General features: G+C 49.1%; 4 protein-coding genes across 11 annotated transcripts; all 4 read left to right on the top strand.

Moving 5' to 3' along the window:
- Positions 1–24,232: 24,232 nt before the first annotated feature.
- ZBTB12 (zinc finger and BTB domain containing 12) lies at positions 24,233–26,904 on the top strand. The gene is made up of 2 exons (XM_028509106.2): positions 24,233–24,500; positions 24,982–26,904. The coding sequence occupies exon 2, from the start codon at positions 25,003–25,005 to the stop codon at positions 26,380–26,382; it is 1,380 nt and encodes a 459-aa protein (XP_028364907.1). The 5' UTR covers positions 24,233–24,500; positions 24,982–25,002; the 3' UTR covers positions 26,383–26,904.
- A 1,584-nt stretch (positions 26,905–28,488) lies between these two features.
- On the top strand, positions 28,489–43,154 carry EHMT2 (euchromatic histone lysine methyltransferase 2). 7 transcript variants are annotated; one of them, XM_028508785.2, is made up of 28 exons: positions 28,489–28,571; positions 29,218–29,284; positions 29,380–29,598; positions 29,695–29,948; positions 30,730–30,814; positions 30,902–30,942; positions 31,085–31,240; positions 34,905–35,024; positions 35,136–35,250; positions 35,411–35,512; positions 35,740–35,888; positions 35,978–36,121; positions 36,205–36,440; positions 36,518–36,700; positions 36,819–36,901; positions 37,207–37,313; positions 37,411–37,533; positions 37,619–37,720; positions 38,465–38,569; positions 38,674–38,828; positions 38,913–39,080; positions 39,494–39,638; positions 39,987–40,064; positions 40,423–40,538; positions 40,703–40,789; positions 41,880–41,958; positions 42,097–42,272; positions 42,661–43,154. In XM_028508785.2, the coding sequence occupies exons 1-28, from the start codon at positions 28,530–28,532 to the stop codon at positions 42,839–42,841; spliced, it is 3,618 nt and encodes a 1,205-aa protein (XP_028364586.1). In that variant the 5' UTR covers positions 28,489–28,529; the 3' UTR covers positions 42,842–43,154. The 7 variants fall into 7 exon arrangements, with proteins under 7 accessions (XP_028364586.1, XP_035879735.1, XP_028364589.1 ...); XM_036023842.1 differs by having other exon boundaries at positions 41,877–41,958; XM_028508788.2 differs by lacking the exon at positions 35,411–35,512.
- Positions 43,155–43,571: 417 nt separating this feature from the next.
- Positions 43,572–54,834, top strand: SLC44A4 (solute carrier family 44 member 4). The gene is made up of 21 exons (XM_036023843.1): positions 43,572–43,670; positions 45,484–45,532; positions 45,844–45,917; positions 46,053–46,131; positions 47,160–47,259; positions 47,339–47,464; positions 47,628–47,688; positions 48,976–49,066; positions 49,162–49,230; positions 49,455–49,693; positions 49,796–49,895; positions 50,456–50,548; positions 50,824–50,926; positions 52,546–52,799; positions 52,887–52,981; positions 53,083–53,186; positions 53,296–53,369; positions 53,572–53,642; positions 53,738–53,832; positions 53,906–53,990; positions 54,593–54,834. The coding sequence occupies exons 1-21, from the start codon at positions 43,631–43,633 to the stop codon at positions 54,709–54,711; spliced, it is 2,121 nt and encodes a 706-aa protein (XP_035879736.1). The 5' UTR covers positions 43,572–43,630; the 3' UTR covers positions 54,712–54,834.
- Positions 54,835–54,985: 151 nt separating this feature from the next.
- Positions 54,986–59,100, top strand: NEU1 (neuraminidase 1). 2 transcript variants are annotated; one of them, XM_028509892.2, is made up of 6 exons: positions 54,986–55,377; positions 55,795–55,987; positions 56,706–56,968; positions 57,523–57,705; positions 57,881–58,103; positions 58,198–59,100. In XM_028509892.2, the coding sequence occupies exons 1-6, from the start codon at positions 55,216–55,218 to the stop codon at positions 58,422–58,424; spliced, it is 1,251 nt and encodes a 416-aa protein (XP_028365693.1). In that variant the 5' UTR covers positions 54,986–55,215; the 3' UTR covers positions 58,425–59,100. The 2 variants fall into 2 exon arrangements, with proteins under 2 accessions (XP_028365693.1, XP_035879737.1); XM_036023844.1 differs by having other exon boundaries at positions 55,000–55,377; positions 56,706–56,779.
- The last annotated feature ends 2,520 nt before the right edge of the window (positions 59,101–61,620 follow it).

Below are 61,620 nucleotides of genomic sequence, written 5' to 3'. Positions count from 1 at the left end.
ATATTAAATACATTCATAATGTGTGCAGTTATTGCCACCACCCATCTCCAGAACTCTTTCACCATGTAAAACTGAAACTCTGCATCCATTAAACAACTCCCCGCCCCAACCCCCGGCAAGGGTGCCCTAGGTAGTAACCACCATTCTATTTTGTGTTCCTATGATTTTGACTGCTCCAAGTATCTCATATAAGTGCAGTCATGCACTATTTATCCTTCTGTGGCTGGCTTATCTCCCTTAGCTTAACATCTTCAAGGTTCGTCCATGTTGCAGCATGTGTCAGAATCACCTTCCTTTTCCATGATGAATAATATTCCATTGTGTGTATCCATATTTCGCTTATCCATTCATTTATCAATGGACCCTTGGCTTGCTTTTATGTTTTAGCTACCGTGAATGCTGCTGCTGTGAACATGGGTGTATAAATATTTCTTTGAGACCCTGCTTTTGATTCTCTTGGATATATACCCAGAAGTATGGTAATTCTCTTTTTCTTTTTCTCTCTTTTTTTTTTTTGAGGAAACTCCATGCTGTTTTCCATAGTGGATGCACCATTTTTATATTCCCACTCACAGTGCATAAAGGTTTCAATTTCTACACTCCCTCGGGAAATGCATCTTACTTCCCTTTTACTACCAGCACTAGTTCAGTGTTGACATATTCTAGGCACTCATATATTTATTAAATGGATGGGTAAAAGGATTTGGTGGCTAGGTATCAGGTTGGCCAAAAAGTCCATTATGTTTTTTTCCATACAAAGGCTCTAGTAGCACTAAGTTGTCTTTAACTTCATTTAAAACAATTAGTATATTGCCCTGGCTGGTGTGGCTCAGTGTATTGAATACTGGCCTATGAACCAAAAGGTTACTGGTTCAATTCCCAGTCAGGGCACATGCCTGGGTGCTGGGCCAGGTCCCCAGTAGGGGGTGTGTGAGAGGCAACCACACATTGATGTTTCCCTCCCCTTCTTCTTCCCTTTCCCTCTGTCTAAAAATAAAATCTTTAAATTTTTTTTAATTGATCACCCTGGCTGGTGTGGCTCAGTGGATTGAGTGATGGCCTGCAAACTGAAAGGTCACTGGTTAAATTCCCAATCAGGGACACATGCCTGGGTTGTGGGCCAGGCCTCAGGTCCCAGGTTGGAGGTGTGTGAAAGGCAACTGATAGATGTTTCTCTCCCTCCCCTCCTCCCTCCTCTAAAAATAAATAAATAAAATCTTTTTTAAAAGACTTACAACAAATGGGCAAAGGGATCTTTAAAAAGTAAATAAATAAAAGTAAAGGGATGGGAAAAGATATTTCATGCAAAGGGAAATGAAAAAAAAAACAAACCCTGGCTGGTGCATCTCAGTGGGCTGAGCACAAGCTGCAAACCAAAGGGTCAGTGGTTTGATTCCCAGTCAGTGCACATGCTGGGTTGTAGGCCAGATCCCCAGTAGGGGGCGCGCAAAAGGCAACCACACATTGATGTTTCTCTCCCTCTCTTTCTCCTTCCCTTCCCTTCTCTCTAAAAATAAATAAATAAAGTATTGTTTTAAAAAAGAAAATTAAAAAAAAGCTGGGGTAGCGGTACTTACAGCTAACAAAATAAACTTTAAAACAAAGGCTATAGGAAGAGACAGAGAAGGACACTACATAATGACAAAAGGACTAATCCAACAATAAAATATAACTTTTATAAACATTTATAAAAAATAAAAAGGATAATAAAAAATTAAAGACTTATCAAAATTGGTAAATTCTGTGCATTTTAATATTGAAGATGCAACATTTTTGGTGTATTATGCTTTATTATTTCAAGAAAGGTAAAATCAGAACTGAAAAGCAAAAACAAAATTTGTGCAGTGTATGGAGAAGGTGCTGTGTCTGATCAAACATGTCAAAAGTGGTTTGTAAAGTTACCTGGTACTATTGACATTTTGTCCAAATAATTCTTTGCTGTGGGGCTGTCTTATGCATTGGAAGATGTCTAATAGCATCCCTGGTCTCTAGCCACTAGAAACCAATAGCAGGAGATAGCCAACATACTCAAAATATTCATATCAATAAAGTTATTGGTAAAAATGAAAAATGTATCTTTTATTCTATGGGAAAAAAACATATGGACTTTTTGTCCAACCCAATATATATATGAGGAATGAAGGGAAAAGGAGAAGTCCATACTGAATCCCAAGTTTTAATACTGTGACAGAAGGAGAGACAGGTTTGAAAAGAAAGAGAACAGATTCTGTCCAGGACACATTGTATTTTCAATATGTTTAAAACATATGGGAGGAGATGGGTATTCTAGACCAGAAACAGGAGGCAAGTCTGGTGGGAGAGAGAAACTTGAGAGTCTGTGTCAGTCAGGGTTCTCTAGAGAAACAGAACCAACAAGATACACAGGTAGACCTCACTTTATTGAGCTTCACTGATATGCATTTTCATCAATGTAGAAGCAAGACCCTCTGCCAGCAAAAAGACGACTCACTGAAGATTCAGGTAATGATTAGCAAATTTTAGCAATATTCTTTTATCCTAACCCAAGGACATATTCACTGACTTTAGAGAGAAGGGAAGGAAAGGAGAGAGAGGGAGAGAAACATCGGTGTGAGAGAGAAGCATCAGTGCGCTGTTCTCCAGGTATCGAGCCTGCAATCTTTCCATTCATGGGACAACAGTCCAACCAACTAGCCCACACCAGCCAGGGCAGCAATAAAGTGATTTTAATAAATTATGTACATTGTTTTCTTAGACATAAAGCTATTATTGCACACTTCATAGACTATAGCATGGTATAAACATAACTTTTATGTGCACTGAAAAACTAAAACATTCATGTGTCTCACTTTATTGCGATACTCACTTTACTACAGGTTGGAACTGAACCTGCAATATCTCCAAAGTATGCCTGCATAGAAAGAGATTTATTTTAAGGAATTGACTCATGCAATTGTAGGTACTGGTGAATCCAAAATTCATAGGGCAAGCCAGCAGGACGGAAACCATCACCTCAGGAAAGAGTTGATGTGTTGTAGTGTTTGTTTGTTTTTTTTTAACCCTCACCTGAGGACATATTTTTCATCGCTTTTAGAGAGAGAAAGAGAGAGAGGAAGGGAGAGACAGGAAAATCAATGCAAGAAAGAAGCATCGATTGGTGGCTTCCTATACACATCCAGACTGGAAATTGGTGCCTGGACAGGGGATCATATGTGTCTGGACCAGGGATTGATGTGGACTCCATCCAGCAGGGTCTGTGTATTTTGGATGCGATGGACAAATTCACACAGAATGCAGAAGTCCTGTGGAGAAAAAGGGACAGCATGGCCACTCTCTGAGTGAAAGAGCACCCTGATCCCTGCTTGGACAAGCTTTTATTGCTTTCTAATAGCATACATCAAAGAAAGTTCTCATTCATTATGATCAGGTTTGCTTTAGGTGATTACCTTTTACAGATAACAAAGGAAAGGATGTTGCTGATTACTTCTTACAGATAATATTCAAAGAACTGTGAGGGCTTATTCTGAATCAGGGTCAGTTAGCTAAAGGGCCATATAACTTTGGGAAACAAACTCATTTCATGCTTGGACCCTTATTGGGAAATTGAGGGCATTTTTAGCAAAGCAGGTTTTACAGGATTTTATGCATTCTTTCTTAGGCCTGATCGTCCCAGGGAACCGCCCATTCCTGCCCAGGGTTGCACTGCCTTCTGGCATTGTTTCAGGTTTAAGTCAGGTAGGGGAAGTAAGGCAGCCAAGAGATTAGGAGACTTCTTACAGACAGAATGAGGACTCGGGCTATGTCAAAGCCAAGGATTGAGGGTCCATCACCCCCTTTTACTATAGCCCCCCAAGTCCTTCCCTGAGGGCCCCTTTGTAACTGTGCCTGTCTTAGGTAATCCCTCCCTTGAGGAATCTTAGCCATCATTGGCTAACCGGTCATCCACCCAGGGCCAAGCAGGATAAAGTAAAAGGGGGCAGAGGCAGCACACCTACCAGGAAAATAAGCTTTGTCTCCTTCATGGCTTATGGTCCCAAGCTCTCTCTACTCAGTCTTAGCCATGGGGGTTACAGTTCCTGAAACCAGGCAGGGCGGTTCCCAACAAGGGATCGAACCTGCAACCTAGGTATGCTCTCTGACTGGGAATCAAACCCACAACCTTTTGGTTACAGGACAACAGTCTAACCAACTGAGCCACATCAGCCAGGGTGGTGTTGTAGTCTTGAATATAAATTTATAGAGCAGGCCAGCAGGCTGGAAACAGACAGAGTGTCTATGTTACAGTCTTGAGGCAGAATTCCTTTTCTAGGAAACCTGTTTTTGCTCTTAAGGCCTGACTGGATGAGGTGCATCCACATTGTCAAGAATGACATCCAGTTCTTAAAGTCAACTGAGTATAGATGTTAATCATATCTACAAATACCTTCACAGAAACATCCAGACTAATGTTTAACTAGCCAGACAACTGAGCACCAAAGCCCACCCAAATTGACACATAAAATTAACCATAAGTCATCAAAGGGATAACCAACCTCTTAAGAGCAGTACATGGCATTACCCAGGGAGAATGAGATAAAGGCCAAGGAGGCCGAAGAACACCAGCAGTTAAAAGGTGTTCAAAGGAAGAGAATTAAGGGTTATAGAAGAGACTGAGGTTGCAGAAGGAAGGGAACCAGAAAAAAGAGGTGTCATAGAAGCCAGGGGAAAGCAGTGTATCAAACAAGTACAATCCAATGTACCCCAAGCTGCAGAAAGCTCAAGTGAGCTGCGGAGTGGTCATCAGGAGGCCTTTAGTGACTTTTTGTAGTGGTCCCATTGATGGTGGGAGTGTAAATCTGTACAACTGCTTCAGAACATACTTTAGCACCAGCCAGGGCCCTATACTGTTCTTAACATCCCCCTGTCCATTTTGTACATACTAATTTGTACTTCTTAATTCCTGCATCTTTCCCCCCATTTCCCCACTTCCCATTCCCAAATTGTAAGAGGGTACAGCTGGAGGCCCTCAAAAGAAGGATTTGTAAAGGGGTCCAGAACTCAGGGTGTCCAGGAAATATTAAAAATATGGGATGTCCAGAGGAAGATGGCGACAAGGTAGGAGGGAGCAGATTCCACTTTCACAGGAGAAAAACCTAGCCAATTTATGGAGGAACAGAGCAAACAACCAACAGTACCTTAGCATATATGAAAATAAGAGACCAAAAATTGTAGCAGACACTGAAAAACCAGATGGTAAGGAGAGTGCTTCAGGACAATAAGGTCCCAGGGACCAGCTTGGGGACCAGGGCGGCTGCAGCCCCAGATCCGGCACACCAGGTCTGCCACAGGGTCCTTGGGAGCAGCAGAACTGCCACAGAGTCCTTGGGAAAGAGCCGGGTCAACTGCTCCCTCCACAGCCAAACAAGGTTTAAGCAGCACCGGGAGAGACCTGGTTGCTTGAAGTCGAACAGACGGGGATGAGGACTAAGTGGCAAACACATAGGGGCTGTGAGCACCCACAGAGTCTATGGACGCAGGTTGGGGGCAGTTCCTCAGTGACAGGTCCTGACCCGACAGTCCCTGGTCTGGCTGGAGAATTGGCTGTGCTTGAGAATTGGCTGTGTGAGAAGCCAGGCCTCCTCTTTGTGTGAGGCTAACAAGAAAAGTTTCACAAACAATAGGAAGACAAAGAAACAATCCCCAAATGAAAGGAAAGGAGGAAGCCTCAGAAGGAATGCTAAATGAAATAGAGGCAACTTAACTATCAGATATTGAGTTCAAAGCAATGGTTATAAGGAAGCTCAATGAGCTCACAATGAGTTACCAGAAATTACAGGGAAACTACAGTGAACTCAATGCAAACTATATCAACATGAAAAAGGAAAGAGAAACTATCAACAAGGGCCAAGAGGAAATGAACACAATTTCTGAACTGAAGAACACAGTAGGAGGAATCAAAAGCAGGATCGATGAAGCAGAAGATCAGATCAGCAAGCTGGAGGACAAAGTAGAAAAAAACACCCAGAAAGAGCAAGAAAAGGAACAGAGGCTCAGAAAAAATGAAGAGGGATTAAGAGAAATACAAGACAATATGAAACATAATAATATCTGTATAATAGGGATGCCAGAAAAAGAAGAGTAAGAGATAGAAAATTTATTTGAAAAAGTAATGGTGGAAAACTTCCCTAATTTGATGACAGTAAAAGTCACACAAATCCAGGAAACACAGAGAGTCCCAGTCAAGAGGAACCCAAAGAGGCTCACTTCAAGACACATCATAATAAAATGGCAAAATTCCAAAACAAAGAGAGAATCTTAAAGGCAGCAAGGGAGAAACAGGAAGTAACATACAAGAGAGCCCCTATAAGGTTAGCAGACTTCTCAGTGGAAATGCTCCAAGCCAGAAGAGAATGGCAAGAAATATTCCAAGTAATGAGAACCAGAGGCCTGCAACCAAGGCTACTTTACCCAGCAAAGCTCTCAATCAAGATAGAAAGCCACATAAGGAGCTTCCCAGACAAAAGAAGTCTAAAACAATACACCTTCACCAAACCAGCTCTGCAAGATATGCTAAAGGAGCTGCTTTAAGGAAAGGAGAGAAAAGAGAGAGAGAGAGAGAGAGGAACACAGGTACAAAAATGGCAATGAATAAGTACCTATCAATAGTAACCTTAAATGTAAATGATTAAATGCTCCAATCAAAAGATATAGAATAGCTGAATGGATAAGAAAGCATAACTCACATATATGCTGCCTACAAGAGACCCACCTCAAGACAAAAGACGTACACAGACTGAAAGTGAAGGGCTGGAAACAAATATTCCAAGCAAATGGTCAGGGAAAAAAAGCCAGGAGAGCAATACTCACATCGCACAAAAATAGACTTCAAAAAAAGAGCAATGAAAAGAGACCCAGAAGGTCACTTTTTAATACTCAAGGGAAGAATCCATCAAGAAGACATAAACATTATAAATATATATGCACCCAACACAGGAGTACCCAAATACATAAAGAAAATCTTAGAAGACTTCAAGAAAGATATTGATAGCAACACAATTATCGTAGGGGATTTTAACACCCCACTGTCAAAAATGGACAGATCTCCCCAACAAAATATCAACAAAGATATTGTGGCATTTAACAATGCCCTAGATGAAATGGACTTAACTGATATATATAGAGCCCTTCATCCCAAAGAAGCTAAATACACGTTCTTTTCAAATGCACATGGAACATTTCAAAGGTAGACGACATGATAGGACACAAAACAAGCCTCAACAAATTCAAGAAAATTGAAATCATATCGAGCATTTTCTCTGACCACAAGGGACGGAAACTAGAAACCAACCCCAAGAGGAAAAACCCAAAACACTCAAAATCATGGAGACTAAATAGCATGCTATTAAACAATGAATGGGTCAAGAAAAAAATTAGGGAAGAAATCAGAAAGTTTCTGGAAACAAATGGAAATGAACTCACAACAATGCAAAACTTATGGGACACAGCGAAGGCAGTTCTGAGAGGGAAGTTCATAGCCATACAGGCCTACTAAAAAAAGATAGAAATATTTGAAACAAAAACCTAACCCTATGCCTATAAGAACTCGAGTGACAACAACAAAGACAGCCCAGAGCAAGCAGAAGGAAGGAAATAACCAAGATCAGAGAAGAATTAACTGACATAGAGACTAAAAGCACAGTTTTAAGGATCAGTGAATCCAGGAGCTGTTTCTTTGGAAAGATAAACAAAATCGACAAGCATTTAAGCAGGCTCATCAAGAAAAAAAGAGACAGGACCCAAATAAACACAATCAGAAATGAAAGAGGAGAGATTACAACTGACACCACATAAATACAAAGGGTTGTAAGAAATTACTATGAAGAACTGTATTCCAAGAAATTTGAAAACCTAGGTAAAATGAACAAATTTCTCGAAAAATATAATCTCCCAAAACTCAATGAAGAAGAAGCAGAAAGCCTGAACAAACCAATGACAGCAGATGAAATTGAAGCAGTAATCAAAAAACGCCTGACACACAAAAGCCCTGGATCAGATGGTCTCACAGGAGAATTCTACAAAGCAATTAAGGAAGAGCTAACCCCTATCCTTCACAGACTATTCCAAAAAATCCAAAATGATGGAAGATTCCCAAACTCTTTTTATGAAGCCAGCATCATCCTAATCCCAAAACCAGATAAAGACACAACGAAGAAAGAAAACTTCAGACCAATATCGCTGATGAACATAGACCCTAAAATCCTCAACAAAATATTGGCAAAGCACATACAACAATATGTTAAAAAGATCATACACCTTGACCAAGTGGGATTCATCCAGGGATGCAAGGATGGTTCAATATTCGCAAATCAGTAAATGTAATACATCACATAAACAAAAGAAAAACAAAAATCACATGAACATATCAATAGATGCAGAAAAAAACATTTGATAAGGTACAGCACCCATTTATGATGAAAACACTCAGCAACGTGGGAATAGAGGGAGCATTCCTCAACATAATAAAGGCCATATATGAGAGCCCTACAGCCAACATCATACTCAATGGGCAAAAACTAAAATCTTTTCCACTAAGATCAGGAACAAGACAAGGATGTCCACTTTCACCACTTCTATTCAATATAGTATTGGAAGTTTTAGCCACAGTGATCAGACAAGAAAAGGAAATAAAAGTCATCCAAATCAGAAAGGAGGAAACAAAACTGTCATAGTTTGCAGATGACATGATAGTGTACACAGAAAATCCTGCCCTGGCTGGCGTAGCTCAGTGGATTGAGCGCAGGCTGCGAACCAAAGTGTTGCAGGTTTGATTCCCAGCCAGGGTACATGCTTGGGTTGCAGGCCATAACCCCCAGCAACCGCACATTGATGTTTCTCTCTCTCTCTCTGTCTCCCTCCCTTCCCTCTCTAAAAGTGAATAAATAAAAAAAAAATCTTAAAAAAAAAGAAAAGAAAACCCTATAGACTCCACCCAAAAACTGCCTGACCTAATAAATGAATTTGGTAAAACAGCGGGATACAAAGTCAACATCAAGAAATTAAAGGCAGTTTTGTACACCAACAATGAAACAGCAGAAGCAGAAATCAAGAAAAAAATCCTATTCAATATAGCAAAAAGAAAAATAAAACACCCAGGAATAAACCTAACCAAGGAGGTAAAAGACCTATATGCAGAAAACTACACAACACTGAAGAAAGAAATCAAGGAAGACACCAACAAATGGAAACATATACTGTGTTCATGGATTGGAAGAATTAACATCACCAAAATGTCCATACTACCCAAAGCAATTTACACATTCAATGCAATACCTATTAAAGTACCAATAGCATATTTCACAGACATAGAACAAACACTTCAAAAACTTATATGGAACCATAAATGACCCTAAATAGCTGCTGCAATTTTGAGAAAGGAGAGCAAAGTAGGAGGGATCACAATACCTGATACAAAACTGTGTTACAAGGCCACTGTAATCAAAACAGCCTGGTACTGGCATAAAAACAGGCACATGGACCAATGGAACAGAGCAATGAGCTCAGAAATAAACACAAGTCTCTATGGTCCATTAATATTCGACAAAGGGGGCAGCAACATAAACTGGAGTAAAAATAGCCTCTTCAACAAATGGTGTTGGGAGATCTGGACAGCTACATGTAAAAAAAAATGAAACTCAATCACAAATGACACCATACACAAAAATAAATTCAAGGTGGATAATAGATTTAAATATAAGTCATGACACTATAAAAGTCCTAGAGGAGAACATAGGCAGGAAAATCTCAGATATTCCACTCAGCAACACTTTCACTGACATGTCACCTTGAGCAAAGGACAAAAAGGAAAGAATAAACAAATGAGATATCATCAAAATAAAAAGCTTCTGCATGGTTAAAGAAAACAGCATTAAAATGAAAAGAGAACCAACAGTACAGGAAAACATATTTGCCAACAATACCTCAGACAAAGATTTGATCTCCAAAATATATAAAGAACTTACATGACTCCACTCTAAGAAGACAAGCAACCCAATTAAAAATGGGCAAAGGACTTGAACAGACACTTCTCCAAAGAAGACATACAGAGGATCTAGAGACACATGAAAAGATGCTCAATATTGCTAGCTATCAGAGAAATGCAAATTGAAACCATATGCAAATGAGATACCACTTCACGCCAGTCAGAATGGCCATCATAAACAAAGCAACAAACAACAAGTGTTGGAGAGGGTGTGGAGATAAGGGAACCCTAGTGCACTATTGGTGGGATTGCAGACTGGTACAACCACTATGGAACACAGTATGGAATTTTCTCAGAAAACTAAAAATAGATCTGCCTTTTGACCCAGCAATTCCACTACTAGGATTATATCCTAAGAGCCCTGAAATACCAATCCAAAAGAACCTATGCACCCCAATGTTCATAGCCACACAATTTACAATAGCCAAATGTTGAAAGCAACCTAAGTCCCCATCAGTAAATGAATGGATCAAAAAACTATGGTACATTTACCCAATGGAATTCTATGCAGCAGAAAGAAAGAAGGAGCTCCTACTCTTTGCCACAGCATGGATGGAGCTGGAAAGCATTATGCTAAACGAAACAAGCCAGGCAGTAAAAGACAAATACCATATGATCTCACCTTTAACAGGAACCTAAACAACAAAACAAAGAAACAAGCAAAATATAACCAAAAACACTGAAATAGAGGACAAGCTGACAGTGACCAGAGGGAGAGGGGAGGGAATTTCAGGGGAAAGGGGAAGGGTTTACAGTAACAAGTATAAAGGACACATGGACAAAAACTGTGGGGAGGTCTGGGGGGGGGGGTGGGCCAGGATGGGAGTAAAAGACAGAAAACTGTATTTGAACAACAATTAAAATAAAATGAAAAAATATATATTTATATGGGACGTCCTCACCCCCACAAGTCTGAGCTGGGGATGGGATACATGGAACGGGGCCATTGAGTTGTTTTGCATAGGAACAGTTTTGCAGAGAACATCTAGAATGGTCATTTAACATATCTATAACCTTTAACTGGTTTCATAGATATGTTAAATAGCTGTGGCCATGCATTGAGCCAGGGAGAGGGGAGTGAATTCTACCCAAGATGTAACTGGGAGGCAACTCCCCCTGGTTACAGTGCCTGCATCAGAGCTTGGAGAAGATTGGCTCCATGTATGGGGCCACACCTGCCCAGACTTATGATGGCAGCCCAGAAAAGCTGGAAAATAAGGGAGTGCTGGCAAGTGTAACCAATTGTGGGAGGAGTCAGAAATGGGGCTACAGAGGAAGATTAGAGCTGGGATTTAAACCCAGGTGTGGCAGCCTTGACAAGAGGAACCACACAGCTTTAGCAGAGAGGAACCGTGCAGTTTTAGTAGGGGAAAACCATACAGCTTTGGGTCTCCCTTTGCCATGAAGCTTAGGAAGCTGGAAAGCAAGATGTAGCAGCAATGCAGAGCTCCCTCTTAGCAGTTCGGAAGAATGCAGGAGAGATGCTGCAGGAAGGAAAGGGGTGAAAGGACTCTTCCTGGTGGGCCATGAGAAGGTGCCATGTGGTTTTGAAATAAGAACTGGAGATCGATCCCGGCGACACAGCTGATGGTGCCAGGAACTGAGGGAGGCCTACCAGCTGAGCATGGATTACTGGGAAGAACTGGGGGCTGCCTGAGCCATGGACTCCTATTTCTTTCCCTGAGATACAGTACTCCAGACTGGGCAAAGGGGGGAAAAAAGGACTGTGTGTGTTTGTGAATGTTTTAAGGGACTTTGGGATTTTAACGAAGACATTAAGTCATTACTCTTAAGTCTGTATAACTTGAATAAATAATTCCTTTCCTTTTCACCAATCTCTCACATGTAGAGTTATAATTCTCTGGTGATGGGCAAGGTGAACCTAGTACAGGGGGACCCCAGGAGAAGAGGGGGTCAATTAGGTAACATTGTGGGACCCCATTCCCTGGTGGCTAATCAGGGAAAATCATGGAAGACCACATGCTCAGTAGCTTTAGAGTAATACAACTACTTGTACATGTGCAATAAAAGCCCACCATAGCTAGCCAGGAAGGATCTGCCCTATAAGAATAGAATCCCTCCAAGAGATTGACCTATGAGGTCAATCTCTGCTTGGACTTGGCCTGCTCCCATGTTCTCTGGTCTGAACTCTGGGTGTTTGGTTCAATTCTTTGTCTCAATTACCAAGAACCTGGTTACCTGTGTCTGCCTGTGACAAAATGATAACCCTCCAAATGATCTCCATATCTATGATTCTGTTTCTGTTCTGTTTGTTGGCTTTGTTTTTTAGATCTGATTGTTGATCTTTATGGCTCAGTGGCTTGTTCGTTTTCCCACAAAGCAAAAGGTTGCCAGTTCATTTCCCAGTCAGGGCACATGCATAGATTGTGGGCCAGGTTCACAGTCAGGGACATGCAAGAGGCAACCTATCAAAGTTTCTCTCACACATCAATGTTTGTCTTTCTCCCTCCCTTCCTCTCTCTCTAAAGATAAATAAAATCTTTAAAAATATAAAATAAGCCCTGGCTGGTATGGTTCAGTGGTTGAATGTTGGCCTGCAAACCAAAGGGTTGCAGGTTTGATTCCCAGTCTAAGGCACATGCCTGTATTGCCAGCCAGGTCCCCAGTAGGGGGTGCACAAAAAGCAACTACATATCGATGTTTCTCTCCCTCTCTTCCCCCCTCTCTATAAAATAAGTAAAATCTTTGAAAAATAGCCCTGGCTGGCATAGGTCAGTGGATTGAGCACAGGCTATGAATCAAAGGGTTGCCGGTTCGATTTACAGTCAGGGCACATTCCTGGGTTACAGGCCACATCCTCAGTATGGGTGGTGGTGCATGAAAGGCAACCACACATTGATGTTTCTCTCCCTTTCTCCTTCCCTTCTCCTCTCTAAAAATAACTAAATAAAATCTTTAAGAAAAAAATCTTAAAAATATATATAAATATAAATATAAAATAAAGTGGGTAAAGGACTTGAATAGACATTTCTCCAGAGAAGATACACAAATGGCACAAACAACCACATGAAAAGATATTCAGCATCACTAGTCATTATGGAAATGCACATTAAAACCTCCATGAGTTACTATTTTACTAATGTGGCTACTTAATAAAAACAAAATAACAAGTGTTGGCTAGGATGTGCAGAAACTGAGACCCTTGTACAATGTGCTGATGGGATAAAAAATGGTTCAGCCACTATGGAAAACAATTTTGTGGTTCTTCCAAAGTTAAATCTAGATTTAGCATATGACCCCAAAATTCCACTCTTAGGTACATACCCAAAGGAACTGAAGACAAGTACTCAAAGAAATACATGTACATACACATTCATAGCAACATTATTCATAATAGCCAAAAAGGTGGAAATAGTCCAAATGTCCATCAATAGATGAATGAATATACAAGTTGCAGTATAGCCATACAATGGGATGTTATTCAGCCATAAAAAGGAATGGAGTACTGATACATGCTACAGTATGGATGAATGTCAAAGACATTATGCCACAGATTATATGATTCAATTTATAAAAAATATCCAGAATAGGTAAATCCACAGATGAGAAGGGGAGATGAAAATGTTTTGGGAGCTTTTAGTCAAGATGGTGGCATAGGTAAACACAGCTTGCCTTCTCACACAACCACATCAAAATTACAACTAAACCATAATTGTATTGATACAGTTGTATCAATACCATTCAGAACCATCAGAAATATAGTTGAATGGAAGTCTGACAACTATGGAATTAAAGAAACCACATCCATCCAGACTGGTAGGAGGGCTGGAGATATGGAACGGGCTAGTCCCAAACCCACATGTGGTGGATAAAAATTTGGGATGGATATTTTGGGAGTGAAGAGTCCCAGCCCCACACCAGGCTCCTGAGCCCAGGGTTCCAGTGACAGGAAGATAAGTCCCCATAACTTCTGTTTGCAAAAATCAGTGGCTATTGAGTCAGTGGAAGAAACTTCTGTAGTCCCAAGCAGTTCCCCTTAAAGAACTAACACATGGATTTACGGAGACTCACTCCCTCTGAGCTCCAGCACTTAGGGTAGCAGCTTGAAAGGCACCAGTGGCATACAGGGAGGAACTGAAGTGTCTAGCACCAAGGCAGGAGCTGAGGGACAGCTTTCTCCCAGACAGAAAGGTCGACAGTGGCCATTGTCCCTCTTCTGAGCCCTCCCCCACCATGGAGACACAGGGTGGCAGGCAGGTGAGTGCCATATCTGAGACTCTGTCAACCTGGCTAACACTGTTTGCCCCAGCCTAGAGATCCCCTGAGGCTCTATCCCCCCCCAGCTTACAGGCACACCCAAACTGTTAACTGACTTTTTCCTAGGAATGGCTGGTCTTGGCTCCTGCTTCACAACTTCCTAAATCCTATCAAACAACCAACAGCCAGCCTCAGTAATCCCCCAGCCCCTGTGCCTCTTGCTAAGGTGGCCCAGGCACAGCACTAGCTGTAGCCATCTCATATTGCTTTATAGCTCATACAAGGTGGCCCCAGGCAGAACCCAGGGTGGGGCTGACCTTGGCTGGCATCATTCAGAAACCCCCAGAACTTGCCCCATTTACTCAATGGGCAGCTACAGACCGTGTCGGAGCACGACTACCCTGCCCCTGCACAGCTGATCCTCCACGGAAGGCAGAGGTTGGTAGTAAGTGGTCACAGCCAGTCCTTGTAGCTGACTAGCCTGGTTAAATCCCTCCCAGTGACCTGCCAATAGCAATCAAGGATCAGCTACAAGAGGAAGATATACTCAGCCCACATGAAGGGTGCACCCCGAGTACCGAGCTTGGGTGATAGGGGAGGCTGTGCCACTGGTTTGTACAGGACACCTATTACATTAGGCCATGCTATCAAGACAGGGAATCATAGCAGCTCTACATAATACATAGAAACAAACACAGGGAGGCTGTCAAAATGAGGAGACAAAGAAACATGGCCTAAATGAAAGAACAGATCAAAACTCTGGAAAAAGAACTAAACAAAATGGAGATAAGCAATCTATCAGATGCAGAGTTCAAAACACTGGTTACAAGGATGCTCAAGGAACTTAGTGAGGATCTCAACAGCATAAAAAAAGATCCAGTCAGAAATGAAAGCTACACTAATTGAAATAAAGAATAATTTACAGAGAAACAACAGTAGAGTAGATGAAGCTGAGATTCAAATCAATCACATGCAACATAAGGAAGAAAAAAAATCAGAACAAGAAGAAAAAAGAATCCAAATAAATGAATATAGTGTAAGAAGTCTCTGGGACAACTTCAAGCATCCAATAATCATATCATAGGGGTGCCAGAAACAGAACAGAAAGAACAAGAAATTGGAAATCTATTTGAAAAAACAATGAAAGAATACTTTCCTAATTTAGTGAGGGAAATAGACATGAAAGTCCAGGAAGCACAGAGAATCTCATACAAGAGAGAATCAAAGAGGCCCACTTCAAGACACATCATAATTAAAATGCCAAAGGTTAAAGAGAGAATCTTTTTTTTAAAGTATATTTTATTGATTATGCTATTACAGTTTTCCCATTTTCCCTTTTGTCCCCCTCCACCCAATAACCCCTTTCCCTCCAGCAATCTCCCCACCTTAGTTCATGTCCATTAGTCATGCATATAAGTTCTTTGGCTTCTCCATTATCTATACTATTCTTAATATCCCCCTGTCTAACTAGAATCTAATCCACAAAAGAAAAAAGCAAGCAAAATATAACCAGAGACATTGAAATTAAGAACAATCTGAGAATAACCAGAGGGGAAGTAGGAGGGGATAATGTGGGGAAGGATTTTCAGGAACTACAAAGGCCATATGGACAAAACCAAAGGGGGGTGTGGAAGCAAGGGAGGGAGGTGGGTTTGGCTGGGGTCAGGGGGAATAGAGGGGGGTAATCGCAGACAACTGTAATTGAACAATAAAATAACTTAAAAATAAAAATAAAATCCCCCTGTCTATTTTGTACCTACCATTTATGCTTCTCAATCCCTGTACCTTTCCCCCGACCCCATTCTCCCTTCCCCCTCCCCACTGATAACCCTCCATGTGATCTCCATTTCTCTGGTTCTGTTCCTGTTCTAGTTGTTTGCTTTGTTTGTTTTTTGTTTTTTAGATTCAGTTGTTGATAGTTGTGAGTTTATTGTCACTTTGCTGTCCATAGTTCTGATCTTCTGTTTTTCTTAAATAAGTCCCTCTAATATTTCATATAATAAGGGCTTGGTGATGATGAACTCCTTTAGCTTTACATTATCTGAGAAGCACTCTATCTGCCCTTCCATTCTAAATGATAGCTTTGCTGGGTAATCTCGGATATAGGTCCTTGCCTTTCATGACATCGAATACTTCTTTCCAGCCCCTTCTTGCCTGAAAGGTTTCTTTTGAGAAATCAGCTGATGGTCTTATGGGAACTCCTTTATAGGTAACTCTTTGTTTTTCTCTCATTGCTTTTAAGATTCTCTCTTTATCTTTAACCTTTGGCGTTTTAATTAAGATGTATCTTGGTGTGGTCCTTAAAGAGCATGCCCTGGGGGGTGGTCTTTAGCTGTGTCCTGGCAGTGGTCATCTCACTCTGGAGGACAAGGGCTCAGATACCATCTTGAATTGCTTGCAGCCTCCTAAGGCACAAAGGTAGAACTGCTTATGGTCTCCTGGAGTCAGGGTGGGTCATACCTTCAGTTTCTGGAACAATAGCTTTTACATGCATTGATTACTGAGCTTATTAGCTATTACTTAAACTAAAATTTTCCAACTCTTGAGTCCCCTATCAATATCAAATGTTAAAGGGACTTACTTAATAAAAATATCAAAACTATAAACAATAAAATGGCAATAAATATATATCTATCAACAACCGAATCTAAAAAACAAACTAAGCAAACAAGAACAGAGACAGAATCATGGCTATATGGAGAGCATATTTATGGTTGTCAGATGGGAGGGGTGTGTGGGGGAATGGGTGAAGAGGTGAGGAGGTTAAGAAGTACAAATAGGTAGTTACAGAATAGTCATGGGGATATAAACTATAATATAGGACATGGAGTAACTAAAGAACTTATACACATGACCCATGGACATGAACAGAAGTCTGGGGATTGCCTGAGGGAGTGGGTGGTGCTGGGTGGAGGGGGCAACGGGGGGAAAAACTGGACCAACTGTAATAGCATAATCAATAAAATATAATTAAAATTTTAAAAAGAAAATGTTTTGGAACTAGATAGAGGTGGTGGTTGCACAGCACTGTGAATATACTAAATGCCACTGGATTGTTTTCTTTAAAATGATTCCTTTTATATTATGTGAGTTTCACCTCAATAAGAAAAAGGGTAGATACATAAATAAATCAGCTGATACTCAATGACTTCTGCTTCAATTTTGTTGAAAGGAAAGAAAGACAAAGCACCTGACTTGCAGAAAGATGCCACTAGATCACTCACTTTCTCATAACCAACACAGATTTTGAAACTGCCCCTTTGTTTTCTGGGGGTTTTGACCCTCCTGAACTCCCCCTTGAGCCCCTGTCTTTGGTCAAGGAGAGCCAGGCAACAGTAGGGGGAAGGGGCACATGCTCCTCCTTCTCAGAGGCCCTCTCAGGTTCATCAGCCTCCCAATATTATACTGGAATGTCAAATCTGAGAGCTGTTCTCTTACCTCTATCCAGGTCCACCTACTCCTTGGACAGTCATCTGGCACTATAGGGACACACATGGCCCAGTCTGAAGACTGCTGCCCTGGAGAGCTTACTGGCCATACACAGAGAAGAGTAAAGGAGAGCTCACAGCAGCACTGTGGTGATAACCACCTATTCAACAAAACAAATGTCCATCAACAGAACAAGTGATTCATAAATTGTGGTATAAGAATGCAATAGAAAAAAAGTGAATGAATTTCAATTATACAAGTAAACAAAGTCATGATATTGAGTTTAATGTTGAGCCAGACATAGAAAAAACACAGAGTATGACTCCATCCACGTGAAGATTGAACAAGCAAAGCTAAACAGTATGCTGATTAGGAATGCCTACAACATGCAGAGATAGTGAAACTATGAGATAAGCAGGAGATTCAGCGTAGAGGTCACTCTGTGTGGAGGTGGAGGGATGCACTCAGCATGGAGAACATGGGATGTCTAAGGTCCCTGGAATTCTTTCTTAAATTGTGGTTAGGGCTCCAGATGTTCTGTTTCATTTGTCTTTGACTAAACATGTTCATTTCATACCTTCTATGTATACAATATAGTCACAATAAATATTTTTAGCAGAGAGGGTGCATGTAGAGACAGTGAAAAAGGATGAACACTTGGAGTGCTGGCTATGCTGAAAAAGGGGGGTTAGGTGTGGCATCAGCTGGAGAGGAAGCAGGTTGAAGAAGAATTTTTTTTTAACATAGCAAAGAATTGTCTGGGTTCTAGTACAGGGAATTACTATGAAGCCCAGGAAGGCAAGAACTAGAGCAAGAATAGGAGTGAGGTGTTAGAAGGAAGGATTGGCTTTCAACAGACTCTGAAGTTAAGGACAAGAAAAGAAGGATGAGCAAAGAATGACATGTTCATGGGTGTGAGGGAGGGCACTTGATGTACCTCGGGTACAAAATAGGGCTGTCTGCTGAAAGAGGGGTACTGGGAGTAGAGCAGGACGACTCAGGACAGTGGACAAGTTTGGAAGGAAGCTGTGGTGAGAACAGGGGCTCTTCCAGGTGCACAAAGCAGCACCCAGAGCCAGCTGATGTGATGCATCCTGAGTGGCATCTTGGCTGGACTGGGAAGGAAGAGAGGAGGGAGAGTGGGAGGGGGAGAGTGACAGAGGAGGATGGAGGGAAGAAAGCCAGACAGAAGGGAAAATTGGGGTGTGGATTAGGTCATTTGCATGGACACTGGCAGGCCTGGGAAAGACTGCCTAAGCCAGTTTCCCAGGTACCCAGGCCTGGGAGTCAGTTGTTCATGGCAACAAGGAGAGGGAGAGAGTAGCAGAGCAGGACTTCCTGGATGGTAGGGAAAGGTATTTGGCGTCAAGTAGAAGAACCCTGTTCCTGGGACTGACAAGGAGCTCGGAGAATCCACCACCATGAACCCAGACCTAGTGCTGAGCAGGGTGGGAGGGTGTGAGGACTTAGAGCAGCTGGAAGGAGGGAAGAGTATGTCAGGAGGCTGAAGCTGTGAGAGGGTTCCAAAGAGCTGGGGAGAATGTGTCAGAAGGAAGGAGGAGGTACCAGCAAGGAGGAATAGTCAGGGATTGGAAACTTTTGCCAGAGATAGATGGGATTTTGAGAAAGGTGGTTTTACAAATGCTTGTGATAGGGGACTCAAGAGTTGGAAATTTTTTGTTTAAGTAATAGCTAATAAGCTTAGTAATCAGTGCATATAAAAGCTTTTGTTCCAGGAACTGAAGGTATGACCTACCCTGACTCCAAGAGATGGATGATAAGCAGTTCCACCTTTGTGCCTCGGGAGAACTGCAAGCAATTCAAGATGGTTTCTGGGCCATCGTCCTCCAGTGAAATGACCAAGGGCCAGGGTGAGAATACTGCAGTTTTCTTAACCCAATTAACTTTTCCCTGAATTCCAAACCCCTTACCTACACTTTGTTCTCCTTATAAAAAGGGATTAAAAAAAAAAGATTTTGTTTATTTATTTTTAGGGAGAAAGAGAGGAAGAGAAACGCCAATGTGTGCTTGCCTCTCGCGCACCCCCAACTGGCGACCTGGCCCACCACCCAGGGAACCAAACTAGTGAACCTTTGGTTCACAGGCCAGCATTCAATCCACTGAGCCACACCAGCCAGGGTGGGCCATTTTAAAATGGAATTTAAGACAGTCCATTAACGTATGAATCCACCATCTTCTCAGATCACAGGTCATCTGAATAAAGTGCCCATAAAGATTAAATCCCTGTCTCTGCTTATTGGGTTCTGTATGTGACAGGCAGCATGAATGCCGGTCTTTTCTGGTTTCAGTTGGGAGTGATGTGGGCCTTTTGATTTCATATGCTTTTGATAGGAGTTTAAGACTTGGGAAAATTTAGCTTAAGGTAAATAGTCATAAATCTAGCATGTGTATGTTAAGTTTTTGTTTCAGTAACTACAGATAAGGCCCATCCTGGTGCCTGAGATTAAGCAGTTGACCTCCTGGGGCACTGGATGGAGATTACCTAGTCTGGAAACGTCTGTACCAGGAAGAAGCAAGCAACTACCCTTCCCCCTTGGAGGCAACTGTTGAATTTCAAAGGCTTTCTCTGACACCTTGTTTGCCCTCCCCCAACCCCCTTATAAACCATCTTCTCGGATTGCCAGCCATCTGAATAAAGCACCTATCAAAGATTCAATCACTGTCACTGCTTACTGCTTATTGGATTTGGTAGTGACAGGCAGCCAGAACGCCGGTGTCTTTTCCGGTTACAGTTTCTCAATGCTGGCTGTGAGCCCCTGCCAGCATTGCTTGAACAGGTTGCAGTTTTCACCAGGGTTACTCCAGTGAGGGCAGAGTTGAGTGTGAGTCAGAGGAGAAAGAAGTTGGAGGTTTTGTTGTAATACAGTCAAGTTTTATTAGTCTGTAGATTAAAAAGTCAAGGCTGACTTCCCTCCTCCTTCCATATCGGTTGCTCAAGGCATACAGTTACTCTAGTCTGAGCTAAACACAATTGTAAAAGTAAACCTGGAACTGGAAAAGGCACCGTCGTTCATGCTGCCTGTCTCGTACGGAACCCAATGAGCAGAGAGGGATTACATATTTATGAACACTTTATTCAGATGGACGGCAGTCTGAGAAGATGGCAGGTTCGGTAGGTTCATACCCTAAAAAAACCATCTTACATTTTCTTTCCAAGCCAGCCTTTTATAACAGGGAATAAACAAGGTGCAGGAGGGGTTTTGAAATTCATGGAGAATTAGGTGGAAGAAAACTGCAGCATTCTCTAGTGCCCCAGGAGGTCGGCTGTTTCTCCCAGGAACCAGGATGGGCCTTATCTATAAGTTGTGAAACAAAAGCTTTAACATATGCATTACTTACCAGGCTTATAACTATTTACCTTAAACTAAAATTTTCCAACTCTTCAGTCTCCTATCAAACCCACTGCCAAAAATACTTTGACTTCCTCAGAGAAATGCCTAACCTTTCCTACTGTTTGGGATTTTCTCGACCACTGCTTGCCTCCATCAATAAACTAAGAGTGGTGCTCTGAGCCTGAGCCATGAGCCAGCTGACCCTCAACCACTTCTCCCAGACATTCACACAAAAATACACCCACCCTTTCAGAATGAGCTTGTATAGACTCATTGGGCTGGAAAAGATAATCCTCCATTTCACTGAATAGGATACTAAAACCTCTGGTGCCTCCAGGACTTTAAACATGGACTAAAACCTAGAACTTCTGTCTCCTAGTCATTCCTTACGTCCCTAGTCAGACTTTATTTCTCCCACCCACTAAGAATCCTGAATTTATCTGTGAATTTGACACTGCACTAGGGTATTTGGTACTGCCAACCAAGGCTGGGAGGGCCCCTTATCTCACACTGGCAAAAGTTGGGGACCAAGGACCAAGGATCTGGATACCCCTGCATGGGGCATGTAGGAAAAGAGTCCTACCACATCTCCCCACCAGCATGTACAGAAAAAAACAGCCTGGTGCACTACTGTTTCCATGTAAAACTGTAACTAGGTGGACTGAGCACTTGAAGACCGTCCCCTCCACCTGCCACTAAAGACCACCTGTCTTAAACTGCCAGCTGAGATTAGGCCCCCTGTCCCATTCACACTTCCAGGAAAGAGAAGTGGCAGGAAGGGATAGGATACAAAACTTTACAAACTTAAATTCTTACCTTGACATATTTTTGTATTTCTGTTCTCACTGGAGTGTGAACCATTCTTCTGAGAAGTTTGGTATTGATAAAAAGAAGGGAGGAGATAGAGAAATAGAATTTTTAGTTAAAGTTCTTTTGAAAATTTCATAGTCTCCCAGTTAGACAAATGGGAAGGGAGCTATCAACTATTAGGCACCTCCTGTAAGCCATGCTCATTTAAACCTCACATTAGCCCTTTAAGGAATCAAGGTCTCAAATTCAAAGATAAAGATTCAAAGAATTAAATAACTTGCCCAAGGGCCCTCTTTTAGTGAGTAGTGGAATGTGACTTGGAGCCTATGTGTCTGACACAAAAGCCAAAGTTCTTCCTCCAATCCACAGGGCCTCACTACAAAGATTTCTACAAAGAGGGCTTTTTAGAATAGAGAAAACTGGGTGGAGGCATAACAGTCACAGAATTTAAAAGATAATGGCAAAGAATGAAGGCACCACTTAAACACTGACCTCACCCCAAAGGGCATCCCTACAGTTCAGGAGTTCCATTTAAATCAGGAAAAAACTTTTTATGGATGGATGCTGGCTGCACTGAAGAGGAATGACTTCAATAGTCAGTCATTTATTTCATGACTTTTATTTGCAAAACATAACTCACAGTGTACATAATTCCTGCAATCACGGTGTTTACCTAGGGAAAGCAGATTGTGACACATTATATAACCAGCAGTTTCATCAAAATTGATGTGTAAGGAGAACGTTGTAGCCCCAGCAGCTTAGTTGGTTAGAGCATCATCCTGATACACTAAGGCCATGGGTTCAATTCCAATGAATGCATAAATAAGTGGAACAACAACAAATCGATGCCGCTCCTTCTCTCTCCCCTTCCCCCTTCCTCTCTCTCAAGTCAATAGATAAAATTTTAAAAAGAAAAATGCTGTAGTATCCTGGAAGATATAGTGAATCCAATTGGCAGGAAACAAGGGCTTCCTCACCTAGGCTTGGCTGGGTAGGGAAGCGTGGGTATGAGAGGTTGGGGGGAGGGGCAGTCTTCAAGGCGCTAATAAATGCTGGTACAGAAGCTGTGGAAACTGCAGCTTACCATAGTTTGGGAGTGTCAGAGAAAAAGAAGACAGAGGTGAAGAGCTGAAAGAGGTTTCATATAGGACCATGAAGCTCTGACCTTGGTAATTTGGTGGAGGGATGGTTGCAGTTGGGAAGATAAAAGATAGTACAATTTTTTTAAGATTTTATTTCTTTTCAAAGAGAGGGGAAGGGGAGGAGAAAGAGAGGGAGAGGAGCATCGATGTGTGACAGAAACACTTGGTTGTGTCTCGAATGTCCCCAGCTGGGGACGTGGCTGGTAACCCAGGCATGTGCCCTGACTGGGAATGGAACGGGAGACCTTTTGGTTGTAGACCAGCACTCAATCCACTGAGCCACAACAGCCAGGGCAAGATAGTAGAATCTCAATAACATAAATAATTGCATAATTAGAAGTAGTACTACTAGGGCTACTTGTATAGTAGGGGTGAAATGGATATGCAAGGTCATCGACAGTTTAAGTAGAGGCCTGAAGGGCATTTGCCTTGGCATTTGAGTTGAGGTGAGCCCGGCCTGGTGTGGCTCAGTGGATTGAGCGCCAACCTGCAAAACAAAGGTCACCAGTTCCATTCCCAATCAGAGCACATGCCTGAGTTGTGGGCCAAGTCCCCAGTGTGGGTCCTGTGAGAAGCAACCACAAATGTTTCTCTCCCTCTTTCTCCCACCCTTCCCCTCTGTTTAAAAATAAATAAATATCTATAAACAAAAAAGTTGGAGTCAATTCTGAGAATGGAGAGGAGAAAATGGAGAGGAGAGGAGGGCGGATGAGATTTTACACGAGATGGAGAAAATTGAGGGCGCTGGATTGTGTGGCCTGGAAGGCTGGGGTGGTTACCAGCTTCAAAAACCAGTTGGCAAAATCTGAAAGTGTTGCTGGAGGAACTGGGAACATATTCAAGAGGCGATGCACTCGTGGGGCAGCATCGACCAACAGCTCAGAGAGCCTCGAAGCGGCCTAGGCCTTGGGAAGAGCCGTGACTCTAACCCGGGCCGCTCGGAACCACCCAGGGAGCAGGTGACTTCGGGGAGATCAGGCCGCGGGGTGCGCTACGGGTGGGAACGAGCACTGGAGGACACGGAGTCGGTGGCGCGGCGGGCCGCCCGGAGAGGGGAGCGAGCCGGAGTTGGGAAGCCTCGCAGAGGCTTGCAGAGGCACTTCGCACGCACGCGCAGACCGGCCGCTGAGCCCGGAGGCACAGAGGAGGGGGAGCTAGAATGAAGTGTGGGTGGAACGTATTTCCGCTCTGGCGGACAAATAATACCGGCCAAAGGGGAGGCCAGGCCATCTGGCCCTTTAACCGTGTGGGGGAGCTGGTGAAGAAAGGGGGGTCGGGAGGGGGGGACTCCTGCTCCTTTAATTCCCTCCCCTCTTCCTCCTCCCACAGTTCTTGCCGCGGCCGCCGCGCGCGGAGCCTAGAACACACCACACGAGCCGCCCCCGCCCCGCAGCCCTGACGCCCACGCGGAGACAGACCCGCGCGCGCGCGCGCCCCGGTCACCCCCGCGCCTGCGCGCTGCCCAGGCCCTGCCCGAGTGTGGGGGCGCCCGCGGCCCCGGGGGGGTGGGGGAAGTAGGGGGCAAAAAAACAGAACGCGGACCAGGGCCAGGTGAGAGGCGCGTGCACTTAGGGTCGTGGGGCTTGGGGGGGGCGTGCACCATGCGTGCAGGCGGCTGGGGAAGGACGTGAAAGGCGTGTGCAAACGTGCAAGGGGTGGGGGGGCGGAGGAAGGAGGCAGCGAGTAAAGGGGGCGGGGTGAGAAGATATGCAACCTGGGCACCCGGGAGGCTAGAGCCCCAGGCCTTTACTCCTCCTGCTTTCTCGGGCAAGCGGGCTCGTCCCATCACTGCGGGCGGTTGGGCTGGGGGTGCGGACACCAGAGCCCCGCCCCCGGGAACCACGCCTCCCTCCCCTTGGAGGGACTGTGCTTCCTCCTGCCCCCATCATGGTGCTGGGGAAACTGAGGACCAGACCTGAAGACTGGGAGATGTGATGCTGGGGGGCTGGGCAAGAATGGAGGAGAGGGGCCTGGAGCATTGGCTTAGGCGAGCCAGAGACCTTTGTCTCTGACCGGTTTCCTTCCCAACCAGGGTTGCCCACCCCCTGCCACAATGGCGTCTGGGGTGGAAGTCCTGCGCTTCCAGCTGCCTGGCCACGAGGCCGCTACACTGAGGAACATGAACCAGCTCCGAGCAGAGGAGCGGTTCTGCGACGTGACCATTGTGGCCGACAGCCTCAAGTTCCGCGGCCACAAGGTCATCCTGGCTGCCTGCTCCCCTTTCCTGCGGGACCAGTTCCTGCTGAACCCCAGCTCTGAGCTGCAGGTCTCACTGATGCACAGTGCACGCATAGTGGCCGACCTGCTCCTCTCCTGTTACACGGGTGCCCTGGAATTCGCCGTCAGAGACATCGTCAACTACCTGACCGCGGCCTCCTACCTGCAAATGGAGCACGTGGTGGAGAAATGCCGGAATGCCCTCAGCCAGTTCATCGAACCAAAAATAGGCCTCAAAGAGGATGGGGTCAGCGATACCAGCCTTGTGAGCAGTGTCAGTGCCACCAAATCCCTACTCCCTCCTGCCAGGACCCCAAAGCCAGCCCCCAAACCCCCACCCCCACCCCCTCTACCCCCTCCGCTCCTGCGGCCTGTGAAGCTGGAGTTCCCGTTGGATGAGGATCTGGAGCTAAAGGCCGAAGAGGAGGATGAAGACGAGGATGAGGATGTGTCTGATATCTGCATTGTCAAGGTGGAGTCTGCGCTGGAGGTGGCACACCGGCTCAAACCTCCCGGAGGTCTGGGAGGAGGCCTGGGCATCGGCAGCTCGGTGGGCAGCCACCTGGGGGAGCTGGCCCAGAGCAGCCTGCCCCCCAGCACCGTGGCCCCACCACAGGGTGTGGTGAAAGCTTGCTACAGCCTGTCCGAGGATGCGGAAGGGGAGGGCCTGCTGTTGATCCCTGGAGGCCGGGCCAGCGTGGGGGCCACCTCAGGCCTGGTGGAGGCAGCAGCAGTGGCCATGGCTGCCCGGGGGGCGGGGGGCAGCCTGGGAGCGGGGGGCAGCCGGGGTCCCCTGCCTGGGGGCTTCTCCAGTGGTAACTCTCTAAAGAACATCAAGTGCACCAAGTGCCCAGAGGTATTCCAGGGCGTGGAGAAGCTGGTCTTCCACATGCGGGCGCAGCACTTCATCTTCATGTGTCCGCGCTGCGGCAAGCAGTTCAACCACAGCAGCAACCTCAACCGCCACATGAACGTGCACCGAGGTGTCAAGTCTCACTCTTGTGGCATCTGTGGCAAGTGCTTCACACAGAAGTCCACGCTGCACGACCACCTCAACCTGCACTCAGGAGCGAGGCCCTATCGCTGCTCCTACTGCGATGTGCGCTTTGCTCACAAGCCTGCCATTAGGCGACACCTCAAAGAGCAGCATGGCAAGACCACTGCCGAGAACGTGCTGGAGGCCAGCGTGGCCGAGATCAACGTCCTCATCCGCTAGCACTGGCCCGGCAGGCCTGGGTCCTTGAGCTGGGTGAGAAAGGGGTTCCTTGGCCCAGGAGAATAGGGGGTTGGGGATCAGAGAGGGCAGATATGGTGGGGAACTTAAGCAGACACACACATCCTGAGGGGCCCAAGATTTCTCGGAGAGAAGATCCTGCCTCTTCAGAAGAAAAGGATGGAGAGGGAGAGGGTTCTTTGGGAAGGCCAAGGGAATATAGGGTCCCAGAGAGATAGTATTAAAGATACATGTATATGTGGAGAGAGGGAAAGGGTCCTACAAAATGAGGCAAAACAACTGGAAAATGTTTTATTCCTAGCTAAGCCTGCCCAGGGAGAGGTCTGACATTTCTTGAGGTAGTGTTGGGTGGGTGGGAATTGGGAGGGAATTTGGCAGGAATTTTTTACATGCTCCAGCTTAGAATAGATGCTTGGGAGAGGGACTGGTAGTGGGAAGGATTATTGAATCCCAGAAAGGAAGGGAGGGCAGGTCTTGCATGTGTGGGGAATGGGGCTGTGGGTACAAGGCTCACCAAAATTCTAGGGAGAACAAGGTGGCAGGTAAGAGATCATGGGGGTGAGCATACTGGATAGATAATGGGAAGTGGGATACAATAATAGCAAGAACAGGGAATGGGGGTGGGGGTAGGGCATTTAGATGAAAGGACACGAGAAGGGCTGTTTAGGGGGAGGGAGAGGAGAGTTATACAGTATTTTTTTTAAAAAAACATATTTTTTAGGATTTTTTCTGGAGTTTGGGGTTTTAGGGTTTTGTGGGGGTTTTGTTTTGGTTTTGGTTTTGTTTTGTTTTGCTTTTGTTTTCCACAAAATAAATTAAAAAAAAAAACTTTTTCTTTGTACTGTGATTCGAAACTTCATGTAAATGACCGACCGTTCCACCCTAGACAGCCTGTTACTGTGATCAATACCCAAACAGGTCACGATTCATGCAGGTCCCATGCCTGAAGGAGGCTCAGTGGGGAAGAGTAGTATGACAAGTGGGCTCCTCTGGCCAGGGACTCTCCCAGTTCTGAAGCCCTAACACCTGGCAGATACCTCGAGCTTAAGTGCTCCGTGACTGTTGTGGCAGTGATGACACATGACCTCCTGTATATGAGGAGTTTGTTACCCAGGCCATTGATGGCCTGTGTGATCATTGTGCCTACTGAAATTGTAAGCAGGAGCCTATGTTTGGGCACTTTTGGTCTGAAGAAAGGGTTTGTGGCCTTGGGGAAGCTAAAAACCACTAGGTTTGGATTAGAGTACAGGAAAGACTACAATTCCCACAAAACCCTATTGGAATAGTTCTTAACCAAAGACAACTACAGCTCCCAGAAGGCTTTGAATTGGCCTCAGGAGCCATATATTGCAACCATCTGCCTGTGTCAGATATTATTTGTGAGATCATAGATGTTTTCCCAACTTTGACCAGAACATAATACCTATCAAGGTTGTATATCTTGGCCTAATAGTCATACTTCCACTCTGCTGTGCTACAACCTACAGAGTGCCTCACTATGACTGCGAAGTATTTGGCAAAAAAGGTTACTAGAGTGCGACGAGACAATAATGACTTGGGCCACTGGGGGCTCACCTGAATGCCTAGTGCATGTGGTGGGGCAAGATGTCTGGCATAAAGAGGAGGGCCCCAGAGTTTTCAAAACGGGACATTAACCAGCATGCTCAAGCCAGCCAAAAGTAAAAGTGTCCTCTGCTAGTCCCCATCACCCCTTCTTGCTCGTTAGAGAAGCGAGGCCAAAATTGAGTCTGTGCCTTCTATCTGGAGCCTCAAACTAGAAGGCACCGAGAAGCGGGAGAAGCACACGTAAGCCAGATTTGGAAATACAGCCGCTCCCGGGAGTCTGACACAGCTTGTTACCTAAAACCTGGTGTAGGGGGGTGAAGAGGCCACACCTGGACCCGGTAGCGCCTCGCCTTCGGTTCCCCGCTGAAATAAAACCAGGAATGGCAGCAATTCTCCCCAGCAGCCTCCACCCTAGAGCAACCATTACCAACTCCAAGGCCCCTCTGGGAGGAAAATGGACAGAAAGCGCGCAGTGGCTCCTTTAAAGTTTCTCCTCGCCCTCCCTCCCCACCCACGTGACCCGGGGCGGCCGCGCGCCGGCTCTGCCCCCAGCGCAAGCGGCGATGGCGGCGGCGGCGGGAGCTGCAGCGGCGGCGGCCGCCGAGGTGCGGAAGGGGAGGGGGAGAGGCGGGTGCATGCCCGCGCGCGCGCCCGGGGGAAGCGCGCGCCCGTGCAATGCTCCGGGGGTGCAACGGGGCCGGGGGGCCCGGGCAGGACTTACAGCAATCCGGAGGGCTAGCACCGGGGGCGGATGAGGGGACCAGGGGGTGGGAGGTGGGGGGAGTGGGCACGGAGGCGCGCGTGCAGCCGCTGGCTGTCCCCGAGTGGGCGGCGGGCGCCGGAGCCCCAGGAGCACGCGCGAGGGGCACGAGGGGCCGTCCTCCGGGCTGGGGGGCAACGGGCGCTGGAGGGGTTGGTACCCGGGGTCCCCGCGGCCTGGGGGACAAAGGGGGAACGGTTCGTGCAACCGGGAGGAGGGGGCGGGGCCGGTGCTCGGAGGCCCCGCCCCCTCCCCCTCCTCTCTTCTCGGCCTCTGAGATGCGGGGTCTACCCAGAGGCAGGGGGCTGATGCGGGCCCGGGGGAGGGGTCGTGCGGCCCTTCCCGGCAGCCGAGGTCGCGGAAGGGGGGGTGCCCACAGAGGAAGAGGTAGGCCCCGGAGCCTACTTTCTCTTACCAGGGCCCAGGGGCCCTGGGTCCCCCAACTTCCTACCGGGCTGACCAGCCCTCATATCCCTTGTGTCGCCTCCCAGGGGGAGGTCCCCGCTGAGATGGGGGCTCTGGTGCTGGACAAGGAGCTCAGAGGAGCCACCGAGAGAGGTGAGTGAAACAGAAACCGGCCCAGCTAGACTTCACCTCCCCAAACACAGGACTCCCTGAGCCTATAGTCCTGAACTTTTTCTCTTCCCTTACAGTTCATGGCTCCTTTGGGGACAACCCACTTAGTGAGGAGACCCTACCTAAGGCCAGCCCCGACTCTCTGGAGCCTGCTGGCCCCTCATCCCCAGCAACTGTCACCGTCACTGTTGGTGATGAGGGGGCCAACACCCCTGTAGGAGCCACACCACCCATTGGGGATGAACCTGAAAATCTTGAGGGAGATGGGGACCTGCAAGGGGGGCGCATCCTGCTGGGTGAGAGGCTGTGGAGGCTGGGGATGAGGTGGGGCATCCTCTGATTCTGCCTTTCCTCTAATCTTGCCTCTGCCTGTCTGCCTGTCTGTTTTCCAGGTCATGCCACAAAGTCATTCCCCTCTTCACCCAGCAAAGGGGGTGCCTGTCCCAGCCGTGCCAAGATGTCAATGACAGGGGCTGGGAAATCACCACCATCTGTCCAGAGTTTGGCTATGAGGCTGCTGAGTATGCCAGGGGCCCAGGGAGCAGCAGCATCAGGCCCTGAAGCTACTCCATCTACTACCAGCCCTGAGGGACAGCCCAAGATCCACCGAGCCAGGAAAACCATGTCCAAACCTGGAAATGGACAGGTGAGGATTAAGGGAAGGGTTGAGGGGGTGGGAGAGCCAGGTAATCAACCCTCCATCTCTTGTGGTCTTTTTTATAATACATATTCAGGTCTTTTTCACTCCATTTACAACTTTACAATTTACCAAAGAGCTATTTTTGTGTCACATTCTGGACTGGGGCGTAATGTGTGAACAGATAGTTTCTTGTCTTCCTGGAGCTTACAGTCTTGGGGAGAGGGAAGTAGAAGAGACCAATGTTAAAGATTTATTTATGTAATTAATGTTTTAATTACTCTTAAGATAATGATTATGTAAAGAAACTTGAAACCACTCTTTTTACTTCGAAGTGACACCCCAGGGAATTTTTCCTCCCATAGAACCTGCCCCTGTTTCATTTTAAAGGTTGTATTCCTACTGGGAATGAGATGAGGGCAAGGGACACGACTGGGGCCCCAGAATCTCACAACCTTTATGACAGTGTTTTTAGGGCCCTTGGTAGTATTGTGTTGTGCATGTGGTTTGAGTAGCTTTGGTCAAGGTCTTAACCTGTTTTCTCATCTATAAAATGGGAAGAAAGGACCCACTGCACACTCGAAGTAGTGAGGGTTAGGTGTGGGATGTCCTTGACCCACTTTCTCTGGGGAGACAGCAGTTCTTGTTACAGCCACATCTGGCTACTTCAGCATGAGATGGCATTTTTGAAGTTGTGGCTCACCACCTCACCACCATCTGGCACTCCTGGCTAATTCAGGCCAGACCACAGCCAATTCCTTATCCTGAGTGTGCTCCCTCTGGTTCCCAGCCCCCAGTCCCTGAGAAGAGGCCCCCTGAAGTGCAGCATTTCCGAATGAGTGATGATGTGCACCCGCTTGGGAAGGTGACCTCAGGTCAGTCCCACCCCTCACCCACCTGCAGCCTGATATGGCCTGTCCTGAGGGTTTAGAGTACAAGCCTGGATCCTTCTCTCCTTCCAGATGTGGCCAAAAGGAGGAAACTGAACTCAGGAGGTGGCCTGGTGAGCAGGAAGGGGCGGAGAACAAGACCTCTCCACCTGGGGGCTACTTCAGGGAAGCCCCAAACTAGGGCTGCCTCCCCACTCAAAGGAAATGGGTTGGTGGGGAATGCCGGCAGTGTCTATTGTTGTCCTACTTTTCCAGTCGGAGGAGTTGGGCTCTGCCCGGAGTTCAGGAGAAATGACCCTGGAGAAGGCGAACCCTGGGTCCCTGGAGGAGTGGGAGACAGTGGTGGGGGATGACTTCAGCCTCTACTACGACTCCTACTCTGTGGACGAGCGTGTGGACTCTGACAGCAAGGTGAGGTGGCCTGCCGCCCCGTGTCCAGGGCTTACTCTCCCGTCTTGCCCCCCCCCCCGCCCCCCGCTTCACTCTCTCCTTTTTATCTTCTGAACACCCACTAATTCATTGCTCCATACTCTCTATAACCTAATGCTGTGTGTGCTGCACCCATTCCATCCCTATCCTTTCCACAGCAACCACCATCCATTTTATGGTTTATTTGTTGTTTGCCTGCTGGGTTATTCCTTTGCTCCTGGTTTGCTTTTGTTTGCTTGTTTGTTTGTTTTTTGTTTTGTTTTAAGATTTTATTTATTTTTTTACACAAAGGGGAAGGGAGGAAGAAAGAGAAGGAAACATCAATGTGTGGTTGCCTCAAGTGTGCCCCCTACTGGGGACCTGGCCGGCAACCCAGGTTTGTGCCCTGATTAGGAATTGAACTGGCAACTCTTTGGTTCACAGGCTAGCGCTCAATCCACTGAACCACACCAGCCAGGGCACTTGGTTCAGTTTTATCGTACACGTGTTTGCCTATGTACTATAATGCTTAGTCTTGCCTGTTTTGCTTTTTATTTAATGTGTTATCATGGAAACTTTCAAATAATCCTTGAACAAACACAGGTGTGAGCTGCATGGGTCCTCTTACACAGATTTTTAAAAAATAAATATTGTCGGTGTATTTTTTTATGATTTATTTTTTCTGTCTTTATTGTAAGAATACAGTATGTATTGCATATACAAAATATGTGTTAATTAACTGTTTACATTATTGGTAAGGCTTCCAGTCACCAGCAGGCTGCTAGTTAATTTGGGAGGAGTCAAAAGTTACACATGGAGTTTTGACTGCATGGGGGTCGGCACCCTGCCCCCGTGTTGTTTAACAACCAACCGTGTGCACAAAAGAATAGAATAGTGAGCCCCATGAGGCCATCACCCAGCTCTAGCAGTATACAGCTGATATTTTTTATTTTTTAATAATTATTTTATTGTTAATTACAGTTGAATGCATTTTCCCCCAACCACTACCCCCCACCCCAGTATTTTTGCTTTTTAAAATTTATATGTTTCTTTTTTACATTCAATGTTATCTTCTACTGGTGTCAGGTGTACAGCACAGTGGTCAGACAATCATGTGCTGTACAAAGTGCTGCCCCTGACAGTCCCAGTCCCCGCCCAGCCCCACACATACTCGTCACGGTGCTGACTGTGTCCCCTGTGCTGTGCCTCACGTCACACCCCCGGGGCTGTGCCCTCCCTGCCAGTGTGCGCTTCCCAGTCCCTCCCCTTTCCCCCAGCCTCCAGCCCCTCTCCCATCCGGCAACCTTTCAAAATCCTCTCTAACGTTTAGTTTGTTTCTGCTCCATTTATTTTGTTTTTTAGATTCCACATATAAATGAAATCATATGGCATTTGTCTTTGACTTATTTCACTCAGCACAATACCCTCTAGGTCCATTCATGTTGTCATAAATGGCAAGATTTTATTCTTTCTTTACATCTTTACAGTCTAGTAATATTCTATTATATATGTACCTAATTTTCTTTATCCGGTCGTCAACCGATGAACACTGAGGCTGCTTCTGTATCTTGGCTATTATAAATAACACTGTAGTGAACATAGGGGCGCATGTGTTTTTTTGAATTAGCATTTTGGATTGCTTTAGATAAATACCCAGGAGTGGAATTGCTGGATCATATGGTCGTTCTATTTTTAATTTTTCTCAGGAACCTCCATACTGTTTTCCATAGTGGCTGCAGCAATTTGCATTCCCACCAACAGTGCACAAGGGTTTCCTTTTCTTCACACTCTTGTCAACAGTTATTGATTTATTGATGGTAGCCATTCTGACAAGTGTGAGGTGAAACTTCACTGGTTTTAATTTGCTCACATCACTATAAACATTAGTGATGTTGAGCATCTTTCCCCATGTCTATTGGCCATCTCTATGTCCTCTTTGCAGAAGTGTTTATTTGGGTCCTTTGCCCATTTTTCAGTTGGATTGTTTGGTTTGGTTTTGGTTTAGGTTTTGGTTTTTGCTGTTCAGTTATATGAGTTTCTCACATATTTTGGATATTAATCCCTTATCAGATGTATCACTGGCAAATATGTTTTTCTGTTTTGTTGGTGGTTTCCTCTGCTATGCAGACACTTTTTAGCTCAATATAATCACATGTCTAGTTTTTCTTTTGTTGCCCTTGACTGAGAAGACATGTCCAAAAGCATACTGCTAAGAGCCATGTTAGAGAGTTTACTGTATGTTTTCTTCTAAGAATTTTATGGTTTCAAGTCTTAAATTGAAGTCTTTGATCCATTTTGAGTGTATTCTTATATATGGTGTAAGAAGCTGGTTCAGCTTCCCTAGCAGCTTTGATTGAAGAGGCTCTCCTACCCCATCATGTGTTCGCACCGACAGCGGGTCCTTACACTGTCCACTCCTCCCCCAGCAGACCCTGCTGGCTTGTGTTAGAGCCAGCCCTGGCCATGTTTTATCTAGAGATATTTCCATATGTATCTCTAAGCATAAGACTTCTTTCTGCCCTGACTGGTGTTGCTCAGTGAGTTGGGCCTCCTCCCACAAATCCAAAGGTCACCAGTTCAACTCCCGGTCAGGGCACCTGCCTGGATCGCTGGCTGGGTCCCTGATTGGGACATGCAAGAGGCAACTAATTCGTGTTTCTCTCCCTCTCCTTCTCCCTTCCTTCCCCTCTCTATAAAAATAAATAAATAAAATCTTTAAAAAGAAAAGACCTCTTTCTGTTCCTTAACATCACTGCATGACTATTTTCACACCTAAAAAATTTACCAGTGATTTCTCAATATCATTGTTTCACTACCATTTAAGTCTTCACATCTCAGTTGTTTCATAAATGGGCTTTTATTTGTCAAAATTCAAATGAGGCCCACACATTGACTTGACACTCGTCACCATGCTTTCTTGATATGTAGGTTCCCTGTCATCTAAAAAAAATTTTCTTGCCATTTATTTGTTGAAGAAACCAGGTCAGTCGTCTGACAGAATCCTCACACTTAGGGGTTGGCCGGCTGGGCGGGGACTGACACGTCACTCTCTGACAAGTATCCCTTGTAGTCATGTATCTGAAAGCTAGGTCAGCTTCAGGAGTGCACCCCACCGCTGCTGGTGTGAGTGCCTCCTGTCACATCACACCAGGAGGCGTAGGGCGTGTGGCCTTTTATTAGTTATGTTGAGATCAGTCAGAGGAGATTGAAGTGATGTCAGCCTGATCCTCGCTGTAAAGTTCCTCATTAGCTTTTCATCGAGTGTCTTTAGCAGCCATTGATAGTCTCACCTATTTCTGAACTTCATAGAAAGAGCGAGTATACATATACATACTGTACATTTCCTTTCTGGAACTTAACTGGGGTTTTGTTTGGTTTTGCTTTTTGCTTAATATTGTCTTACCAAGGTTCAAACATGTTGTTCCATCTAACCATTGTGCCTTCTTTTTGTTGCTGTATAATATTCTACATCTCTTCCTCCTGCTTTCCTGCAAGCACTCGCCTCCACTGGAGAGCCCTCCTCCAGTGGCTGTTTTCTTTACCCGTCTCACTGTGTGAGTCCTGGCGGTTGGACACGACATGCTCTGCCTCTCTCCCAAGTCCCCCCAGGAGAGATCTGTGGCCCGAGGGTCCCTGTTTCCTCTGCCCCACTTTGCCTCTGTCCCAGTCCGAGGTTGAAGCGCTTGCTGAGCAACTGAGTGAGGAAGAGGAAGAAGAGGAGGAGGAAGAGGAGGAAGAGGAGGAGGAAGAAGAGGAAGATGAGGAGTCAGGCAATCAGTCTGACAGGGTGAGAGCTGGGGGCTGACATACCCAGAAGAGTAGGGACTGTGGGGCCAGAGGTCTGAGTCCTGAGGAGTGAGGGCTGGGGCCAGGCTCTTCCACCCTCCCTCCTCCCCAGAGCGGTTCCAGTGGCCGGCGAAAAGCCAAAAAGAAATGGCGGAAGGACAGCCCATGGGTGAAGCCCTCCCGGAAACGGCGGAAGCGGGATCCTCCCCGGACCAAGGAGCCACGAGGTGAGGAGGTTCCTCTGCTTTGGGGTCCCCTCCTCCAGCCCCCCTCCCAGCCCCCAGAGAGCATGCACAAACACGTGCTCATGCATGTACATGCCCGCATGTGCCCACACATCCAGGTGCCCATGGGCTCGCACTCTCACTCTCTCTGTCTCTGTGTCAGGAGTGAATGGTGTGGGCTCCTCAGGCCCCAGTGAGTACATGGAGGTCCCTCTGGGGTCCCTGGAGCTGCCCAGCGAGGGGACCCTCTCCCCCAACCACGCTGGTAATTGCCAATTGCTGGGATAGGGAGCCACTAGGGGGCACCCTCAGGACCTGAGGGAAAGGGGGAGGAGGGAGACCCCACTGGAGCCAGGGTATATATATCCATGGCCAGGCTTTGGGGGTTCTGGAGCACGGAGAGAAAGGCAGGCAGGGTGGGGGTGAACAGCCCCACCAGGGGTCCCGGTGGGTGAGGGGCAGGGCCTCCCTCAGCTCCCTTGTTCCTCTAAGGGGTGTCCAACGACACATCTTCACTGGAGACAGAACGCGGATTTGAGGAGTTGCCCCTGTGCAGCTGCCGCATGGAGGCGCCCAAGATCGACCGTATCAGCGAGCGAGCAGGGCACAAGTGCATGGCCACAGAGAGTGTGGATGGAGAGGTGGGCCCGTGGACAGGGAGAAGCAGTACCCATTACGTGGCCCAGGCCCCCGCCTCACCTCTCTTCTCGCCCATCCTCTCTGCCCACAGCTATCGGGCTGCAATGCCGCAATCCTCAAGCGGGAGACCATGAGGCCATCAAGCCGTGTGGCCCTGATGGTGCTCTGTGAGGCCCACCGCGCCCGCATGGTCAAACACCACTGCTGCCCGGGCTGTGGCTACTTCTGTACGGCGGTGAGTGGCCACAGGGCACACCAGCAGTGAGCCCCGCCACAGAAGGGGCTTCCATCGCCTCACCATGTTGTTTCCCTGTCCAGGGCACCTTCCTGGAGTGCCACCCCGACTTCCGTGTGGCCCATCGCTTCCACAAGGCCTGTGTGTCCCAGCTGAATGGGATGGTCTTCTGTCCCCACTGTGGGGAGGATGCATCCGAGGCCCAGGAGGTGACCATCCCCTGGGGAGACGGAGTGACACCACCAGCTGGCACTGCGGCCCCTGCCCCCCCACCCCTGGCCCAGGACGCTCCTGGGAGAGCAGACACTTCTCAGCCCAGGTACTGGCCTCTCCCTTCCCCTCTGTCTGTTCCCTGCTCCTCCCCATCACCCGAGACATTAGCCCCTTCTCTTGCAGTGCCCGGATGCGAGGGCAGGGGGAGCTCCGGCGCCCACCCTGTGACCCTGTGGCTGACACCATTGACAGCTCAGGGCCCTCCCTGACCCTGCCCAGTGGAGGTTGCCTCTCAGCCGTGGGGCTGCCACCTGGACCAGGCCGGGAAGCCCTGGAGAAAGCACTAGTCATCCAGGAGTCGGAGAGGTGAGGGGGGCATTGCTCTCAGCACGGAAACTGGGGTGGGTTGGAAGGGTGGATCTGTGGTTGCCGAAGCTGATGCTGGAGTTTAAGAAGCCAACCCCGCCCTCCCTCACCATGGCAGGCGGAAGAAACTGCGCTTCCACCCACGGCAGTTGTACCTGTCAGTGAAGCAGGGGGAGCTGCAGAAGGTCATCCTGATGCTGTGTGAGTATCCATCCGCTTACTCATTCAGCGAAGCTTGACTGGGCCCGAGGATATGTCAGGCACTGGGCTGGGGCCAGGAGCGCAGTGAAGGACTTCATCCTCTCCCTGGAAGTTACCTGCCTTGCTCAGTGCACAGCAGCACTGAGGGGAAGGGCTGCTTTGAACTCAGGCACAGCTGATGATGTGCCTGGCTCCTTACTCCTGACACGTGCCCTGAGAAACATTCCTGGAGGAGGTGCCACCTGGCCCCTAGCTTGCTTACTCCTTGTCCCTTCCTCTCTCGGCGTGGCGGGCTCTCCCCACAGTGGACAACCTGGACCCCAACTTCCAGAGCGACCAGCAGAGCAAGCGCACGCCCTTGCATGCAGCCGCCCAGAAGGGCTCTGTGGAGATCTGCCACGTGCTGCTACAGGTCAGCATGGATTGGCCCTCTGCCTCATTGACCAGGCCCTCAGGCGCCCCCTGCCTGGCCCCTCCCTGGCACCAGCCCACATGCCCCCTCCTTGCAGGCGGGAGCCAACATCAACGCAGTGGACAAGCAGCAGCGGACGCCGCTGATGGAGGCTGTGGTGAACAACCACCTGGAGGTGGCCCGCTACATGGTGCAGCGTGGCGGCTGTGTCTATAGCAAGGTGTGCTAGGCCGGCCACGGGGCCCAGGGGCGGGACTGGCTTAGAGGTGCCAGCTGGAAGACTCATCTGCCTGTGTCTCCCTCAGGAGGAGGATGGCTCCACCTGCCTTCACCACGCAGCCAAAATTGGGAACCTGGAGATGGTCAGCCTGCTGCTCAGCACGGGACAGGTGGACGTCAACGCCCAGGTCAGAGGCCCAGCTGTCCTGCCACCCCTCCCACTCCCCGCTACCCAGCCCCTTGGTCCTTGGCTCAGCCTCAGGCTGTGGCACCTTCCACGTCGGCTGACCTCTGACCCCTCCCTGCATCCCATGTTGCTCCAGCTGTTCCCCTATTTCTCTCTCCTCATTCAGCTATCTCTTCACTATTTTCTCTTCCTTGTTTTTCTCTTTATCAGTTTTCAGAGTAATGAGTTGCTGCTTTAATCTCTGAAGTGTCCAATGAGATTATTTGTGAACTCTTTGTTTTTCGTGTGATAGATATGTTTTACCCTATTATCTTTCTTCTCAATCCATCCTTTGTGAGGAGGAGCCCTGGAAGTTGGCTCCTGTGGCTTTTGACATGACCCAGCATCCTTTGGGAGCATCTGGCCTTTCAGCATTTACACACCATCTGTGTACCTAGGGATAGCTGTTGCTATTGGGTCACTGCGTCTAGGAGTAGGCGGACCTAGGAAATAATGTACTTTTTAGAAAGAGAAAAAGGACTCTGCAGCCTTGAACAGTACACACTATAGTTTCACTTTATAGATAAGGAAACAGACGCTGAGACATTGAGTCTCTTGCTCAGGGTGCCACAACATTGAGTGGCGGAGTTGGGCCTCTAGCTGAGTCTGGCTGCCGGGTGTGTGCTCCTGACCACATGCTGCCTTGGTGAGCAGGGCTGGATGCTGGGCCTGCCCCCGACTCTCTTCACTCCCTTCCCACCCATAGGATAGTGGGGGATGGACGCCCATCATCTGGGCCGCAGAGCACAAGCACATCGAGGTGATCCGCATGCTGCTCACACGGGGTGCCGATGTCACCCTCACAGACAACGTGAGAGTTTGGTTGGGGTGGGGGAGGTGGGGCTGGCGCAGGCCCTGAGCATGGTGGAGGCTAGCTCATTGCCCAGGCCACTCCTTCTGCCACCACCTCTACAGGAGGAAAACATTTGTCTGCACTGGGCCTCCTTCACTGGCAGCGCTGCCATCGCCGAGGTCCTCCTGAATGCCCGCTGTGACCTCCACGCTGTCAACTACCACGGGGACACGCCCCTGCACATTGCAGCCCGGGAGAGCTACCATGACTGTGTGCTGTGAGCCTCTGTCCACCCCACACCCAAAGCCCCTCCGCCGCCCCTCACAGCCCCCGGCCTCTAAGGCTTCCTCTCCCCTCCCAGGTTGTTCCTGTCACGTGGAGCGAATCCTGAGCTGCGCAACAAGGAGGGGGACACCGCATGGGACCTGACTCCTGAGCGCTCTGATGTGTGGTTTGCACTGCAGCTCAACCGCAAGCTCCGGCTTGGCGTGGGGAATCGGGCCATCCGCACTGAGAAGATCATCTGCCGGTGAGTGCTGGGCCCTCAGTCCCCGAACTGCCTTCTGCCCTCCCCAGGCTCCCCTGAGTCCCAAGAACCCCTTCCGGTTCCCCCTACTAGGATTGCCATATATCACAAGTAAAAATAGAGGATATCCAGTTAAATTAGAATCTCAAATGAACAGTTACTACCTTTTTGGGGTAAAAGTGTCCCGTGCAGTATTTGAGATGTACGTGTACTAAAAATTATTTCTTGTTTATCTGAAATCTGATTTTTACTTGGTGCCCTGCATTTTTTCTGGCAACCTCCCTCCACATGCCCCAATGAACACCCAGAATCCTCCTCTTCCTCCCCCTTGCCCCAACCCAATCCCCACAGCCCAGGAACCTCTCCAGTCCTCTCTTTTTACCTAGAGGAGCCCTCAGCCCCATTTCCCTTACCAGGGACGTGGCTCGGGGCTATGAGAATGTGCCCATTCCCTGTGTCAACGGCGTGGACGGGGAGCCATGCCCCGAGGATTATAAATACATCTCAGAGAATTGCGAGACATCCACCATGAACATCGACCGTAACATCACCCATCTGCAGGTGAGGGGCCTGAGACCTCCTGAGGGAACAGCAGAGCCACCAAGTATAGTGGGGCGAGTCGTGGGCCAACAAGAGCACCTGCAAAGTCAGGGCTGAAAGGGAGCTCCAGGGGCGTGGTCTCCACCCAGAGAAGGGTCTTCTTACTAGGACACAGGACGGTATCAAGCAGGCTTGAGGTAGCCCTAGGGACAAACCTTCAGCAACATTTTGATTCCCTTCGCTGTGGGACCATCACGATCCTAAAACATGGACCTTAGCAAAAGGGCAGCAGCTGGGGGACAGGGAGCCCTGGGAGCTGATGGGCCAGGGCCAATTCCGGGGGTCAGGCTCACCCTGCCTCCCGCCCAGCACTGCACCTGTGTGGACGACTGCTCCAGCTCCAACTGCCTGTGCGGCCAGCTCAGCATTCGCTGCTGGTATGACAAGGTACGTGCCCTTGCCCTGTCCACAGGTGCTCGTTCACTCCTTCCGAGGCCTTGTGCTCACTCCCCGGGACCTTGTGTTTCACCTCCTACCCTGGGGGGGAGTGGCAGAGAGGGCAGGGCCAGACCTGGAATTCCTGCGACACTGCCAGGACAGAGGTGGGCCTGGCCCAGACACATGCAAGTCAAGGTGGGTGGTTGTGGGGCATTTGTCCTTTGTTAGAGTGTGTGTAGTGTCCCCCACCCCGGCCTCCCTGTCACCAGGTTGAGGTCAGGGGAGGATTCTTCTGTGGGGACTTGGGGATCTTGGGCACCTGAAGTGGGACTACACAGAAACCGCTGTCCTCCCCTCCCTCCCGAAGGATGGGCGGCTGCTCCAGGAATTTAACAAGATAGAGCCCCCGCTGATCTTCGAGTGTAACCAGGCCTGCTCCTGCTGGAGAAACTGCAAGAACCGGGTGGTGCAGAGTGGCATCAAGTGAGGCCGTGTCCCTGCAGCCTCCCCTCCCACCCCCCTGCCGCTGCCCGCTGCATGCACAGACAAGCACACACATGTGCGCGCACACAGACCCACATGCACTGAGACTTACAAGCACACGCTGTCTCCCATCCACCCAACATCGCCTTCTCTCCCACCCCTAGGGTGCGGCTGCAGCTCTACCGAACCGCCAAGATGGGCTGGGGTGTCCGCGCCCTGCAGACCATCCCCCAGGGAACCTTCATCTGCGAGTGAGTTGAGGAGAGATGAAGGGGTGGATCCATGGCCATTGCTACCTCTTCTGCCCTCTCTGCCCTTCTCCCTGATGGGTCCTACTCTTCTCACAGCCCCATCTCCAGCCAGCTTCTTCAGACCATCTTCCCCACAGCCAGGCACCCTTCCTACCCCACTCAGCCCAGACCACAGAGCTATCCATTGCCACTGCCCACATCCCCACCCCGCCCCCTCTTCCCAGCCTCACATAGCCTGCCCCTGCCCTTCTGAGCTGGAGAAACCACCAGTTTGGGAGATAAATCAGGGTTTGAACTCCACTCAGCTGCTGGTATCCTTGGCTTTTTTGAGCCTCATTTTCTGTCCACTTTCAGGGCCCTCTTTCCTCCCCATCAGTTCCTTTCTCTGCCTGGCATCTGTAATCGCTCTCTGCCCCCTGGCTCTTAGCTCATGGCCTTTAAATTTACCTAGGTCTCCTTTGAACTTAAAAAAACAAAAGAAACCTTTTAACTCCATTTGTTTATTTAGGGGCCATCCAAATGGTCCCTAATTACCCTTCCTCTTCACCAGCTCCTCTTCCTCTGCTCTCCAAGTGCGCGCATCCTCACCCCTGACTTCTTCCCCAGAGTTCCTCACAGCTTCTATGGCTCTGCCCCTTCCTGCTGGTCTGACCACTCATGTCCTTCAGCCTGCCATTGCTACCACCTGCGTGGTGACTCCAAGTCCACAAACCTCCGAGTGTCTAAGCCTGAGCAGAGTTTCCAACCCAAGGCCACGGGCTGAGCCCTGAACTCCGGAGGCCTGGCATCAGTCCCCTTACCTCCCCCGTGTCACCAGCTCATCCCTAGCCACCACACTTGCTGGCCCCGCCTATGGCAGCTATCCAGTGACGACCTCACATGCCAGTGTCCCCATGTTCCTCCTCCTGATCTCACCTTCAGAGGGGACCACCCAGCCAGGTCCCAGCAGTTTTGATCTGCGACATTCACAGACACTACTAGGCATCTGACCTAATGGAAGAGGAGCCAGTGGGGTTGTGAGGAGACACGGCCTGGAGCCGGCCCCCGTAACCCCAGCTCACCTTCAGCACCATCACTTCCTGCCCAGCAGGTATGTCGGGGAGCTGATCTCCGACGCCGAGGCCGATGTGAGAGAGGATGATTCTTATCTCTTCGACTTAGACAACAAGGTGGGCAGGAGGCCCCTCTGTCTCCTACTCCCGGGCAGCGGCAGAAACCTGGGGAGGGCAGGACAGGGTTGTCGGTGGGTGGGGAAGTTGGCGGGGCACGAGAGGTGGTAAATGTAAAGTGTGCCACCCTCCCCTCAGGATGGAGAAGTATACTGCATCGATGCCCGTTACTATGGCAACATCAGCCGATTCATCAACCACTTGTGTGACCCCAACATCATCCCCGTCCGGGTCTTCATGCTGCACCAAGACCTGCGGTTTCCACGCATTGCTTTCTTCAGTTCCCGAGACATCCGGACCGGGGAGGAGCTGGGGTGAGGTGGCTGGGCTCTGCCCGGGGTGTGGGAAACAGCACACCCGAGGCCAGCAGCTGGAGAGAGCTCCTGATTTGCCAGCTTGGATTAGAGCAGAGCTCAGAGTCAGTGTACAGAAGTGTCCCTGGAGGTTGTGTTATATAGGCCTGAGCCTCACAGAGGATTTTGATTCAATAGGTTTGGGAAAGGGCCCAAGACTCTGCATTCAGACAAGTTCCCAGCCAGTGCTGGTGCTGCAGACCCATAGAGCATGCAAGGATTTAGAGCCTGTTGGGAGAAGAAGGGTGTGGGTGCCAGAGTGCCCCCTGGGGAGCAGGATCCACAGGTTCTGGAGTGGGCTTGGGCAGTCAGGTCTGGGCCCCATAAGCCTCTTGTGCTCCTCTGACAGGTTTGACTATGGCGACCGCTTCTGGGACATCAAAAGCAAATATTTCACCTGCCAGTGTGGCTCTGAGAAGTGTAAGCACTCAGCTGAGGCCATCGCCCTAGAGCAGAGCCGCCTGGCCCGCCTGGACCCCCACCCAGAGCTGCTGCCCGAGCTCAGCTCCCTGCCATCTGTCAATCCCTGAGAGTGGACCATACTCTCCCTCCCCACCGCTGGGTGGCCACCAGCTTAGCAGCCGCCTCTGTCACTTGCTGCTCATGGCCACACCCAGGGGCACTGCCATCTTTCCCCATAGCCCTTCACACATTCCTGGCCAGAGACCCCAGCCAGGCCCTGGGGGTCTGACAGCCCCTCTTCCAGGGCTGGCTCCTCCCTGGGAGGGTGACTTGGGCTGGCCGCCCCTCTGCTTCCCAACCTCAGCTAAAGTTTGATGAACTGAAGTGGCCCTCTGCCAACTGGTTTCCTTTGTTCTCAATAAATACTGGGTTTGGTAACAAACTGTCTGGGTGATTGTGGGGGTGGGGCGTCCAGGGAGGATGCACACAAGCCGAAGGAATGTGAGTCCAAGGGGCAGAGTGAGATGGGAGGCTGGGCTGGTATAAACAGTAGCCCAGGACAGGAGGGGGCAGTGGGGGGCCACCAAGGACAGGGTCTAATCAAGGCCTAAAAGGCAAATAACAATCTTGGCTAGGGGATATGGACATGTGTGAGGTAGTTTGCAGGATTAGGAAGGATTCTTGGCGCATTCCAGGTCCTTCAGGTCATGGTCTGTGGGTCTCAGCAGCCCTGTGCCCTGTCCCTGGCTGGGCCTTCCCGCCCTCAGCCCTCCCTCCCACACGCCAAGGAGGAACTAGAGTGTGTCGAGTGTGTCAGGGGACCACAGGTGGAGGTGGGGCTGTGACGTGGGAGGGCGGGGCGGTTGGCAGGTGAGTTGCCTGGTCTCCCGGGCTCCAATCACTCCGGAGACTGAGCCATGAGGGGAAAGCAGGACATGGACGTGGAGGAGACTTACGGTGAGGCTGGGGAGAGGCCAGGGCCCTGCAGAGGGAGGGAGGCCTGGCTGGGCACTGGGGGAATGGTGTCTGGGGTTGGCCCTGGGGAGAGGAGCTGGGGGAGTTGATGGAAGGAGGCAGAGCTGGGGTTCTGCGAGGAGGACTGGGTTCAGGGGCAGGGCGCCATTGCTGAGGAAACTGGGGAGTGAAGCAGGGGTCTCCAAGAGGAAATGGGCTGGAGTCCCTGAGAAGAGGGTGATTGAGACCTAGACTCTGGTCTTTCAGGGCCGGCAGGGCCCTGATCAGGAAGCAAACCCTGAATGGAAGGAGGCAGGGTGTGGTCCTAAGGAGGGGGCTGGGGTTCAAGGGCTGGGGGTGTCCTGTACTGTGGAGCCTGCAACCTGCCAGTGGCGCGGGCCCCTGTCAGCAGTAAAGGCTGGGGTCCCCATGAGGAAGTTTCACCCTGGACTCTAGGTCTCTGAGGGAGACCGGTGCTTGGGGATCCACCTACCCGGGTCTCTGTGAGCAGTGGCAGGGGAAGTGAATTGTGCTGGGGGCCCCTGTGAGGAGTTGGGGCCCAGGGTCTTTATGGAGGGGGGATGGTTCTGCCTCTGGGTCTCTCTGTTAATAGAGGAGACGTTCTGGGGGCACCTTGAAGAACAGAGGCAGGGGCCTTATAGGGTTCCCATGAAGGGTAAGTCCTGAGGGGAGAGGGAGCAAGAAGCCCGTCTCCAGAATCTGTGAGGAATGAGGGCTGGGAGCCTGTCCCAGGGGTCTGAGGACTAGGGGTGGGGCGATATGAGGAGAGAGGAAACAGGGACCAGCCCCGAGGACCCCTGTGAGCAGTGAGGGCTAGAGGCCTGCCTACACAGGTCCCTTGGGATCTTGGGGGCTCTGAGCCCCTGCTCTGGAGAGGGGGACCCCAAAGCAGAGGCCTCCCAGAGCGGGGGCTTGAGCCCCAAAGGGGACCGGAGAAGAAGTTGTAAGGACTTTCCAGGACACTTCCTGGAACGGCTGGATCAACCATCGACCTCATGTCTGAGAGCCACGGAGGGACAGGGTCCAGAGCACCTGCAGACCTCACCTCCTTCCACACTTGTCCAGCCCTCCACTCTGCCTCCCATTGCCCACAAAAGACCCTAGGAGCCTAGCCCCACCTCCTCCCTGTGTGTACTCAGGGAGGACCAGGAACAGGACATGGTCACAATCCCAGTCACCAAGCTCAGGTGTCACCCTGATTTGATTGCATGCCCAGAGACAGGCAGTGGCCTGGAGACTGAGGTCCCTTCAGGTGGGGTCTACAGGGAGCTTCCTCTCTCCCCAGGCCCTGCAGAGTTGATGCTTTGGGTTCCAGTTTCTTTCCCCATGGCCTGGAGCCAGGGGTGCCATCTGGAGCAGATGGGGGAGGGCCTGTGACCTCCCTGAGGAGGGAAGGAGGGGGACAAGGATTGGAGCGTGAGGCCCACTGAGATTACTAGATACAGAGACCCACCTAACAACTAGGGAGAGTGTCTAGAGTGATGAGCCAAGGTGGGGGCAGGAGATAAAGGCCATTTTCCTGCTGCTGGCCTCAAGATGTGAACTGGAAATGACCCGTAAAAGCCCCCCTCTCCTTCCTTCAAGGCCACCTGAGTGGATTCATGATGAGTAGTCAGCTGCTGGCCTGACCTCAATCCTATCTTTCCTGCTTTCCAATTTCCTCTCCAGTCAGCCCTTCCACTGTCCATCTCCTGCAAACCTTAGTGAGGGCGGGGAAAGATTTGGGGGTTCAGGAAATGCGGAGAGAGACTCCTTTCAGTTCCTCACTTTTCAAACTGTTCCCCATTCCCCTCAGGGAAACCGGTCAAATATGACCCTTCCTTTCGAGGCCCCATCAAGAACAGGTGAGTTCTGGGGACTGCACTGGTGGGGGCAGGGAAGTTTGTGAGAAAGAAAACTTCTGTCCCTGGAGAGTTGGGACATTGTTGTGTGTGGAGGGGGCACAGGGACTTCCGGAGTGCTAGTGATGTTCTCGTGTGTCTTTTGGCATAATTCATCCAGCTGAGCATTTATGAGTTAAGCACTTTTCTGTTCTATTTTAGAGGAAAGTTTACCCACATAGAAAAAAGTTTTCTTAGAAAAATGAAATCTGCCAATGCCCACTCTCCAGTCTCCTCCAGTTCTCTTCCCCAAAGGCGTCCCTCTTCCTCTCCAGGAGCTGCACAGATGTCATCTGTTGTGTCCTCTTCCTTCTCTTCATTCTGGGTTACATTGTGGTGGGGATCGTGGGTGAGTTTCCAGTCGTGCAGAGCTGGGGCAGTGGCTGGGGGGCAATAACCCAGAGAGGGACCATACCCATGGCTGCCCCTATTTAAGTCCCTGCCCTTCCCCTCTGGTGATTCTTCTGTGTGTCTCTGTGTCCAGCATGGGTGTATGGAGACCCCCGGCAAGTCCTCTACCCCAGGAACTCTACTGGGGCCTACTGTGGCTTAGGGGCAAACAAGTGAGTACGAAAGAGGGCCAAAAGGGTGGTGAGTATGGGGATGGGCAGGAGACACCCAACACTCAGGCTCCAGGCCCTTCCCTCTTGCCCTCCCATTCCACCTCCCAGACCGCCTCCCTGAATCTCACCCCCCAGGCCCCTGTAAGCAGCCTCCATTGCTGGGAAGTTGGCTTATGAGCACTACCCCCATGTGAGGCAACGTAGAGTCAAGGTTAAGTGTATGGGTTTTATTTATTTATTTTTTAAAGATTGTACTTATTTACTTTTTAGAGAGAGTGGAAGGGAGGGAGAAAGAGAAGCAGAGAAACATCAGTGTGCGAGAGATATATTGATTGCTTCTCACATGCCCCCAGCTGGGGACCTGGCCCACAACCCAGGCATGTGCCCTGACTGGAATCGAACTGGCGACTTTTCAGTTCGCAGGCCAGCATTCAATCCAACGAGCCACACAGGGTTTTAGACTTCAGAGTCTGGTCTTTGAATCCCTAACTGGGATTCTGGCTGTATGGCCTTAGGGAAAGTACCCAACCCCTCTGAGCTTTGATATCTTCATCTGAAATGCAAGAATGGTCCCAGAAGTGAGGCCATCAGTCTTCGCAAGCAGGAAATTTCAACCAACAATAAAACCTCTAGTCTTTATATGGTATGTACATGTTCCAGGCAGGCAGTGTACTTTATACTCACAAAATCATTTAAAGCCATGGTGGAACTGAGGCAGTGAGCAATCAAATGACTTGCTGGAAGTCATAAAGTGGGTGGTGATTTGGCTCTAGGGTTCTTGCTCTTAAAGATTTGTCAGCATGAATTTGCTCAGTTCTGTCTGAACCATCTGCAATGCTGAATGACTCTGGAATTTTTTTAGTGTCTCTCACACCTCCCAGGTGGACTGAGCTTCCTGAGGCCGGGAGTTGGGTGGTGCCTGTCAAGCCCACCTGGGCCCACTGCAGCCTGGAAGCAAGGCCTGGCTGTCCCTCCCGCCCCCTACACCTGACCAGGCCCTGACACATGCACTTCCTCCTTTCCTGCAGAGATAAACCCTATCTCCTATACTTCAACATCTTCAGCTGCATCCTGGACACCAACATCATCACCGTCGCTGCACAAGGCCTGCAGTGCTCCACACCCCAGGTCAGAGCCTGGGGCCTGCCTCTGCCCAGATCCCCCCCAGATCCAGGTACAAGCCTCTCGGCATACTCTCTGCCCCCAGGTGTGTGTGTCTTCCTGTCCGGAGGCCCCGTGGGTCGTGAGTAACAGTGAGCTCTCACAGACGGTTGGGGAGGTCTTCTACGCCGCAGGCCGGGATGTCTGTTTGCCGGGGGTGCCCTGGAGTATGGTGAGCACTGCCCCAATGTCATTGTTGTCTTCAAGGAGGGGCCACATGGGTGGGGTTGTGAAGGGGAGTTGGGTAGATGGCTGTGGTGGTAGTGGGGGGGGGGGGTCAGTCCTTCATCCTGCTCTGTGACTGTGTGTCTGTCCATCCTCCTCCCACACCCCAGCCAGTACACCAAAGCCTGCAACAAGAGCTGTGCCCCCGTTTCCTCCTTCCTTCTACTCCAGGTGAGAAGCACACTCCTTCCTCAGGCATCAGCTAGTCCTATACTTTTATTGCTCAAATGAGGAAACCAGAGTCGGAGAGAGTGAAGTCACAACTTCACTCAGCACAACTGGGCTGAGGCAGAGTTTATCATGTACCTGCTGTGTGCCAGGCCCTGGGGACAGACTCAGGGAAGATGACAACTGCTCCCTGTGGGAGCTATGTGCTAGATGGGGAGATCGGAGATGTCCACAAAGAGGGTGCATGGGAATCTCATGAAGACATGCATGGAGAGTGTACATTGAGGTATATGCACAGGAGACAAACTAGAAGTTCACACAGTTGCTACTAAAGGATGTGACTGGGTGGTGGGATTGCAGGTAACTTCTTAAAAATTCTATATGTTCTTCTTTCCAATGGTAAATGTTATTTTTTTAAAGAAAAACATTTAAATTATAGCATGAGAAAAGATATTCAGTTCTCACCATAAGTACAAGAGGAAGTACCTCAAATGCTCCAAATTCAGGTTTGGATTTAAATCCCAGCACTTTCTAGGTGTGTGGTCTTGGGCCCATTACTTAACCTCTCTGAGCCTTGTTTCCTCATCTTTAGAATGTTGTCAATGCTGAAGCAAGTTTACCTGGCAAAGTTGTTATAAGGGTGGTGACAAGTGCTGTAGGCAAGTAGTAGGTGTCTCAGGAGACAGCATAGACTTCCTGGAGGAGGTGAGGTGTCGATGGAGCTGAACAGGGAGTAGTAGATAAAATTTCTGGAGGAGGGAGACACTCAGAGAGAGTTCAGCAAGAGCGCAGGTACAGAGGTGAGGGGAAAGCGGCTGTGTTCAGACAGTGGGTCCTTGAAGCCTGGCCATGAGGTAGACATTGGCCAGGGCAGAGCCTCTGGAGGTGTCTGAGCAACAGAGTAACCTTGAGCCTTGGAACGATGAGGCCCGTGCTGTGCCATAGTCTCTCCTGCACTTGGGCAGAGGGTGGGTTGATGGGTGGGTTGATGGGTGGCAAGGTTGGCGGTGTAGGTGTTGTAAGGGTCAGGCCAGAGGGGAGGAGGGTCTGCCAAGGCAGCAGCTCAGGGAGGAAAGGAAAGGGTCATTAAGAGACAGTGAAGGAAGCGTGGCCTGGGCTCTGTGGTCAACAGCTCCCTTTTGACTATAGGATCAGGAGCAACTGCCCGAGGGAGCAGAGCTCCTCTCCCCTCTCCCCTGAAGGCACTGTGGGCTGAGATGGGACCAGAGACTTTCAAGGCAAATCTCTGGGCCCCAATCCCCAACCCAATAGCCAGTTCTCTTCTTTCAGCTCTGGGGCGCTGTCTTCCATGGGTCAATAACAGTGCTTGGCCCGAACTGCCAGGGATCTCCGGCAACAACACCATCTACCAGGGGATCAGGTGGGCACCCCCTGCCTCCATATTTCTGTCCCTCACCCCTTCCCACCCACAGCCCTGCCTGACTCTGTCTTTCCCCATAATGGTCTTTTTGACAGCCTCAGTGCTCATGACATCAGCATTAAGATCTTTGAAGATTTTGCCAAATCTTGGTCTTGGATTCTTGTGTGAGTCACCAGATTCCGCAACTTTCTCCTTCCCTGCTCTTTCCTAATCCTCATCCTCCAGTCCATGTCTGAAACCCAGTCTTTAGAAAAAGAAGGAGGAGCCAGAGCTCAGAATGGACCTCAAGCCCAACAGGATTTATAATAGAAAGGAAGTTTAATCTGGGGTGTGAGGAAGGGCATTTGGGGACCAGGGGTAACCCTCACCTACCTCACCCTCCCTACAGTGCCCTCGCCGTGGCTCTGGTCCTGAGCTTGCTGTTTATTTTGCTTCTGCGCCTGGTGGCTGGGCCTATGGTGCTGGTCCTGATCATAGGGGTGTTAGGCGTGCTGGCATATGGCATCTACCACTGCTGGAAAGAGTACCAAGCGTTGCAGGGAGATCCAAACGCTTCCATCAGCCAGCTGGGCTTCACCACCAACCTCAGTGCCTACAGCAGCGTTCGGGAGACCTGGCTGGCAGCCAGTGAGTACCCTGTCCCCCTCTAAACGCCAGCTGCCCAAGGGCTGCCTGGGCCATGCCTGACCCTGGCCCTGACCCCTGCCCTTCTGTCCTGTCTACCCTCAGTGATTGTACTGGCTGTGCTGGAAGGCCTCCTGCTGCTCATGCTCATCTTCCTGCGGCAGCGGATCCGTATCGCCATCGCCCTCCTGAAGGAGGCCAGCAAGTCAGCACCTGTCTGAAGGAGATGGGGCAGAGGGGAGGGGTGTGGGCCGGTGTGGGCATGCTGGGCAGTTGGCAAGGAGCCCTGGAGATGAAGGGCAGAATAGTGTTAACTCTGATGTATGACAGCCTTTCTGAGCCTCAGTTTACCTATCAGTAATGCAATGCGGGGGTGGTAATTGTTCTTACCTTGTAGGATTGCCCTGAGGATGAAGTGAGTTAGGGTCTCAAGTGCCTTGAGCATGAAGCAGATCCACCTTGAGAATGATTGCTGTGGTGATGGTGGTTGGGTGGGATGACCCAGGAATCCAGGCAGGGAAGAGAAACAGCAGCCCGCTCCCAACCAAGACCTATCTGCCAAGTTGGCCAACACACCATACACTGAGGACTCGTTTCCCTTACTCTCCCTGAAGCCACACCACCCTGAGCCTGATTCCTTCATTTCAGTTCCCTCTGGGATCACCAGCAGTGTGCCCAGCCTGGGGGAGGGAGCAGGCCCTGCAGGGCAGAGGTGGGGCCAGGGCCAGTGGGGGCCTGCTGGTGGACGTACTCATCTCCCTGCAGAGCTGTGGGACTGATGATGTCTACCATGTTCTACCCGCTGATTACTTTTGTCCTCCTGTTCATCTGCATTGCCTACTGGGCCATGATTGCTCTGTATCCTTTTTGCACACAGCCAGCCCTCCTGGGGTCTGTGGGGCAGAGGGCAGAAAGGGCAGTAGCTGCACAATGTCTCAGCGCAATGGGAGGATGGCTCCCTTTCCTCTGGGCAGACACAGCCCCATCCCTAGACAGAGTTGGAAGAGGGAGGTCAGGCTGAATCCAGCCGCTTTGCACAGTGAACATCCTACATGAGGCCCTGGGAAGGGATTCCTAAGGAGGCACTCTGTAGGGGCCCACATGTGACCATGCTTTCCTTGACTTCCTTTTGGGTACCTGGCCACATCAGGACAACCTCAGTATGTCTTCTGGGCGCCCAACGTCAGCTTAGCCAGCTGTGAGACGGCACCAGTGAATACATCATGCGACCCCATGGTGAGGGGATTGGGGGTAGACAAGGAGGAGGCACCAACAGGTCTAAGGGGATCTCCACAAATGCCTCGTTGTGGAGTGGAGACTGAGGGTCAGAAAAGGCAAGGGGCTCATTCAAGGTCATACAGCATGCCCCCAGCAGAGCCCAAAAGGAAGCCAGTCCTCTGGCTCCACATCTAGTCATCCTGGCCTTGAGACAGGGAAGGACAGACACCTGAGGCAGGAGGAAGAGGTATGCTGTGCAAGACGCAGGGCCAGGCCTCAGGAAGCTGGATACCAGAACTCTACCCTCCCCAGGACACTCTTCCAGGAGGACCATGAGCAACCCCACCCAACTGGGTCTCAGTCCACTCATCTGGAAAGTGGAGCTAATCCTAATACCAATCTCTCAAGGTGGCCAAGAAGATTAATTGATATTGGGCATATAAAGCTCTTAGTGCAATGCTTGGCACCTGATAAGAGCTGATAACTACGGGTTTTGTTTAGTGTTTGTTTGTTTGTTTGTTTGTTTGTTTTAAATCCCCCTCCCTGGAAACAGAGCTCCCTAGATGATAAGCAGGCGGGACACCTGGGGTGGGGGTCTGGAAGAGGGGTTGCCGGAGTCTCCCCTGAGAGGGTCCCAGGGAGTGGCTCTGGACCTCTGGGACTTTACTGCCCTCGAAGCTTTCATTTGGCCACCTGCTCTGAGCTGGGACCGGGGCCTCTGCCCACAGCTGTTCCGTCCCACTCTGAAACAGGAGAGGGAGGTTTGCTTACCTTCGCAATAGGCCCACGTATGCCAGACACTGGGTGTGCAAGGCCCCAACGACCTGGTTCTTGCTTTCAATTTGCTCAGGATCTAGCATTGGAGATTGACACAAAGCCACAGTTACATACAAATGAAAAGTGGTGTATTTTCATATCAAATTTCAGCAGTTACCAAGGTTGTCACATTTGCTGGAAAGTATTTTGTTTTGTTTTGTTTTTGTTTTGTTTTTTTAATTTCTGTGTTTTACTTGTTATTTCAGAAACTTTCAAACCACATACTAGGTAGAGATTTCCTGTACTCAGATTCCACACCTTCAACTTTCTCATTTTATCCATCTCACCACTCATATGAGCAATTTTATTTTTTTAGAGTTTAAGGCAAATTCTGGACATCATGCCATTTCCCTTGTAAATACATCAGGATAGATCTTAACAGATAAGGACTTTTAAAAAGCATAACCACTATTGCCATTATCAAACTCAACTAAATGAACAATAACATTTTAATATCATCTGATATCCAGTCTTCAGTTTTGCTGGAAAGCGTTCCAGCTGGAGCTGCAGAGGCTACTCTGACAGGGCGCTACTAATTGAGTGCCAAGCTCTCCAGAGCCAGGCTTTGGTCACATGGCTCTCCACACACCATTAAGCCTTTGCCCACATGTCCTGGGACCTCCTGGGAGCTCTTGTGCCCACCCAGAGACCGAAAGAAGTGAATTATGCTCACACAATAGATAAGCTAAACCCAATTTGAACCTGGAGATGAATCTCCTGAAAGGACCTGCTTCCCCAGCTGGGGGAGGCTGTTACTTCCTGCCCTCTACTCTGGGAGTGGCAGGAGCTGGCTGGGAATGAGCTTAATTTGTGTCCCCCAGGCTCAGCCCATGAACTCCTCGTGCCCAGGGCTGATGTGCGTCTTCCAAGGCTACTTGTCCACAGGCCTGGTACAACGTTTTCTCTTCAACTTGCAAATCTACGCAGTCCTGGGGCTATTCTGGACCCTCAACTGGGTCCTGGCCCTGGGCCAGTGTGTTCTGGCTGGGGCCTTTGCCTCCTTCTACTGGGCCTTAAACAAGCCCCGGGACATTCCCACCTTCCCTCTGAGTGCTGCCTTCGTCCGCACACTACGGTAAGCCTGGGACCAGGGGCTACGAATTGTGAGCCTAGGAGTCCCAGGGATTTGGGGGCTGCCTCTGACTGACTAATCCTTCTGTAGTTACCACACAGGGTCTCTGGCCTTTGGGGCCCTCATCCTGGCCCTTGTGCAGATAGCCCGAGTCATCTTGGAGTATGTTGATCACAAACTGAGAGGTGAGCCAAGGTCAGAGGCTTAGGGAGGCCCAGCTGAGCAGCTGGATCCTCGGAGAGAGGCTTTCAGAACCAGTGTCCAAACCCAAGCTTCTGGTCCCCAGGAGCCCAGAATCCTATAGCCCGCTGCATCATGTGCTGCTTCAAGTGCTGCCTCTGGTGTCTGGAAAAGTTTATCAAGTTTCTGAACCACAACGCATACATCATGGTGAGCCCTACTGCGTAAGCAGCCCTCTGCTTCAAGGCCCTTGGCCCCAAACCCCCCACCCTGGCCCTGGTGAGTTCTCCACAGGTAATTCACCATTCCACCCACCCAGATTGCCATCTACGGGAAGAATTTCTGTGTCTCAGCCAAAAATGCCTTCATGCTACTCATGCGGAACATTGTCAGGTCAGGTTGTCCCCCCCACCCTGTGATCTCCCACGTACAGCCAGCTTCATGGGCATGCTGTGCTTGAAGGGCCTTGAACTTTCTTTAAAGCTCTGCTGCCTCAATCTTGAAATGTGAACAATTTTCATTTTGCCTCTGTCATGACAAATCATATAGCCCTGCTGGGCCCCTCACCCCCCATCTGCTCCAACTCCCCATGCAGGGTGGTTGTCCTGGACAAAGTCACAGACCTGCTGCTGTTCTTCGGGAAGCTGCTGGTGGTGGGTGGTGTTGGTAAGGACCAGGGCAGGAGTTACAAGGACAAAGAGTGGGGGTGCTGGGAAGCTAAAGAGGTGACTTTAGAGGAATGACACTGACCTCTCCCACAGGTGTTCTGTCCTTCTTTTTTTTCACTGGTCGCATCCCTGGGCTGAGTAAAGACTTTGAGAGTCCCCACCTCAACTATTACTGGTTGCCCATCATGGTGAGTGTGGCTCCTCGACTCTGCCTCATCCCCTAATTCGCCAAAGAAATCCTAACAGACCTGTGTCTTCCAGACCTCCATCCTGGGGGCCTACGTCATTGCCAGCGGCTTTTTCAGCGTTTTTGGCATGTGTGTGGACACACTCTTCCTCTGTTTCTGTGAGTGACTCCCCCCCCCACTGCCCCCCCACCCCTCAACTTCAAGGTAGAGGCTACTCAGGGTTTTTTGAAGACTTGGTGTTTCTAGACACAGCAACTTTGTGAGTCAAAGGAGCCAGAGCCAGAGGGAGCCTCTGCTGACATCCTCTGGCCAGGTGTTTGGAGGCTGATGGGGGAAGTGAGCTCCCAGGCTGGTGGGCTAGTGGGTTATTTCAAGAAAGAGCATTTCAGGAGACAGGCTTCCAGTATAATTTCCCGGGAAACCTTGGGTAGAAATGTAGGCTTCCCAGTAGGTGGCTGTAGTGAGCAAGGTTTTCTTACCCTACTGTATACATCCATTCAGACTTGAGTAAGGTACCAGGCTCTGCGCTAAGCGGTAAACATGCGAGATTGTTTGGTTTTGTTTTGTCCCCCTTCCCCGTTAACCCTTACAGGTTATGAAGTGGACTATTATTGACCCCACTTACCAATGAGTAAACTGAGATTACATAATCTACTGGTAGTGCAGCCTGGAAACCAGGCAACTGGTCACTTAGTCCCGGGTTTTGCCGGGAGTGCGGAGGTCCCAGGGTCCCCTCTAACTGGTTTTCGTTGTGGCTCAGTGGAAGACTTAGAGCGGAACGACGGCTCCCTGGACCGCCCCTACTACATGTCCAAGGCCCTTCTGAAGATTTTAGGCAAGAAGAACGACGCGCCCCCAGAGAACAGGAGAAAGAAGTGAGAGAGACGCGACCTTGAACCAGGACTGCACCCTGCCTATACAGCCTCCCAGCCTCATCCCCCTTTCAGGTCTTGATTTTGTTGTAAAAAGATTTTATTAAAGATTGATATTTTATTCCTTCGACAGTGAAACCCTTTTCTTCCGACTGGGCACTTTAAAATAGGCCGCGCCCCTATGACGTACACCAGCTGCTGTGACCAATCAAAAGGCTCCTGAGGAGTCATACCCGGCTTTTCCTCATCCCAGCCAATACGCTTCTCGGCCGAGTCACGCGCTCCGGGGTTTCAAAGGGAGCCAATAGGAGGGCTAGCTTAGAGGCGCTGATGGGTCACTTTAGAGAGTCGGAGTGTTCCGGAGGCCAATTAGAGTCCCGGAAGTGCAGCAGCACGGCTGGTTGAGGGGCGGCTTTGATGACAGCTGATTGTTTAAAGGGCGGGGGTCAGCTACTGACTCCAGCCCTGGTTTAGTCCTGGGGGCTAAGGTCGCGGTCACCGCGGGGGAGAAATGACAGAGAAGCGACCTAGCACAGTGCTCCTTGGCGGACCCGGGGGACCACGGGTGCTGGGGTTCGGGGGAGTCTGTAGGATACAGGTATTTGCCGCGATCTTCCCACTGCTGTTGTCTGCGGCAGTATTCGGGGCTAGGGCAGAGAACGACTTCGGTCTGGTGAGTCACCCCTCGCATAGCCCCATCCCGAGTCTCGAGAGCGGTCTATTCCTGGTGGGTCCCCTGGCACGCGGACTGCGGAGCCCCTCTTCTCCGCGCGACACTCTTTGACCCCGTTCCTTCCATCCGCTCCCAGCCCGTCTCCGTCTTCAGCCCCTTTTCCTCATTCTAGCTCCTTCCCTTTTCCAGGTTCCCTATGCTTTCTGAGGGCACCTTCTCCCCTCGCAGCCCCATTCCGCTCCCCTAGCTTCCCTCCAAACCTTCCTCTGGGTTCTCCTTCCTTGTTCTGGGACCCCCCGCCCCCAGTCGAGATCCCCATCACCCTGCCTGTCTCAGCGGAACTTGACCCAGAGCCTCTATTCATCCTTCCTAAAACCTCAACTCAAGTGTGTCCGGTTGACCCTTCTCCCTTCGCAGGTTCAGCCGCTGGTGACCATGGAACAGCTGCTGTGGGTGAGCGGGAGGCAGATCGGCTCTGTGGACACTTTCCGAATCCCGCTTATCACAGCCACTCCTCAGGGCACTCTTCTTGCCTTTGCTGAAGCCAGAAAAATGTCCACATCGGATGAGGGGGCCAAGTTCATCGCTCTACGGAGATCCATAGACCAGGGTATAAAGATGCCTGGGTCGCAAGAGCCGGTGCTAGGTCGGGTGAGGTGGGCAGGGGGAACCAGTCTGACCTGCCTAAGGGCCCTTGGGATGGGGTACCTTAGAGGGGGAACCAAGGAGAAAAGGTGACCAGGGCAGTGACATGGAAATTGGGATCACCACAAAGTTTAACATTTATTCAAACATCCACCCAGCACTTAACTATATACTTGGTACTGTTGTATTGTAGGTTCTGTGAAAACGGTTATGAACAAAAGATAAAAAATTCCTGCCCTCACAGGGTTTCTACTAGGGGGAAACAGACAGTAAGCATAACAAATAAGTACATGTATTTTTTGTGTTGGAAGGTGATCAATGCAATGACGACACATAAAATAGAACAGAGGTATGGGGAGTGCCAGAGTTTGATTGCAGTTTTCAGTAGGTGACATTTGAGCAAAGACTCACAGGACTGGCACGGTTAGCCTATAGGAAGGGTGTACCAGACAACATGTGCAAAGGCCTTGAGGAAGGAGGTGTTTGAAGAGTAGGAAGGGGCTTGTGTGGCTGGATGGAGTGAGTGAGGGTAGAATAGTTAAGATCAAAGGCATAAGCAGGTCTTGGAGGCCCCAGGGCCATTGTGAGGTCTCAGGTCCCTAGCAGGAAGTGAAGGTTACAGGGAGTGGTGAAAATGGTATCTCCAGGGTGCTCACCCTGGGTTTCTTCCCTTTTTTCTTCAGGCAGCACATGGTCTCCTACAGCATTCATTGTGGATGATGGGGAGACCCCAGATGGTCTGAACCTGGGAGCAGTGGTGAGCGATACCGAAACGGGAGTGGTATTCCTTTTTTACTCCCTATGTGCTCACAAGGCTGGCTGCCAGGTGGCTTCCACCATGTTGCTATGGAGCAAAGATGATGGTGTTTCCTGGAGCCCACCCCGGAACCTCTCCTTGGATATTGGCACTGAGATGTTTGCTCCTGGACCTGGCTCTGGCATTCAGGTCTCTGTCCTGAGATAGGTAGAGGGGGCTGCCTAGTGAAGAGCCTGGGAGATGCCCCAAAATGGACCTCTCCCAAGGAAAAGATCCTGTGAAGTCAGAATTTCCCTCTTAGGTGGGGTCCCTCAGAAGAAAGGGACATCCTGGGAGCATTGGGAAGATGTAACTTCCCACTTGGTGGTTGTCAACAGGGCTGCATATTAGGAAAAAAACACCCCTTCCTTTGGGCAGACACAAGTTTGTGCCATGGTGCACGGCTTGAGTGAGCACACCAAGTGTGAGAGTAAGCTCGCATCCATCACTGTGGCTGGGCCCCCTTGTCCTGTGCACAAACTGTCCAGCATAGGTCTTAGATGTCCTGAAGGAGCTTATTCTGCAAAAGAGCTTAATGCAGGCAATGGCTATTTGTGGGATCTCTGTCAGACCCTCAGCAAGCAAGCACAGAACTGAAGGGGACCATACGTGTCCTCACACTTAGGAGGTGGTGGGTTCCCCTTCCCTACCTCTGAGCCTCCCTCAGCATCTCCCTCTGTGACACCCAGCTTCCTTTCCCACAGAAACAACGGGAACCACGGAAAGGTCGGCTCATCGTGTGTGGTCATGGGACGCTGGAGCGGGATGGGGTCTTCTGCCTCCTCAGTGATGACCACGGCGCTTCCTGGCGCTATGGCAGTGGGGTCAGCGGCATTCCCTATGGCCAGCCTAAGCGAGAAAATGATTTCAACCCCGATGAGTGCCAGGTCAGGGTCCGTGGGCTGTTTCCCACACACTCCACCTGCCCTGTCCACCAGAGCACCATTTCATTCACAGAGCCAGGGTCTGGCTTCCAGTTTTGTGCCACCAGCCTTACTCCCTCAGGGACAGGGCCCTTTGCCCTGCCCCCTCCTGAAACCTTGTTCTCTCTCCTCTCCTCAGCCCTATGAGCTCCCAGATGGGTCAGTTGTCATCAACGCCCGGAACCAGAACAACTACCACTGCCACTGCCGAATTGTCCTCCGCAGTTACGATGCCTGTGATACACTGAGGCCCCGTGATGTGACCTTTGACCCTGAGCTTGTGGACCCTGTGGTTGCTGCAGGAGCTGTAGCCACCAGCTCTGGCATTGTGTTCTTCTCCAACCCAGCCCATCCAGAGTACCGTGAGTGTCTACCAGGGTGGGTGGGCAGGGAGCATGTTGTCTAGAGAAGGCCTGGGCAGAAACCCTCCTTTCCTGACTCTGCTGCTGTTCCCAGGAGTGAACTTGACCCTGCGTTGGAGTTTTAGCAATGGTACCTCATGGAGAAAAGAGACAGTCCAGCTCTGGCCAGGGCCTAGTGGCTACTCATCGCTGGCAGCCCTGGAGGGCAGTGTGGGCGGGAAGAACCAGGCCCCCCAACTCTTCGTCCTGTATGAGAAAGGCCGGAACCATTACACAGAGAGCATCTCCCTGGCCAAAGTCAGCGTGTATGGGACACTCTGAGTTGTACACCTGCCACAAGGGTAGAAGGCCCTGGACTCAGTCTTCAGGATGATGGGCCTATGGAGGGTCTGCTGGACATGCCTAAAAGACAGTTGCATCTTCCTTTAGATCCAGCCTTTTGCAAAATCAGCTTTTCTTTGACAGGGAAATCATTCCGTTAGGACTAAAAGCCTGGCTGTTTCTCCCACACAGGAAGTCCTGCCCCCACCTGGGTGTGCTTCCTTTCCACATTGCTGGGTCTGGCCCCATACACTTTTTGCCCTCTCAAGACAATGATTGGTCCTTTCTTTGGGCAGGGCTAGGTGGGCCTGTAGAATTGAATAAATGTGAACTTGAAATTGGGGAAAGCTGAGCTTCCTCTCTGAGGAAGGTACTAGCTTTGGAGAGGGTTGGTGAAGGGCCTGGGAGGGCATGGTATTTCTTTTCAGGTTAAGGGACTAGTAGCACCATCGGCCTTGACTATTTATGGATCAAAATGTTTGTAACACAAAATCTTTAATGAAGATGAATGAACGGGTGTAGAGTCTGTGGTTTAGTCAATGCCCATCTTCATGTCTGTGTTCCTTGTGTACACAGTGGGGCTGGGAATGAGCTCTGGGGAAGATGCTGTTGTTCTATGGCCTACGAACATCGGACTTTGGCAAATCAAACCCTCCTTTCCCTTTCACATTCTTTATCACTGAAAAACAGATTGACCTTCACAGGTATAATGCACAGTCAGAGGGGAATCCCACAAGGTATTTGAAACCTGCTCTGTTTTGTATCTCTAAGATGAGTGGGTGCTGTCCTCCACGAGGCAGGGAGCAGCTGTGTACAGTACAGGTGGCAAGCCTCTCCCAGGCCAGCCTGGCAGAGAATAAACACTGGGACAAATTATGGGAGAAAATAGCATCTTCATTCTACAGCAATGCTGGGAAAAGAACCTTGGCGGCTGGCTACAGGTGAGTGTGAGAGTCAGCATTCATCCTGATGGAAGGAAAGTACACCTGGATGACGTAGTAAGAATGTCTCTCACACAAAGGGATGAGGGCCACATTCATTTACAGTTAGAAGTTTGTTTCACTTGCAGCTGCTTCTCTAGCAAATGTTAGGATAATTTATCCTGCTGATAGAAGTGAAATAATACCACTGTATGAAGATATGCTATAATTTTGTTATATTTTATCCAAAATTTGTGACCAATAATGTAAAACTTCAATTTTTAAATTTATAGACATTTTCAAAAGCTCTCAAAAGTAAATAGCTTAACAAGCCCCATGTACTAAACATCCATCTAGTTTCAACAGTTATCAAGATATTGCCACATTGCTACTTCTGATCCTTTTTTGTGCCTTTCCCTTACTGAAACATTTTGTTTTATTTCGCCTTATTTTATTAAGATTTTATTTCGTAGTCCTGGTCAATAAATAAAATCTTAATAATTTTATTAAGTGGCTCAGTTGGTTGGAGCATTGTCCCATAGACCAAAAAGTTTGCAAGTTCAATTCCCTGTCAGGGCACATACATACTTTGTGGGTTCAGTCCCCAGCTGGGCATGTACAGGAGGCAACTGATCAATGTTTCTCTCCCTATCTCTTAAAACAATAAACATATTCTCAGGTGAAGATTCTAAATAAATAAATAAAATGAACATTTTTAAAAAAGATTTTATTTATTTTTAGAGAGGGAAGGGAGGGAGAAAGAGAGAGAGAGAGAAACATCAATGTGCAGTTGCTGGGGGCCATGGCCTGCAACCCAGGCATGTGCCCTGACTGGGAATCGAACCTGCGACACTTTGGTTGGCATCCCGTGCTCAGTCCACTGAGCTACGCCAGCCAGGGCTATTTTTTTTTAATATTTTAATTTTTAGAGACAGAGAAAGAGAGGGAAAGACACTTCAATGTGTGAGAGAAACATCAATTGGTTGCCTCTCGCAGGCCCCCAACCGGGTACCTGTCATGTGCCCCGCAACCCAGGCATGTGCCCTGGCAGGAAATCGAACCAGTAACTTTTCTGTTTATAGGCTGGCGCTCAACCCACTGAGCCACAGCAGCCAGGGCCTGAGGTATTTTAAAGCAAATCCCAGACCTCATGACATTCACCCCTTCATTCTTAAGTATACATCTCATTCTTTAAAACATAACATTTATTATATAACCATAATACCACTGTACACCAAAACATGAACGATAATACTGTGGTGTCATCCAATAACCAGTCGTGTTCAAATTTCATTGTCTCAAAAATGTCTTATTTGTTGTTGATTTGTTCAAATCAGGATCCAAAGAAAATCTATATATTGCATTTTGATGTCTCCTAAGTTTAACCTATAGTAATCCCACTTTTCTTTTTTATTACTATCTATACAAATACACAGTAGTTTCTCCTGTAACAGTTCCACTCTCTGGATTTATCAGTTGCTTCCTCAGAATGTCACTTAACTTCTTGCTCCATCTCTTGTATTTCCAGTTATCAAACCTAGAGTTTTTATTGGATTCAGATTCTATTTTAGGGGGTTCCTTCCCAGGTGCTATGTGCTTCCTATTCTGGCCCCCACAGGAGGCAAGTACTGTGGGCTCTACCTTCTCTGAGAAAAAACTGCATTTGGTGGGTTTCTATGGGTTCAGATGGCTATAGCCTGACCCTCCTCTTCAATGATCCCCCATTACCCTTCCTCTGACAATTTCATCCACAGATGAGTTTTGCCTGAATCAGTTATTTCATAATGGATTATGAAATGTTGATTTTTAAATTCTATTATTTTGCCCTCATTTGTTAGCTGGAATTCTTAAGTGAAAAAATAGCTTTCCTTCATCAAGGCTATTGGTCTTAAAGCATGGTCTGTATGGGAAGAGCTAGTTAAATGCTGAATGTCCCCCTTTAATTGCCTGCTCTTTGAGTGAGCATGTAATACTTTGCCCTGGCCACTAAACCACATTGCTACCACACAGGAGACACTTTGGAGGCAACCTGCAGGCCTGCGGGAGGAAGCAGGGGGCATTAAGAACAGGAGAAACGGGCAGCTTGTGCTTGTGGGGTCTGCTTTTCTAACACAGTTCATAAAATAGATACGATGCAAGGAAGAGTGGTGGGGTGGTATCTGCAGCAACTGGGAATCTGCTAACATCACTCAAAACTGCACATCTGACAGTCTTTCTGACAATATTATTTTTAGGGTGGTCAACAACGTGGGCTGTGAAAAAAATTCACAAAGAAA

Source organism: Phyllostomus discolor, chromosome 4, assembly GCF_004126475.2.
Source record: "Phyllostomus discolor isolate MPI-MPIP mPhyDis1 chromosome 4, mPhyDis1.pri.v3, whole genome shotgun sequence".
Lineage (NCBI taxonomy): Eukaryota > Metazoa > Chordata > Mammalia > Chiroptera > Phyllostomidae > Phyllostomus > Phyllostomus discolor.
Note: the sequence above shows the minus strand (reverse complement) of the source record. Positions and strands in the feature narration are given on the sequence as shown.

Coding starts and splice junctions, on each gene's coding strand:
- ZBTB12 (XM_028509106.2), top strand. CDS start 25,003: ATGGCGTCTGGGGTGGAAGTCCTGCGCTTCCAGCTGCCTGGCCACGAG.
- EHMT2 (XM_036023839.1), top strand. CDS start 29,005: ATGCGGGGTCTACCCAGAGGCAGGGGGCTGATGCGGGCCCGGGGGAGG. Junction 30,815..30,901: donor GCTTGGGAAGGTGACCTCAG/GTCAGTCCCACC, acceptor CTCTCCTTCCAG/ATGTGGCCAAAAGGAGGAAA. Junction 36,902..37,206: donor GAAGGTCATCCTGATGCTGT/GTGAGTATCCAT, acceptor CTCTCCCCACAG/TGGACAACCTGGACCCCAAC.
- SLC44A4 (XM_036023843.1), top strand. CDS start 43,631: ATGAGGGGAAAGCAGGACATGGACGTGGAGGAGACTTACG. Junction 43,671..45,483: donor GGACGTGGAGGAGACTTACG/GTGAGGCTGGGG, acceptor CATTCCCCTCAG/GGAAACCGGTCAAATATGAC. Junction 53,833..53,905: donor ATTACTGGTTGCCCATCATG/GTGAGTGTGGCT, acceptor TGTGTCTTCCAG/ACCTCCATCCTGGGGGCCTA.
- NEU1 (XM_028509892.2), top strand. CDS start 55,216: ATGACAGAGAAGCGACCTAGCACAGTGCTCCTTGGCGGACCCGGGGGA. Junction 55,988..56,705: donor ACGGAGATCCATAGACCAGG/GTATAAAGATGC, acceptor TTTTTTCTTCAG/GCAGCACATGGTCTCCTACA. Junction 57,706..57,880: donor TCAACCCCGATGAGTGCCAG/GTCAGGGTCCGT, acceptor TCCTCTCCTCAG/CCCTATGAGCTCCCAGATGG.